We start from the raw sequence: 72,089 nt of genomic DNA on the forward strand, positions 1-72,089 counted from the left end.
TGGCAGGTATACCAGGTGTAAAATGATGCTTGCGTGATGATCCTGTTCTTTTTTTTGAGTAGGCCCTGTGTGTGTTAGAGCTGGACTCAAGGCCAGAGGAAATGGCTGGGGTGGCTGGTCTCTGTGTCGCTGTCTCTCTCATCAGCTCGTCTATCTGCCTTTGTGAACGTGTGTACAGCCCAGGATTTGCCAGACAGGTTTGTGGCAGGTGCGTAAGCAGAGTGTAGATGTGCACACACTCACACACACATACACACACACACACACACGTACACAATTACAAACCTGTGGCTGCATGTAGACAGTGTGGTTCTATCGATACAAGGTATTTTCAGACCTCCATCCCTTACGTCTTTCAATGTCCTGTTGAACTGGCTCTCAGTGCTCTAATTGAAAATGCCTTTTCATGAAACCTGATCTCCAGAGAGGTTTCCAGTTAGCTGGTGCTCATTCATAAAAGACTTACACATTACACACAAGAACAAATGAATACATGAATAAATAAATAAATAAATAAACAAATAATTAAATAAATAGAATTCATGTGTATTCCTGTTTTCCTTTTTAACCCACTTACAGGTTAAATGTTTAAGACTAAAACCCTGTTTTCACATGAGCTAACTACACTACAGATTTTGTCTATTTATGTAACCATATATTCTGGAAAGAAATTGATCATTACAGTATAGGAAGATTAAATAAATAAAGAGTACAATCGTCTGTCTCTCATCAGACCCCACTTCTGTAAAGATAAAAATGACTTTAGTTTATCGATGTGCCTGTGTTCTTTTTTAATTGAAAGTAGAGAACATTAGTAGCAGACCATCAACTTCTGGTTCATTTCTTTACATAAATATAGTTTTCTTTATTTTTAAACAACAAACAAAACTATTACATAGTGCATTGAAGATGTTTTGGTGGCCTGTGGTGGCCTAATATTTTATTAATACATGTTATGCTGCTTTTCTACTTTTCCCTTCATGTGTCTGTCTGATCAGATTTGGCAGCCTTAGTTGTTTGTTCACACTTACTACGAAGGCTGTTGACAGATACATAGTGTTATAGATAGGAACATTTCTAAAATACCCTGGTGTTCTACCAGCCTACAACAACAGAATAAAGCATTTAGTTCAAGAACACAAAAATGTAGCTTTGACACTATTGGTATTTCAACCATACTAAGTAAAAAATGCTTTGCTAATTTAACTAATCCATTAATTGACTGTTTCCTGATCAATCACTATTTAAAACTATCCAACAGCTAAAATGGGGTAGAAAACCACTCAATCTGGCAACACTAAAAGCTAGAAGCTAAAAAACCCACATGCACCCTGTGATTTTCTCTTAATGACACCCAACAGAGCCTAGAGCCTGAGTGCTGATTGCCATGTTCGCTCTGTTTGACTTTTTAAAAGGAAGAGTTGAGTAGAAAAAAGAAAAAGGGTGACTGGGTTCTGCTTTGTGAGGCTTTTAGTCTTCAATGCATGGTCTGAAATACTTGGAAAGTGCCCCCAATCCGAGTACAACACAAACACAAAAACCACAATAATTATAAGGAGTAAGTCACTCATTGTTGGCATTTAGCTTAATCAGCAACACAATAGCTGAGACCACAATCCTGGCACAACGCTGACTCGTTTCTGAAATTAAAATGTACCCAAAACTCATTACAGCACTGAAGGAGGAATGAACCATTGTTTCAATATTCTATTTGATTGAACTGTCTCATCCACTTCTTGTGTTTCTGACATAGCCATAGCCTTGGTGGTCTGCTATTGTTAATATTTCACAAGAAATATTGCATAAATAAAAGTGACGGTAATGGTATTCTAATGGTATTCTATAAATAAATACAAGAGCAACAGGGGAGTGCATTGAAATGAAAGTGTGGCATGTGAAACTAGCATAAAATTAAAGCTAATGGCTTCAGACTGCTGGCTAAATTTAGCTGCATATACGGTTATTATACAAAATGCAATTACGAATAAAGATGCTCGACAGAAGTAGAGTAATTATGCTGGAACAGATTTAGTGTGGCTGAGACATATGCCACACTGAGGCATGCACTCATGCCGAGAGGAGGAGAGAAAGTAAACGGTTTCCCACTGTTCCCCCAAGATCTATTGATTCATAATAACGTAAATCCATAAAATGTAGGAAAGCTATTATTATTATTATATTTTTTGCAGTTAAGATACATACTCTGGATGTGTGTATTCTGATACACTGTCATGAGTGGGTAATGCACACACCAACCTGGCTTTGATCTTCATATCTGGTCACTGTCTGTGATTCATTTTCTTTCTGTGATCATGTAGATTTCCTTTGGGTACTCTGGTTTTCTTTCACCTCTTTGATTAATGAAGAAGGTGGATTGGCTGATCTAAATTGTTTAGGTGTGGGTGTGAATATGTAATGTATGTGATGGATTGGCAAACAGTGACTTCAGAATGTATTTCGGCCCTGTTCTGGTTCAATATAGGAACCAAGACTAAACAAATTTAGAAAGCACCCACTGACAAGGTAAAAACTCACTGCTGGTGTGCAAGTACTCCACTGTTTGGTGTGCTCAAACAAATAAACCCAGTCATACAAATTTTAAGTTGCCTTTATTGTACAAAGCATCTCCCACCATTCATGTAACACTCTGTTGAACAATGTCTGCATATGAGCTCTCTGGAAGTGGTGCTGTCATCACCAATTTATATGATGTTTGATTGTTTTGGAGATATATGGTTTGGGGTGCACTTCTCACTTCTCTGAGAAAATATTGACCCCAGATATAAGCAGGTAGTATCTCGACCACTCCACTACCAGTGTCGGCACTCCTTGGGATTTGAGGGATTTACTTGGGATTTGGGGATTTTGCCAAGAAATCTTGGAATTTTTGCTGCACTCAAGCAATTAAAAATCTGCATGCAATTTTATAGTCAACAGTCATAAAAAAGGAATTACAAAACGCACTACTACTAAATAATAACCTTTGGTTGTTGCTGGCCATTTCTACGGCTACTGTACATTTACTTCTTTACTTACTTACATTTTCTTGGATGCGAGAACATGACGTCATGTCTGTTGTCGTCTGTGCATTTTTCTTCCGTTTTTTGGTAATTGTTGTGATAGATTGCAGAAATAAATCTGTTAACTTAGTCAGTTAACTCAGATTTTTGTTTTTGTGAATAATTGTGAAAATCTGTTATATAAATCTTCACTTTTTATTTACTTGGGATTTTTAGTACTACCTTGGGATTTTTGTGGCAAGATCTTGGGAATACTTAAAATAGAGAGAGGCAACACTGTCCACTACTAGACTCACAGAAACACATGAAAGCACTTGTTTAAATAAATTAAAAAACCTGGGACTTGTGGTCACTAGACTAGGGAGCAGTGTGAGTATTTTATGAGATTTAAGATTAAGATTTTACAAGATTTATGAGATAATGTTAAAATCATCTGCCATGCTTCTACATAATGTGGAGTATGTGGAAAGAGGGCACTAATAATAAAATGTAGAACAGTTCCCTGATGCAATGGCTGCTTCAAAGTAGAGGAAATGATACAAAGTTTATTTTTTAAACATGTATTTATTTATTAAGTAAATTTGTTACCAACCAGTAAAGACTAATATATGGATATTATATACACAGTGAATTTAAGAGGTTTTTAGAACTTCTGACTTTTTGCCCACTTTATTGTTTTGTGGATTTTATTTTAAATGGATATTATTAGCATTTTATTTCCATCACTCTACTTCTACTCTATTCTTATTTTTAGTTTTTTTTTTTTTATTAATTCATTATAAATTAAAAACAAAATATTCATATCATTTGCTGTGGAATTCCCTTGAAGTCCACCTGTATCAATTTGAATTAATTGGATATACTTTGGACACACACCTGACTTTATAAGTTTACAATTTACACTGCATTGTCAGAACAAATACAATTCATGTCCAAGAAGCTGTCTGTGGATCTCTGCAATCAAATTGAAGCAATAAATAGATCAAGGATAATAATATAAAGCAAATATTTAAAACCATATTGAAGGATTTGAGTGTTTTCAGGGATACAGAGACCTATATTTAATAAAGGACAGAAACTTCAATAACCTTGAAGCCTCTTAGAGTTGGCTGTCTGGCAAAATTAGGCAAAAAGAGACTTGGTGAAGGGCGTAAGAAAGAACTCACTCCAATTCTTGTGCAGAGATAAAAGTGTAACCTTCAGCACTAAGGCAGGTACAGACATGCACTTTCATAATAATAATAAAAAAAACAATTTACAGGATGCTTAACCAAAGGTAAAACAATACAGTGACACAAAGAAAAATAAATAGGTGGCTAAACAATAGTAACAAATAAAAGACACAAAAATGTCTGAGGTCTGCAACAGGGAAAGAGGATAGAAAAGGTACAGTGCAAAAACCAAAACTGGCTTTCATAATATGGCAAGCTGCTCAAGAGTTCCAGTGACAACTGAGTTCCTTGGAAAAGGGTCATCACACCGCCTCTGGGCAGTTTGCTTATTTAGGGCGGTTCCCTCATGACGGGCAAAAATTGGCACACTATTGGATGAGTTTACATTCAAGAGAGCCTGTGTGTGTATGTCCATGTTAAGACATTTTGATTACAATTAAGCAAGCAAATGTTAACACATCTTTAAATGCAGTCAATCAGACTGCTAGTCTTGGTTTTAGAGAATGAAAGAGTAAGAGTCAGTAAAGCATTTTAAATAGTTGCTTTAATGATTCTACAGTTTGTTAATAATGAGCAGCCCTGACTCAAGCTACTGACTCATCTCAGATACAAAATAATATAAAGCCAATCTTCGTAAGAAATCTATAAATCTTAGTAAAAATGAGTAAATAAGAATGAACTAATAGTCGCTCAGTGGGCTTTTAACACAGATTACCTCTTACGAAATTAAAAATCAGGCTATGCTATAGAGAGTGAAAGAAGACTGTGCAATTAAAGAGCATGCTCTAATGTGGGCAGCAAGAATAGATTTACTTCTAGACCTTTCCTTTATAAAGCCTGCTGAGGTACACGCACATGCAACCTTTCCTGAGGCATGTTCTTGTTTTCCTTCGATTAAAAGAAACTTTTATTACATTTCATTCCCTCAGATGGACAGCTCTTTTTTCTGCATGAATTATTCTATCTTAAATCTGACCCATTTCTAACCAACCAAAGGCAGAGAATGAGAACATCATTCTTCTTTAGAACAAAAAGCATGTCAGGTGATAAAAGGGGGACTGATGTGGTTAAGGGCAGAGCAAGCCAGCAAGGACAAACTACCCACGTATTCACTGTGGTTAGATCAAACTTATGAAACACCGTAACTGAGGTCTATAAAATATTATTGGAGACACAGAAATAGCAATGTACTAACTGTAACAAACAAAATAGATGTGACATTAAATCCTGGCTCCCAGGGCTTTTGTGCTGTGTGCCACCCTTACTAATATGTTGCTATTACAGACAATCTGTTGCATTTCTAACTTTATTGTTTTGTTTACACAGCATTAATAGATTGAATCAAAAAGTGAAGTTGGTTAATACAATATCCATAAACTTTTTCTTAATGTTTTACAATAATGGTAACAAATTTGTTCTTATTCTACACCGATGAGGCATAACATTATGACCACCTTCCTAATATTGTGTTGGTCCCCCTTTTGCTGCCAAAACAGCCCTGCAACTGTGATGCACTGTGTATTCTGACACCTTTCTATCAGAACCAGAACCCAATTTTTATCCCCCAGTCTAGTCGTGTCCAATTACCCTGATTGCGGCCTCTATACTGATTCGACCCTTCACCGCTGACTGAGGACGCCTCTCAACTGACAAGCGCCCCCCTCCTGTACGCAAAGTCAGTACAGATAGTGCATTTTTCACCTGCACTAGTCGAGTTCATACACTTGACGGGCACTGTGTATGGAGGGCCACACCCATATCAGCATTATTCCTCAGCCCTGTGCAGGTGCCATCAGTCAGCCAGCAGAGGCCGCAGTCGCACCAGTTATGAGGACCTATGATCCGACTTTCTTATCCTCTAACCCAGAACAACAGCCAATCGTTGTTCATGCAGCCGCCCAGCCTAGTTGGAAAGGCAGAGCTGAGATTCGATATGATGTATTCGAAACCCAACTCTGGTGAGCTAGTGTACTTTACCGCTGCGCCACCTGAGTGGCTCTTCTTCAGAAATTTGAGCTACAGTAGATCGTCTATTGGATTGGACCACACGGGCCAGCCTTCTCTCCTCACGTGCATCAATGAGCCTTGGCCGCCCATGACCCTGTCGCCGGTTTACCACTGTTCCTTCCTTGGACCACTTTTGATAGATACTGACCACTGCAGACCGGGAACACCCCACAAGAGTTGCAGTTTTGGAGACGCTCTGACCCTCTGTCGTCTAGCCATCACAATTTGGCCCTTATCAAACTTGCTCATTTGCCCATCTTTCCTGCTTCTAACACATAAACTCTGAGGATAAAATGTTCACTTGCTGCCTAATATATCCCACCCACTAACAGGTGCCATGATGAAGAGATAATCGTTGTTATTCACTTCACCTGTCAGTGGTCATAATGTTATGCCTAGTTGGTGTAGTTAAAACAGCATTTATAAGGAAATGCACTGATTTGAAAAGGCCTTGAAAATGTCTGGATTTCAGTGAAGTTTCAATTTCATCCCAAATTGTTCCTGACAATCACAGAGAGATAAAGAGAGAAAGAGAGAGCAAAAAACCCCCAAAAGACTTGTTATAGAGACAGTAAATAACACCCACACACTAATTAACCCTCTCAGTCGTCTCCTAATCTTCCTCATCTGCTAAAGCCCACGCTCAAACCACACCCCACCTGCTATGATAGTAATATTATTTTTATTCCTTAATACATTTACTTTGTTCTATTAATATGGTCTTTTTGTAACAAGGAGGGCAACCCTAGCAGATGAAACACACCTGATACTTTTACTATAAAGAACATAATTATTTAAGTACCTTAATACAAATCCAAAAAACAGCTGGCTTATGAATGAATGAATTTATGCATACAATCTTACTAATATGCCAAAATCTTTTCTAAATTGTTGTCTGGGTCATCTCAGGCCACACCAAGTCGTCTCAGGTCACACAGCCTTTTTTAATAGAAATCACTCAATATGTTTGTCCATCTGTGGGCACTATGGGGCTTGTTCTGCTGAAGACTCCAAACACAGACTAAGCCAGCCAGCCAGCCAGGGGCTGTGTTAATCACACACACACCATGGAGGCCAGGTGGACTCATCAGCCCCCCACCAGCACATCTGACTTAGAGAAAGAAACAGATAAAGAAAGAGACAGAGAGATGGAGAGAGAGAGAGAGAGAGATCTGTATTGAACTGTACTAAACACATGCATAAAACACACACTTGTTCCCTAATACAAAGCCTGGCTGCATAATAGCCCTGGAAAAATTCACTCAGTGTATAAATGGACGTCACATCAGAGCAGCAGCTGGTAAAGACATCATAGATACGCTAACAGATTCTAACCGCTAAAGCCGGAGCCTAGTTGATTCCCAAGCTGAAGTGTCACCGTTGCCGCACAACATTATGCAAAACAGTCAATTGGAGCTTCTGTTCAAAGTCAGCATTTGGACAGAGGCAGCGAATTCAGCATTCGGACAGAGGCATTAAATCCAAGATTTATCTGAATTTAATAAATACAATTAAGTGTGAGTTCAGTCAAAACATTGTCTGTCTATCTCTCTGTCTGACTGTCTTATAATCTCTACCAATACTTTACAGTTAAATGTCCAGATTATTGGTGTAACCTGTATCAGAGAAGCTAGAAAAAAAACAGGAAGGTTTTGTGTTTAATACTGATCATGTTGTTTAGACATTCAGAACAAATCATATTTCCGTATTTCTATTCCTGTACAAAAATGCTTATTCATATTAGACCATGCTGAAATTTTTTCCTTAAAAACAGATCACACCTCTATCTTTGGTGGGTTACAGCAATAATGCAAATAATAATTTTCCTTCCACCATGCTGTATAGTTAAGATGAGGTTTAGGTGGACATGTTCTTGCTTTCAAACACAGCATTTTAAATTGCTAGAGAATTTAGTCTAAGAAATTCGCAGAACATTTACTCCTAAAGTTTGTGAAATATTTAAATGGCATTTTTGCATACTGAAGATGGTGACCCAGTGTGAGGTAGTGAGGGTGACCTATTTGTAGACGGCCTTAGGAAATGCTTCACTAACCTTTCCAGCTTTTTCTAAGAGCCTCAGGAATTTCTTTGGGGTATGGTTGTATATCTCAGAAGACCATTCTTGAGAAGCACAAAGTCTAACTTTGGATACCTTTAAATCCTAACTCAATCATGCATTTTCAGTGTAATGAATAATATCTAATATTAATCAGTGTCACAGTGGGTCCGAATACATCCAGGACAGGGATCTATCGCAGGGCACCACCAAACATCTATTCACTCCTTTATTTACCCAAAGGAAACCAGCACAGACACAACAAAAACATAGACAATTGACATACAGATAGTGACTGGAGGCCAGGTTTAAACCCAAGTCCTTGGGACTTTGGAGCTGTTCTGCACCCACACAAACTGTTGCCATCACTGTGACATCCTGGAATCCAGCCTTAAGTAGCAAGATAGCAACCTCTGGCATTCTACTTTACATGTTTAGACAGCAGACACAAAAATGAACAGGTAAAATAATTAATGCATACAAGAACACACACACACAGCGGGGGGGAAAAGTCATTGTTTACTAATCATACCATTTTGGCCAAGAGGAAAAACCAACTGTGTTTACAAGAAAAATCTAAAATCTGTCAAAAAGTTTTGTGTTGATAAAAGTTATCAGACTGACAAGTGCTGCCAGGTCCATCCAGTTTTAACTTCTAGACATCTCCCAAAGCTGCTATTTCCTTTCCATTTCCTTGCCTTCGTGTTTGCTTGTGATACTGGCCTACCATTGTAATTGGGCCAGTTATACTCCTGAGCCCAGCATACGTGAGAGGAATTCTGAATCTAGCTCTGGGTTTTAGATGAGAGTGACACTGCCACTGCTCTAAATGTATACCACACAAAAACAAACCTGAATGCACCGTACAACTGCAACACAATTATATAACATAGCCTACAGTTAAGTTCATACAGCATTTCACATTTCACGCATGAACAACTTGCACAAATCTTTATTATTTATATAGTAATGATTATGTAACTGTTTTTTACCTAATCAGAGCACAGTGCACCCTGGACAATAGCGTATTACACAGATTGCAGGGTGACACACTTAACCATTCCCTTAATCACACCTAGGGGCAATTTAAAGAAGCCAATACACTTACTTAAATGTTTAGAGGTGTAAAAGTAAACCCATGCAAAAACCCATGGAGAAAAGTTTTCTCAAAAACAGCAAGATAGGGCAAACCCTCTGAACCAAGGAGTTTTGCTTTACCCACACTACCTGCTGTGCCAAGGTCTGCCAATGTACCAAAAGGGAAGATATTGTTTCCCAAATGAACAGAAAAGCTTGACATGTTTTTAAAATGTACAGGTAAGTATCTTTTATGTACTTTTTGGTTTAAAAGATGTGTGGATGTATATAACTCATGAAGGATTACGGCCTTGTTCAGGTTGTGTTCCTGCCTCATGCACACTGGTTCTTTGTAGTATTCGACCCTGAACAGAATGAATCAGATGGCAAAAAGGAATGAATAAATGAATGAATAATTATAACAAATATTGCCCATCTTGCTATGCTTCTGACCCCTGCAGTAAATACCATTTGCCCTGATGTCACACAGACAACAGCTATCACAGCATAATGACATAATTAGCAGTGGACTTTATACTGGTGGAAATGCAACACCAGTAGAGTTTTTTAAGTGTCATTTTCCTATGCTGAACTACAACAGCAATGTGTATGGAGCAGCACCGGATAACAGAATGCAGTAGTGGTGCAGTTTCACAATATAGTTCATAATAATGCCCATGGTTTTGAAATGGGATGTACGGCAAGCTTAGGGTCACTGTCTATATAGTAATGTAGTAAAGTAGAAAAATTAAATCAAAAAAACATTTGATTAGACTCAAAGATTTACATTAAAGAAATGGATTGTTTAAGATAAAAGCAGTTTTTAGTATTTTAAAACAACTAGTGAAAATGTACCTATTTTGCATTCTTCCCAGATTGCATACAATGTTTTCTCATTACAAATCATATAACAATTTTAGTAAAAATATAAATCTTTGAAATGTTTAATTAGATTTCGTACATTATGTCATCAGAAATCAGTTCTAAATTTTGAATTTACATGTTTCAGCCACAACAATTGCTTACAAGTGTAATAAATCATTTATATTAAGAAAATAATATGTTTTAACAATTCAGCCCCTTTTCTGTTCCAGCATTTATAAAACCATAAAGAAAAGCTTGGTTTAAAGAAACTCCACTGGCCTGCACAGAGCTCTGACCTCAGCCACACTGAACAGCTTTGGAATGAACTGGAACATCAATTGAGGCTTTCTTTCCATACAAATGCTCCTTTGACTGAATGGGCACAAATTTCAACAGATACATAGAGGTCAGTCCAATTTATTACTATTTGTTTTTTAAATAAGATGTCCAACAAGCTCACTGTCAGGTGTCCAAATACCTTCGACCATATAGGTCATTTTCTTGGCCGTGTCAATAGGTAAACAATGTATGCAAATGTAATTTCTTAAACAAACCTCTGATGAGTGGATCACATCCACATGCTTTTGGTCGACTGATATACTTCAATAAAAAAGATAAGACTCAAGCAAATCTGGCCTTATGCATTGAGGAACTGATATGGTACATTTTTAACATGATTTTACTTTTTTACTTGAATTATTATGTTGATTATATGATGATTTTATGAGTATATGTAAAGAAAAACATTGTATCAAGTATACTCTCTACTGGTCTCAAGCTTTTGCTTCCAAAGTATTTAAATCCACATGCTGCTACAAAGACAGGTATACATACCTAAATAAAATAAAAGTTGTTCAATAAAAAGTCAGTAGGCACAAAGCAGTTATCAAATACTTTCACAATGATAACCCAGTTACTACGGTAATGATAATGACACTAATGGACGTGCATTAACCTGCAATAGCCTACTATGTACTACACTGACTGGACTCGGCCTGATGTATTTCTGCTGGTTTTGGCAGTCTTTTTAATTCTCCAGATGCACAAAATGAATGTACATGAGCTGCTAGCAAATACCAAAGCTGCATGAGCACACACACGTGCAGTCAGGCAGCAAGTTTAACTAACATTTAACTAACATTTTAACTTAACAAGTTTAATAAAGACATCTGCTGTTTCATTCTGTTTTGTAAAACTGATATTTTATATCATATTAACATGTAAAAGGAAATGCACATATTAAATATCCCCATAGATAAACCTCAAACACACACTTACTCTAGCAGTGTACTGTCAGTCAACCCTAAAATTTGTCACCTCTGTCCACAGTGTTGTCAAATGTCATATGTGAGGCACACTATATGACACAAAGTATTTGGCCACCTTGCCATGAGCTTGCTGAACATCTTATTTCAAAAACAAAATATATATCACATAAGAAGCACTATGTGATCTTTTCAGCTATAGGTATGTATACAGCCACTTTTCTGAGAAGGATTCTCACAAGTATGCCTGTGCCCATTCAGTCAAACGTAATCCCTTGCCCATGTGGTTAAAATTTGTATCCTCAGTTCCCAGACAATTAAAAACTGTAATTGATATCAAAGGTGATGAAACACAGTGGTAAACATGTCTCTGTCCCAACTTTTTAAGTGTGTTGCAGAAATTCTACATTTATTTACATTTGCAAAATACAATTGTTGGTCAGTGCAAAATCATGGTCCTTTTGTCACTTAAATAAAGGTTTAAAAGAATTAATAAATCACAGATTCTTGTTTTATTGCGTTGTACAAAATGTCCTTTTCTGAAAATGGCGTTTGTACGTTTCACAGCACTATATAAGTGTGAGTGAATGTGTTGGTAAGTATTTATAAATATGAATGTATGTGAGTAAGCTTGTACAGAGAAATATAAAAGACAGTGTGCCAATGTGTGGGGTGTATGAATGGGTATGAATGTGTTTGGATTTGGAACCTGTACCTGTAATTTGCTGTGTCTATTACATATGGTGAGTGTATAGAAGGTGAGGATTGTGCTGGCCCGGTCTGAGCCAGTGTTTCTGTAACTCATGAAATATTCACAATCATGCAGACACACACACACACACACACACACACACACACACACACACAGAAAGGCTAGAACATGCCAGCACAGATGGTGTGACATTCAAACAGCACAATCCAGCGGCCTATCAATAGGACACAGAGAACATTTCTCACATTGTAGGAAGGGGGCAGGTGACAGCAGTTATACAATCTGCCCTAACAGTGGGGTTGTCTTACAGAGAGAGCCACCTAGTGTCACTCACTTACTGGCAGGTCTTGAAAAATAATAAATATGGAAGCTATGTTCATTTATTTTTCATAGCTGCTAAAAATCTTATAAGCAATGAAATGAGATTTGTAGCTTCATTTTTCATTTGTTTTCTCCTATTTCCTCTGTCAATTTCAAGCAAAGTATCTATGGGTGCAGCTGTAGGAATATACCTACAGTACCTTACCCTTAGAACCTCTACATTTTTTTCATATTGTTAAAGCTGGACAGAATCCTTTAAAACATTCCATTAGGAAATATACAGTACCAAATTAAAAATACAAAGATAAATTGTAAGGCATATTCCAATTATATTGTAACTATTTCACAGTGTTCTGAGTAGTGGTTTAATTTTGCTCAATGAAGTTGGACCTCTCTGTGCCCCCCTGACTATGAAGCTATTGGATTTTACTGAATCCATTTCTGCAACTGATGACATGATAAATGTAAGCGAAATGCAGGGAGTCGAATTTCACTGAGGCCCCATGCAAGTTGTGTCAATGAATGGAAGAGATGTCATTGTAACATGTCATTCGGGACACAGTCATAATTAGTAATACTATGATCAAGTGCTAACATTTATGTCACTCTGTATGTAAAAGTCTGATAAATGTAGCTATATTTTAATAGGTGCTTGGGTGGTGCATTGGTCTATTACACTAGCCTGTAAAGGACCAAGCCAGCAAGCACAAAGAGTTACAGGTTGTTGTTTTTTATTCCACAAATAAGATTTTATTTAGCATAACAAAACAAAAAAATAAAAAGGGTATCCAAAATACATAACCAAAAAGTGGGCCAATAAGAGAATAAGAAACTAAAATTAAAATTAAAGAACGTTAACTATATACACCAATGTATACTACATCCTTCCTAAGCTTAGCCATACTATTCCCCTCTTCTTCTTCTTTTTTGTGTATATTGGCAGTTGGTAGACCAGCTTATCGGTGCATTAGGTGCATTACCGCCACTAACTGAGTTGGATTGTGGAACAGGAGATTATACACTGAGATATAAATTATTATCTAGTACATTTATTTTGCTGAGCCTGTTTCTGTTAAGAATCTGTGTATGTAGTAATTTATCTTTCCTATTGCTTTCCCTTATAGTCCTGTCAGTGAAAAACCATAAAATACAGTACACTGTTACTTACAGTGAAGTCAAATATGCTGAACTGTTTCTGGTTACAATGTGCACACATTCCAATTAGGTTCCTGCCTAATTTTCATAATGTATGGTTGCATCCTGTGTGACCTGTTGTTAGACGAGTGATGATACCCTCCCAGCACCAACATAACATGTCTTTGAACAACCTATAGAAGTCTTCCGGTTTCATTAATATTCCAGTGCTCCTACCTTATTAACTTCATTATTGCTTATATTTCAGAGGGCTGGTACTACAGTATACTATACTATACTCACAAAGGTTGTATGGTAGGTGTAGCTAACTGCAGAATTACAAAACCATGACTTAATCTTTTCGGCATGAAAAAATCAACCGTAACTCACAGGGCTTTCAGGATCTCTAAATGTTATATCTCTAAATGTGTGACAGAATGGCTTTGCCTTGCTGAATGACCATTAAATGCATATGATTTTGCTATAACAGTAATTTTGTAAAAATTATCCTTATATGGGTTTACTGCTGCCATCATGCAATACAGATATGATATGGGCAAAATGGGAGTAAAGGTCAGTGATGAGTCCCTCATGTATGGAAAGTAAAATATTAACTTATGTTAGAACATTGACAATGTTCAGAGTCTCTAAATACCCAGCAAGTGTGTGTGTGTGTGTGTGTGTGTGTGTGTGTGTGTGTGTGTCAGTGAGTTCTTTTTAAGCTTCTGCTCTTATTTTGATTGTTGTTTATAAAATTTGTTTAAATATTTTAAGACTAAATTTACCAGGAGCTTTATTAGTAACACAAAACACTAGCACATTCATGCAATATTCCAATAAAATAAGATAAGATAAAATAATCCTTTATTAGTCCCACAATGGGGAAATTTACATAGTTAGACAAGAAATGATAACACATTGGGAGAGAGTAGGAGATAAAAAAAACCAGCAACCAGACCAAGCTGCAGGCAGAAATACCTTGCTGATAACATTAACATTTGCATTTTTGGTACTTAGCAGATGCTTTTATCCAAAGCGACTTACAGTACTGTGACAGTATACAGTCTAAGCAATTAAGTGGTAAGGGCCTTGCTCAAGGGCCCAACAGTGACAACCTGGCAGTGGTGGGGCTTGAACCAGCAACCTTTTGATTACTAGTCCAATACCTTAATCGCTAGGCTACAACTGCCCTATTCTTATGTTGATAAGAAACTTAATCGAGAAGAGTCAGACTGGATTGAGCTGACAGGTTTAAAGACCACTCAGGTCAGCATCTCATTCACACTTACACTTAGGGTTAATATACTGTGGTCAATCAGCCTACCTGTTTTGGGAAGTAAAAGGAAACAAAATGTAACAAGTTTGTCTAGGCCAGCAAGAAGGACTCAAGGAAAACATTTTGTCTTCACAGAAATTTATTCACAGAAAGAAAGAAAGAAAGAAAGAAAGAAAGAAAGAAAGAAAGAAAGAAAGAAAGAAAGAAAGAAAGAAAGAAAGAAAGAAAGAAAGAAACCCAAAACCAATCAACAGGGTTTCAACAAACAAATAAAGAAATCAACAGCTTTTTTATTTTCCAACCTGGTGACTCTCTGTAACACAGGTACACACAAGAGGAAGCACACAATGAACGAACAAAACAGGGGTGATTCTCAACAGGTGCAAGAGCTAATTAGGTTCATCCCCAATCTCCTCTCTCTTTTGTAACACACACACACACACACTTTTGTTATTGTATCAACGTAAATGCATTAAAATTTAAATCTTTAGTGAAACAAAATGTTACTTAAGTGTCTATTCACAATGGACATTAAAATTGCTAGCTTTTACAGTGAATGACATCTGACATTATTTAAAATACACACGGGGGGGGGGGGGGGGGCTTTACAATTCGATATGTGCTAAGAATAGCATGATTGTACTTCCATTTTAACCTTGTTTCAGTCACACAGAGGGCATTTACAGCTTGTTGGTGAATTCAAGATGCTTGTACATAAAAACAGGTGCAAAAAGCTTACTACATCTAAGATAAGATAAGATGACATTTTATAATCCCACAAGGGGAATTTGCATTTTTACAGAGGGTAATACAGAATATACAGAAAACTGGATGAATATAAAAATATGAATGTGAAATATAAATAAAAGAAGAAATGTAAGACAAAAATTGACAATCACAAAAAAGGGTTACAAATATTGCCTCCATCCAGATTTCTTTTTTTTTTCTATTTATTTATGAATTTTCTCCCTTTTTCTGCCGATTTAGCATAGCCAATTAGTCTTCCGCTGCTGGGGATCCTGATTGCATTCGAGGAGGGTATTTATGCCTACTCCACGCCTCTCCAATGTGTGCACAGTGCCTCAACCTCATCTTTTTCACCAGTGCCTTGGTGGATTCGCACTAGAGGCTCATCCACTCTTTCGGGCGCATGCGCGAGAGCAGCGTGCAGCCCGTTACAGTTGCTCATTGTTTACAGTCGCTATTTCTTTATTATCTCTATTGTATCATAAATAGTGCAATATATGTCACCACTGCATCTGCCACTTTATTTTAAGAGCGTTTTGCCACTTTATTTTAAGAGCGTTTTGCCACTTTATTTTAAGAGCGTTTTTACTTTACTTTACTTTTTAATATATTTTTACCTTTTAATATATTCTTAATACATATATACAATCTGAGCAACTGTAACATCTGAAATTTCCCCTCGGGGATCAATAAAGTATTCTGATTCTGATTCTGATTCTTCTGCACAGGCTCCTCGGTCTGCTGTCCTTGCACAGCGTTTTGAAGATCCCAGCCATTTAGTCTGGTCTTTTCCCATCCAGCAGCCCAATTTTGTTTGCTGCAGCACTGCCATTTGTGCCTGATAGATGGCGCACAGCCTACCGGTAGCAGAGTCAAGATTTAAACCTGCGCTTTTATCCAGAGTTCTTTATCTCCACTTTATGGCCAAAATAATAATGAACTCAATGCCATGAAACACCTTTAAACTGATACATTGATAACGAGCTAGGCCTTTTCATCCAACATCAGTGCCTGACTTAATGAATTCCCAAATACACTCTCCAATAGTGCAAATTGGGAGGCTTTAATTAATGCTCATGGTTTTGGAATGAAATATTCAACAAGATTGTGGTCAGATGTCCACTTTCTGTTCGTTGTATTTAGCTTCCTCCACTTTAACTAATGCAAGCATTAGTTTTAATTTACCTCCTGCAGCTACGTGCAGAAGGACAGCATGTAACCTGTAATTTGTCTTTGATGTGATTTGATTAAGTCATAGCCATAACTAACATTGGTTCACAGGCAGGAGCAGCAGGTCTCCAGCAGGTCATGTGTGATCAGTAATTCTGTGGGATCATCAGGAGGCAGAGCCAGATCCTCATTAGAGTGGGAGAGGCAGGTGCAGCGCCAGATAAATGAAATAGATGATGTTCTTTCAGCCATTTATCCTTTCCACTCTTTCTCAGTGGGCAGAACTTTACTAAAGCAGTGCTTTCTATAAACGTCTTATCATGCTTCACAGCAACTGAACTACTACTGTGCATTTACGCTTTCTGCTGTGAATGCCTTTCACTGTGGTTGGGCTTGAAAAGCTGTATATCAGTACATATGCTGCATCCTTTCTGCAGAGGGAGGGTAATAATCTCATCACTCCAGAGGAGAGCACAAGGTGGATATCTGGGTGGAATTTGATAGGCTAAAAATAGTACCATGTGTGTGAACAAGTGTGTGAAGGTTAAAAGACAACAATCATGTGCTGTAGTATGGTACTGAGAGGATGATGAATGATGAAGGAAAGAGCATCCCAAAAGATTTGCATCTCTGTATTATAGGGCAGTGGAAATAAGCAGGGTGAAAATCTGAGAGGTTCTGCCATTTTTTGCACGCAACAGGGGCGTCGTATTTTAGGCAGTGAGAGAGGCATGAGTCGTGGCACCTGGAGACTGCAGCAATCATCACAAGGGGTGAGAAACTAAAAGGGAAGACAGAGAGAGAGTGAGAGAACAAACATCATTCAGTGCATAAAGTAGAAAAAGACATGGTGTGAAATAGACCTGTACTGCAGACACTTAAAAATGGTTTTCTTGTGCTTTTTTGTGTCCATTTTGTGTAGCAAAGTAATTATTTGGGACAGCACGCAAGACCTATTGTATATACCACTTATCTAGCATACACAGCATATCATATTTAACCCTTGAAATAATTTTAAACACTTTTCATACCATATTTTTTAAGGTTTCAAGGTTTCTGCATTCTGCAGACTGGCCAGTCAAGCACACACACTCTGGGTCTAAAAGCCACAATTGTGTTTTATAAGATATATGTACAATGATCAGCCATAACATTAAAACCACCTCCTTGGTTCTACACTCATTGTCCATTTTATCAGCTCCACTTACCATATAGGAGCACCCCCACAGGACCACCACAGAGCAGGTATTATTTGGGTGGTGGATCATTCTCAGCAGTGCAGTAACACTGACATGGTGGTGGTGTGTTAGTGTGTGTTGTGCTGGTATGAGTGGATAAAACTGGAGTTTTTAAACACCTCACTGTCACTGCTGGACTGAGAATAGTCCACCAATCTAAAATATATCCAACCAACAGCACCCCTTGGGCAGCATCCTGTGACCACTGATGAAGGTCTAGAAGATGACCAACTCAAACAGCAGCAATAGATGAGCGATCGACTTTACATCTACAGAGTGGACCAACTAGGTAGGAGTGTCTAATAGAGTGGACAGTGAGTGGACACGGTATTTAAAAACTTCAGCAGCGCTGCTGTGTCTGATCCACTCATACCAGCACAACACACACTAACACACAACCACCATGTCAGTGTCACTGCAGTGCTGAGAATGATCCACCACCTAAATAATACCTATTTTGCCGTGGCCCTGTGGGGGTCCTGACCATTAAAAAACAGGGTGAAAGCAGGCCTTCTGCGGTTTACCTAAATCTTTCCACAATGTTATGTACAGTATATAGTGAAAGGCCAAAATTATTTGCAAACTTGTATTGCAACATTTTTTAAACTGATAATAATAACTCTCTCATGCAGTTTGGCATAAATTAAAATCAGTTTATATTTACAAAAAAGAATCTAATTTGTCAGCCAACAATAAAAGCTCTTTCTTTGTACTTTTCTCAGTCAAATAAAGTTTCAAGAGAAATAATAATAAATTTTTTTTGTTTTTGAATTTAATAAACTTAACTTAATTTAACTTCTATAAATTCTATTTGTAGTTTATTTCACTTTTCCTTTTTCAAATCAGCAGTGGCCAACTGGAGAATTACTGAGCCTGAGAATTTACTGCTCAAACTTAGAGCTCTGTCACAACCAAATAGTTTTAAGAGCTTTACATATAAATCAGTGTGTTGTTTTCAATCCATTGGTTCAAATATGTTTCATTTGTTTCATTTGTTTATTGTTTATAGTTATTAAATAAAGTGTCTGCAGCAAACAATTTAAATTTAATGTAAAATAGAGGACAGGGAGTTTAGAAAATAAGAGTTTCACATTCAAGTCTATTAAATTCATTCACAATCACTCACAATTTCCCTGCTAAGGCAGGTAGAAAGCAAAGCTGCCAAGGAAACATGGCTTTTATTAGTGGGCTAATTATTTCTGTTCTGTACCATTTACATACATTTCATATGCTAAATTATAATTATATTTTAGGCTGCAGAAGCCAGATTGGCTGGTGCATTGCAGACTCCACCACACCATACTTACCAATGAAAAAGATGCTGAGGTGAGTCAGGCATGAGGGAGCTGAAGAATAGGGGGCACAGTGGCAGTACAAAGATAAACCAAAGATCACAAAGAGATCACCAAGTGCATGTTATAATTCTGACTGAGAATACTCATGAATGTAAAGGCACATGGGTGTAAGAAGCACAAAGCCTTGTTCCCTGAGCAAAGAAAAAAAGTAAAATGCTTTAATGAGTCATTTCTAGCCTCTGTGCAGATATATGTTAAATATACACAAAAGATGCATTCAGTGAACAATATCTGCTAACAATTGATAAGTAATGTTAAGAAAATCATAATCATATAAGCAGCTATCTTGTAGAAATCATTCGATTCGAAGATTGCAATAAATGACTGTATAACAGTTGACAAATAACAAGTTTACATGACCAGGTCTTACCTATGGTACAAACATTCTTTTTCTGACTATCCTCCCACATTTCATTATTGTAATGTCCTCATAAATACTGTTAAAAGTAATTCAAAGTAAGTCAAGTGGCTTCACCACAATCATCATTGACACTTTATAGTAGATTCTAGATCCCCAGCTTTTTTCATTACGTCTTCATTCTGCACAACACCTTGTGGCTTTTCCCCTTGAACAATCCAGCATCCTACCACAAAATATTCAAGACTAAAAGGAAAACTAAAAAAGAAGACTGAGAGAGAGTGAGAGAACAAACGTCATTCAGTGCATAAAGCAGAAAAAGACATGGTGTCAAATAGACCTGTACTGCAGACACTTAAAAATGGTTTTCTGCTTTTTTGTGTCCATTTTGTGTAGCAAAGCAATTCTTCGTGACAGCACCAAAGACCTATTGTATATACCACTTATCTAGCATATACAGTATGTCTTATTTAACCCTTAAAATCTTTTTTAAACACTTTTCATACCATATCTATATGTGGAATTGTATGAATAGCATATGTAGATATATACTATATCTACAAATGCTACTACAGTTTTGCAAGTGAATTTTTTGCCTTGTCTTTCAGAAGCAACTTAAACTGCTCTAGGGCAAAAGGGTGAAGTTAATCCTTATTAGCTTCCTTATGGTGATATATTGCTGTGGGTTTTCATTATTTTGTCCAAACCAGGTATTGTTTTATTATTTGGCCTCACCTCACCTAAAATATCAGTAAACATTGTTTTAACATAATATATATCACTCATATACTCTTATGCTACTACTGTATCATACATCATACTCTCTTAACATCTCCGACCATTATTTTTCCCACAGACCTGGTGAAAGCCCACAAAATATAATTGTATTTAGAGGCCACTGCTTATGAAATAGCAATATTTCTGCAATATATCTGTAATAAAACTACTGTTGTTGCAATTGCTTGGGCATAAGCTACCAATAACCTTGACAGTTTGAGGTCAAATTGAGATTGTATTAGCAAATGCCCAGCACATTAATCACATCTCTCCTTTCACACTATGAGTCATTCCGCTCTTAGAAGAAAACTTTCTACAAACAATTTGGCAATATAGTCCTGTCTAATAAAATTAAGCACATGAGAGCGTGTGATATAATAAAACAGATAATAAATTAGAGACACAAGTTGCTTCCAAAACTTTTATTTTTATTTAAGTGACAATATGTAACACACTTCATACAAATCCATATTTTAACACTTCTACACTAAAGCACATTAAACATCTTAGTAGCATTTGTGATTGGATATACAGTATATTTAAAGAAATGTAGTTAACCTTTGATATGTAGAAGCTCCATTTTCTCCCACAGTCCAAAGACATGTAAGTTAAGTGAATTGGAGATACAAAAAATGCCTCTGACAGTTTTTGACATTAAACTTAAACTGATGAATCATGTATAACCTGTAACTACTTGTCCCGTCATGAATGTAACCACATTATAAAACATGATGTTAAAATTCTAATAATATTTTTTTGGGTGTAGGGCCAAAGGGTTAAGAGGGTGTGTTGGGAGGAGGCCTGATACGCTCAACCACTGCTGGAGGCTGAGCTGTATCTTGAGTTGCTGCTTTTTACAACTAAGTGGTTGCAAGGCCTTCAGCTAGATGGGATGCTATGGAATGCTGGGAAGAGATCTGCTGTTGTATTGTAGGATTTTGTGGTAGAATAAGAGGGCTCAGCAAGAGAGTTTTCAGAACTATAAATGTTCTCCAATCTCTGACATGTTCATTACGTACGTGTTAACTGTTGCATACCTTCTCTCTCATCTTCCTTCTTGCATTCATCTTCTGTAAAGACAAATTAAACATTCCATGAAGCGATTTAGCATTTTAATAAGCAGAAAAAATTTCTCATCGGAGGCGCTTTAAAAAGGTCAGCCGTAAAACTGTGTCAAAGTTCAATCAGATTGAACTTTGAGTGCCTTAGCTAGTGCAAAAATCGCGATCCAATGCACAAATGTGTGCTGTATGTACTGCCCAGGAAAGCAGCGGCAACCTAAGCGGCACAGCCACACTCTGTAGAAAACAACTGCACAGTTAACACAAAAGCCACTTTGCTGTGTATTATGTGAATGTCCTCTAACATACAGGGGAACAATTTAAGTACCAGTTTATACTGATAGAAACAAATTAACCACCTCTTTAAGCTAAAATCAAGGTATTGTTAGTGCTTTTGTTTGTTCTTAAAAGTAGACTAGCTCTGACATTCAAACAAGTTGCTAACATGCAAGAATAATTGGATGGTCCCAAAATACAATGTATTGCATAGTCCCAGGAAAAAAGAGATATGTGGATGACCTATTCCTGGGAGAAACTGATTTTACCAAGTGCACTAATTTACTTGTCAACTTACAGTTAATTTGAATAAATTCCAGAACTATTGAGGTCACTGTAAACAAATCTCCAGGATTGTGAACATGATCAGGGTTGCAAAGCTGAGCTTTTTTCTGTATCTCAACAACCAGCTGTTTTTAGCTCTTCTTCAACATTCACTGTCTTTCTCGCTTGCATGGAAACTCCTGTTAAGTGTGTGATGCCTCTATTCTGGGAAGAGTGGGGGTGTGTTTCTGGTTTCCAGGAAGGGAAATGGAGTCGGCTCAGCTTGTAAGGGAGATGAATACAGCCTTTGAGATCAAGACAGGGAGGCAAACCAGCTCAGGTTCATATGACACTTGTGTATACCTACGGTTTGAGGAAGCTGAAGCATACAGTAACTGTTATATAACCCAAAGCAAATGCTGGCTGCATGATGCTGCAAAAAGGCAATACATTTGATTATTTTCTGTAATTACAAATGCATGTTATTGATGTTTTAATTTATCCCCTTGTTTGAATTTCAGAATATGTAAACATTTTTCACATTGTATTAGATCAGACTGTATGTGGATTTTTCATATAGAGAAAGTTTGAAAGTACAATCCACGCAAAACCTTTTTTTTTATTGTTAATAAATTATCATTAATTGTCTTCGGGTATAGAAAATGTACCTACAGTACATAAAATTTTTACTGTGAATTAGCTGTTTAAGTGCTTTATACATTAAGCAGCCCAGTTTGGGCCAGCTCTACACAACATAAATTTAACTTGTGCCACAATATATTAGACATAAAAGATAAGAAAAGCCTATCAATCTGGAAAATGTAGCAATACACTATCTAAGGCCCTGAGGCTTTACTGAACCATGACCATAGGCATTTTGTCCAAATAACAAAAGTTTAAAATAGTAGTTACTGTTTAGAAGTGGCCATCCTGCCAAAATATTTCCCAGAGCAAAGTGTAAAATCATTAAGGAAGTCACCTTGAGCAACATTCAAAAATCTTCAGGCCATTCTTGGTATGGTTAAAGTCAATGTTCAAAATTTTATTAGAATAATACTGAACAAAAATGGGATCCATGGCAGAGTAACAAAGTGAAAACTATTCTTAACAGAATAAACATAAATGTTCCTCTCGAGTTGCCAAGCAGCATTCTCAAAAGTCCTTAAGTGCTCTGAAACATAGATAAACCAAGGTGGAACTTTTTAGCATACAAATTTTCCATTATGTGCATGTTACAGCAAGAACCTGATACAAAACAACAAGCATGTTAGTAGTGCTTTATGCTAGTTTGGGGATGCTTTGCTGCTTTGGGCAGCTACTTTAATTTTTGCACTTTTATCCTTACAACAACGGCACATTGTGCACTTCGTAAATCATCCATCACTAGTGTAGACATCTTAACCATACAGTAGTGGTCACAATTGTACAGCGGCAATGAAAACATCGACTTACTTCCCTCAGACACAGCCTAGATGGACACCAGTGTTAAAGTTGCATTTATTTAAACAGTTGGACAACAGTGTTAAAGCACCTATTTAAATAACCAACATCAGCAAAAAGGAATAGAAGTCACAAGTCAAAGTTCACTGAATGGATAAGATGGCACAAAACAATATCTGATATATTGAATGTACATTCATCAAAATAAATAAGAGCCTTTATATCCCGGACTTACCTATAACTTTTTTAAAGATGGAATGACAACCTTTACATCAAAGCATTTGATATATTAGCCTTTGCAAAGACAAATAACTATTTTAAGGCAAAGTGGTGCCAATAAAATCAGACTGATAGTCAAAGGCTGATAAATCAAAGGTTATGTGTGTAAAAAAAACACAATGGGAAAAGCAGTAGAGGGTTAAGGGCCTGTCTCATGACTCACACATATGTAAGTCACCCATGCCATAGGCACTGATCCAACCCCATACCATGACACATTTACATTAAATAAGCAGAAGTTTTTATTCAAAGTGAATTACGATTGTGACCATATACAATTACATCAGTTGAGGGTTATGGGCCTTGTTCAAGGGCCCAACAGTGGCAACCTAACAGATGTAGGATTTGAACCAGCAACCTTCCAATTGCTGGTCCAGTAGCTTAACCACTGAGCTACCACAGTATCTGACCACAGAACACATTTCCACTGTCTTTTGGTCTATCTAAGATGAGCATGGGCCATTTCTGCATAAAAGTGATGTATGGGTTTATGCAGTTTCAGTTGTTTTCAGTTTTCAGTTGTGGTAAATGTTCGTCCAGTGAACAGGCAAAGGTCAAAACCAGGAGAACAAAATCTATGGAACACAGAATCAAGTCACAGAAACAAGGAACAGAACCAAGAACACAAATCAGAATCAAGGCACAAACAAGGTCACAGAATTAAGAACACAAAAAAAAACATGTTGAATGCAGGTAACAATATAATACTCTTCCAGGAACAAACGGAAACACAGGGTTACATATGTTCACACTAACTATAAGGCAATGGGGAAAAGAGACAACAATAAACAGGTAACAACTCAAAAACAAGAGCAGCCACAGGGGTGGGAATGAACGCAAAAACCAAAGCAAAACAGAAACTCATGCACATTTCCATGACAATGCTATAGGGAAGTTACACTGAGGTTAATTAACTGGAGTTGGGCACCAATTAAAATTGGCTAGCTAACCAGTGTTTTTCTGATGTCATTTCTTTAGCGAATTTTAAAGTAAATGATACTGTAATTCACTCTGTAAAAATAACAATAATGATATCAGATGGTTTTTTTTAACCACATACTCATATGGAGTGATTTAGAAATAAAAAAGCTGATGGACTGATAGATCTGTCTATAATGCAGACACATTAATAATGAATTACTAATGTATTTGTTTGGCAATAAATCTGTTGTATAGGCATTTTAAGTACCATAGTTGTGATGGTACTTGTGTAAAAGGGTGCAACTACTACTAAAAAGTGGGCATGTGTAGATAATTAGTAAAGGTATCATGTTAATTACCCAGTTTTGATTGTTGGGTGGCTTGTGTTTGTGTGTTTTTTTCTGGTGTGTTAGTTCTTCTTTTTAAGCCCTTGCTATCTTTCTAAAGACACTATACCCGTCCAGCACTCACTCCAGTGTCCTTGACACATTTAAGAGATAGTGGAACACTACGGCCAATGCAGTCTGATCACTTGGCACCTGCCCTGTTTCCTGATACCACTGAACTCACAGCCAATCTTATATCTCCTCCTTCATCTCTAGGGATAGACAGAGGCAGGAAGTACACGGTTAATAGGGGGCACCTTGGAGAAGGGGGACCAAAAATAAATGTGACACGGGCAAAACTGCCAGTGTCGACCACTGCCTAGCTAGACTAATGAATCATGGCTAAAGTTGGGTGAATGTTCCCAGGGGTGAACACACTCTGCTCTCTTTGCTTGTGCCCCAGTTCCTGTACTGGAAGTTAAATATTAGAGAGCAGTAAGCAGGCAATTTAATTGGGTCACAACAAATTCTAAACCTAAAAAAACTACTACATAGTTGGAAACCGCTTCGCTCTTAGAACAGCTACAATTGTTTGTGGCATGTTGACATCATTGTCTCGTAGTTACAGATTCAGATGCACAGAAAAAAAGGCTTTCAGCAGGAAGGCTGCCAAATGAATGTAAAAATATAAAGCAAAGTAATTTAAATGATTTGTGCGCTTACGCACTTATAAACACCCACACAGACAGTCTAAACAAACACTAACTGTATGGTAGCAACGTTACTTACAACAACTATGAACGTTATCCCACCTGCTGGTAAAAGTGATGACTAATCAAAACCTCTCTGCGTGTCAGCAGTGTTATCGGAAATCTCATGTCCTACCAGGCATTTTGGTGTCCTGCTGTGTTGCTAATGAAGCTTTCAAAAAGGTTTGGTATGTCCAGTTTGTGCAGAATGTTCACATTATAGCTACATAGGTGTATGTTTTATATCATAGTGCTTCACAACCACATTTTATGTCACTGCTTGAACCTCTGTAAACAGCTCAGTATCACTGTCAGAAATTCTGCAACATTTTAAGTGAGCATCCTTAATGGTCCAAGTGTTCTCTCAATAAATAAGTAATAAGTTTTCTTAAAAAATATTTTATAAATAAATAATAAAGAAGTAACACACTCTAGCACACCAGAGCTGGGATTTCGAATACATTGTATCGAATCTCAGCTCTGCCATCCGGCTGGGCTGGACGGCTGCATGAACAACGATTGGCTGTTGTTCATAGGGTAGGACAAGCCGGACTAGGGTTCCTCATAACTGAGCCAATTATGACCTCTGCTGGCTGGTTGTCAAGGAATAATGCTGATCAGGGTGTGGCTCTCCGTGCACAAAGCTGATCGGCATATGAACTGCCTCGTGCAGGTGAAAAGATGCAGTCGGCTACTGCGCACGTGTTGGAGGGGGCGTGTGATAGTCTCGCTCTCCCCAATCAAGGCGGGGGTCAGCTCCAGTGGAGAGTAAGCATAACGCAATTGGGTATAAATAGGATGAGCTAAAATCGGATGAAAAAGTGAGAAAATGCATAAAAAAAGACTCAAAGACTCAAAAAAAGATTCATAAAAATAATGCAAATAAAACTGTAAAGTAAAGCTGTAGGGAGCAAAATATACAAGCTGTTTAATACAATAAATAAAGATGTTCTGCTTACCCCAGCTATAAAAGCTGGTTATTTGAGTTAATGTGGTCTTTCTGTCAACTTAAACAAGTTTGACAATTCTCCTTTGACCTCCATCGTCAACAAGGTGTTTCTGCTCACAGAACTCACATTTTTACCATTATGTGTATACTTCCGTGACTGTTGTCATTCTGTTTGTCTAGGCTAAGGGTGGTGGCACAAGTTAATCAAATAATACAGTTGGGGGCAAAACTCTGACACTATTAGTGAACAAATAATGAACATGTTTTTATTTAGCTTTTTCCAATTTATAGATTTTATTACCAATGATAAAACTAGCATAATCAAAAAGCTGAATAAAAATACTCAGTATTAATAATTCACTTACATTGTAATGCAGATTGATTATATGATTTATACATTTATAAATTACTGATTGTGCAAGTTCTCCTACTTAGAAAGATGAGAGAGGTCTGTAATTTTCATCATAGGTACACTTCAACTATGAGAGACAAAATGAGAAAAAAAAATACAGGAAATCACATTGTAGGATTTTTAAAGAATTTATTTGTAAATTATGGTGGAAAATAAGTATTTGGCCACCCACAAACAAGCAAGATTTCTGGCTCTCACAGACCTGTAACCTCTGAAGCTCTTCTGTCCTCCACTCGTTACCTGTATTAATGGCACATGTTTGACCTCATTATCTGCATAAAAGACACCTGTCCACAGCCTCAAACAGTCAGACTCCAAACTCAATGGCCAAGACCAAAGAGCTGTCGAAGGACACCAGGAAGAAAATTGTAGACCTGCACCAGGCTGGGAAGAGTGAATCTACAATAGGCAAGCAGGTTGGTGTGAATAAATCAACTGTGGGAGCAATTGTAAGAAAATGGAAGACATACAAGACCATTGATAATCTCCCTTGGGGTCAAGATCTCATCCCGTGGGGTCAAAATGATCATGAGAACGGTGAGCAAAAATCCCAGAACTAAACGGAGGGACCTGATGAATAAGCCAGTACATGTCCAGGCCCGTCTGAAGTTTACCAGAGAGCATATGGATGATCCAGAAGAGGATTGGGAGAATATCATGTGGTCAGATGAAACCAAAATGGAACTTTTTGGTAAAAACTCAACTCGTCGTGTTTGGAGGAAGAAGAATGCTGAGTTGCATCCCAAGAACACCATACCTACTGTGAAGCATGGGGGTGGAAACATCATGCTTTGGGGCTGTTTTTCTGCAAAGAGGACAGGACGACTGATCCGTGTTAAGGGAAGAATGAACGGGGCCATGTATCGTGAGATTTTATGCCAAAACCTCCTTCCATCAGTGAGAGCATTGAAGATGGAACGTGGCTGGGTCTTCCAGCATGACAATGATCCCAAACACACCGCTCGGGCAACAAAGGAGTGGCTCCGTAAAAAGCATTTCAAGGTCCTGGAGTGGCCTAGCCAGTCTCCAGACCTCAACCCCATAGAAAATTTGTGGAGGGACTTGAAAGTCCGTGTTGCCCAGCGACAGCCCCAAAACATCACTGCTCTAGAGGAGATCTGCATGGAGGAATGGGCCAAAATACCAGCTACAGTGTGTGCAAACCTGGTGAAGACTTACAAGAAACGTTTGACCTCTGTCAAAGTATTGAGTTGAACTTTTGTTATTGACCAAATACTTATTTTCCACCATAATTTACAAATAAATTCTTTAAAAATCCTACAATGTGATTTCCTGGATTTTTTTTTCTCATTTTGTCTCTCATAGTTGAAGTGTAGCTATGATGAAAATTACAGACCTCTCTCATCTTTCTAAGTAGGAGAACTTGCACAATCAGTGGCTGACTAAATACTTTTTGGCCCCACTGTATATATACACTCTGTATACCACATTGTATACACCAAGTGTTTGGTGTGTTAGTGATTTTTTTTACTAATTTACAACTGATTCAACATTATTTATATTATAAAATATATTACAAAAAATATTACATCCTAGTGGGCTTTGCTGATGTGTGAGATGTGGAGGTGTCTAACATGGGTGCAGCAGAACACAGAGCAGTGGTCTTGGTTTTATCACAGCTCATCAAACTTATACAGACTATACAAAGTGACCTTTCAGCAACCCCAGTGTCCACCCCCTAATGCCACAGGGACCTGTCACTTCCTGTCTAAGAGAAGGTCAGAGCCATGTGTAAGCACCATTGTCTCTCTCTCTCTCTCTCTCTCTCTTTCTCTCTCCCTCTCTTCACTCAACTGCAATTTATTTCATAAAATATTTGATTGAAATAAAATAAAAAAGTATTCCACCTACTAGCTTTGCATAATGTTGTAAACCACCAGTGTTCCATCAGTTGTTAATGAGACACTTATTACTGTAACACTGTATCAGCTAAGTGTTTATAACAACTCTAACTTGCATGAAAGGTAACATTAACATCAATGTTAGGAACTCTTATTGTGGAAATAAATAACAAATGTCAGTAATTGTATACAGTATACAGTACAAACTAACATTTTTGATTACATTAGGCTGTTTTGTGAGTGCTAATGAATTAACCATCACTAACGTTAGCTATCAGAGATAAGTTACTTGGGAAAATTAGTTAGCCACACATTCATGCAGTGACCAACAATAATCATGGGCATATTCAACAGTTGTTAATGTCTTTACATTATTTTTGTTATAAAACCCACATGAATTCTAATTTCAAGTTTTTTCTTACACTTAAGATTTAGTGATGACATAATGTCTGTCACTCAATATGTGACCTCGTAATATCTAAATGTCAATATATTTATGTAATCTTTACAGGCATTTCTCTAACCACTTAATGTGACTCACTACCTTTTTGTCCAGCTGGGAAAAAGAGGCGTGATAAATAGCGTAAGGGTACAGCTTCTCCTGAGACCAGCCTTGTGACCAATCAATACAGTGGCAGAGCTGCTTGGCCCAGAGGCTCATACATCAATCACACAAAGCAGGGCCTTGCATTCACCCTCTGTCTCCCTGACAGCATGCCCACTGTTGGCCATGGGTTAGCTGTCTTGTCTATTATTCTTGGCAGATTAGAACACAATACAAACGTGCTGTTTGGCATGAAGAACTGGCACAAATAAAGCATCAATCTGGGTAGTGAAAGGGGCATGAGATTATAATAAGAGTCTAAAGTAAAGTGAATAATAATGTTGTGCAGGCAGAAAGGAGACATGTTTAAAGCAATGGACAGATAGGTAGAGTCATTATGTAAGCAATGAATTGTCCTGACATGGTACACTAACAGAGGAGCGAAAGGCACGAGTTTTTTTCCACTATTCATTATTTTGTCGAATTTTTTACTGTGTCCTGGATGGAATGTTCTTGGTTGGGCAGAAATAGAATAAAAATGGATAAAAACATACATATAATACAAAAATTAAGAACTTCAGTCCAAAGTATGTTTTGAAATGACCATTTACGATCAATTTACCTTACATATTTTAAATAAATGTCTTTATTTTTCATTTTAAATGATACTTTTGTGACTTAAGGTTTTAAGAGGTTTAACCCTACATTATTTGATGCACCACTTTGTTGCCCCAAATTAAAGTTTAATGTTAAACACTTAAAAAAAGCAGCATTTTCTCTACAGATCTCAATAAAGATGCATGATTTTTACATGGAATTGGACTACTTGTTTGGTTAATCTGATTTTTGCCCATTATTGGTTTGTTCTGTGCATATGCATTCAAACATTAATGTAAAAAAAATAGTCAGGAAAGAACTTTTAAGGCACTGACTGACTGATTAATGATTTAACATGAATTGTATATCCCTATGCACAAAAAAGGTTAATGAAGAAACTACAGTGGACTGACCTCAACCCAAGTGAACTTTTGGATTAATTAGAATTTCAAGCCAGGCTTTAATACATAAAATCAATTGAAAGGCCTAACTTTACATATGCTCTTACTGAATGACCACTAGTTCCCACCAACAAACTGAAACCTTTCCAGAAAGACGGAGGCCGTTATGGCATTAGTGATTGGGGCAACTACATGTTAATGTTCATATTTTTGGAATAAGATGTCTAATAGGCTTACTGTCATGAGTGCATATACTGTGGGCCATACATTGTAGATATAAATACACACAGACATATGTAAAAACTACAGCAGATAGAGACTAAGAGACAGAGAGGAAAATGGGGACAGATCCAAAAACCTAGAACCACAGAGGAAGTGCACGTTCTCAGACTCTCTGTAATTGGAGCAGTTTGTCATGAGTTGTGCCACCACCCTTAGCATAGATAGATGCCACATGCTACAATCTAAAAGTGGCGCTGCAATAATCAACACCTTGATCTCGTGAGTCCCTAGACCCATTCAAAGTAGAACAGCTCGGAGTCCTCACTGACCGCAGCACCACAGCGCCACCCAGTGTTAAAAACAAAAAAGAGCGTGCACCTGTTAGGGGGTACTTTCAGAGCCAAAAGAACAGTCCTCTGGGTGAAGTCAGGAACACAGTGTTCCTGAGAGGAAATTGCTTAATGTACATAAAGGTCGACAGTGAATTAGCTTATTCATAAATACCGGTCATAATTAGAATGGTGTTGCCCCATGAAAGTGTTTAGTCAAGCACTTCAGATGTGATCCCTCCTGATTCATTTAATGAATGTGTTTTAACACACTGGATGGTATCTCTAAACTCCTGTAAATCTTAATCTAAAAAAAATAACTACAATGATTTAACAAATAATATGAAATAATAATTTAAATAATAGAATAGAGAAAACACAGTTTGAGTAACACATTTCAGGTCAGCTGACTTCTTTTAATTCCTTTTACTAATATTCCACTCATTAAAGCCTAGTTAGAGAAGGGGTTTTTAAAATAAAAATTTATTACAAACTTCAAGCCAAAATATGCTTTAAACTCTCCACTAAAACACTTTAAAACCTTATTTGACAAATCCCCCTGTACTCTATCCATTAATAAAATGTATTGTAGTCTTCACATGGTGTGATTTACCACAGAGAAGTTTTGACAAATTACATAAACATTTTTCATGCAACAGATCAAATAATAAACTAAATCAACTTAAAACAGTGATTGTTTAAATGACTCCATCTAGTGGCGATGAGCGTTTTTACAGGTGGGACGCAGTGACGCTTCCACGTACAGTATATACCGGTCACGTATTTTGAGTGAACATACACTGATCAGCCATAACATTAAAACCACCTCCTTGTTTTTACTCTCACTGTCCATTTTATCAGCTCCACTTACCATATAGAAGCACTTTGTAGTTCTACAATTACTGACTGTAGTCCATCTGTTTCTTTACATACTTTTTTAGCCTGCTTTCACCCTGTTCTTTAATGGTCAGGACCCCCACATAGCAGGTATTATTTAGGTGGTGGATCATTCTCAGCACTGCAGTGACACTGACATGGTGGTGGTGTGTTAGTGTGTGATGTGCTGGTATAAGTGGATAAGACACAGCAATGCTGATGGAATTTTTAAATACCATGTCCACTCACTGTCCACTCTATTAGACACTCCTACCTATTTGGTCCACCTTGTAGATGTGAAGTTAGAGACGATCGCTCATCTATTGCTGCTGTTTAAGTTGGTCATCTTCTAGACCTTCATCAGTGGTCACAGGGCGCTGTTGGTTGGATATAATTTTGGTTGGTGTACTATTCTCAGTCCAGCAGTGACAGTGAGCTGTTTAAAAACTCTATCAGCGCTGCTGAGTCTTATCCACTCATACCAGCACAACACACCCTAACACACCACCACCATGTCAGTGTCACTGCAGTGCTGTGAATGATCCACCACCTAAATAATACCTACTCTGTGGTGGTCCTGGGAGACTCCTGACTATTGAAGAACAGCATGAAAGCAGGTTTAAAAAAAAGTATGAGAAACAGATGGACTACAGTCAGTAATTTTAGAACTACAAAGTGATATATGATAAGTGGAGCTGATAAAATGGACAGTGAGTGTAGAAACAAGGAGGTGGTCATAATGTTATGCCTCATCAATGTATATTAGTCTTTTTTTACTACGACTACCATGTAGATGCACTTTGTTGGCATAGACTATAATCACTAAAAGTGCCGCATTGGTCGATTTGGGGATGTGAGAGAAAAATGTTAATTTACACTACAAGTATTAATACATAATCAAGTACTCCTTAAAAAATGTAGATATGCTTAGGGCATTTTTGCCAGTAGTCATATTCCAATCATACTGCTACAATAGAATGTTAACATGGTGTACGTGATAAAAAGTGCGTCAATTGCTTTGTATGACCTCCAAACCCCAGTTCTAATTGGTTTAGGCCAGTCCCGTTGTTCTAGCTAAGAAATCTCTTTTAAAGGTGGAATCTTTCACTGTCCTACAAGGTCACCAACAAGTATTAAAAAGATGTTTGTTATAATTATTGTTATACAACAGATAGTTCCGACCTTACAATCTGATTGGTTGAGAAGCGTTCTAACTGTGCTGATATTCGTGATAACAGCACGGCCTTTTCACACCACAACTGTATTACTCCGCTGACGCGTTGCCAGTAACGACAAGCTTCATGCACACAAACGTGCATGCAGGCAACACAGCCTTTTTTTCCCGATCGCGTTTTAGATCCGTTATCTAATATACAATCTAGCGCACTGTGTAGGAAACATAAATCCGCGATCTGATACACAATCTAGTGCACTATGTAGGGAACATAAATCCGCGATCTGATACACAATCTAGTGCACTGTGTAGGGAACATAAATCCACGATCTGATACACAATCTAGTGCACTATGTAAGGAACATAAATCCGCGATCTGATACACAATCTAGTGCACTATGTAGGGAACATAAATCCGCGATCTGATACACAATCTAGTGCACTGTGTAGGGAACATAAATCCACGATCTGATACACAATCTAGTGCACTATGTAGGGAACATAAATCCACGATCTGATACACAATCTAGTGCACTGTGTAGGGAACATAAATCCGCGATCTGATACACAATCTAGTGCACTATGTAGGGAACATAAATCCACGATCTGATACACAATCTAGTGCACTGTGTAGGGAACATAAATCCGCGATCTGATACACAATCTAGTGCACTATGTAGGGAACATAAATCCGCGATCTGATACACAATCTAGTGCACTATGTAAGGAACATAAATCCGCGATCTGATACACAATCTAGTGCACTATGTAAGGAACATAAATCCGTTATCTGATACACAATCTAGTGCACTATGTAGGGAACATTAATGTGTTTGTGACACGAACAGTTAGCTTAATAGCCCAGTTAGCAGCGCCTAAGAGTTCTGTTATCACCCATATCCTTTGGTGTGTGTGAGAGGTTTTTTTATTTCTTTTTTTCCCTTCGGAGGTTCTTGCCTTTTTCTTCTTGTTGTTCTTACCTCCCTAAAATGAGTTTTTGCAACTTGGGATGTTTGCTTTGTAGTGTTAAACTTTATATTCGTTGTGGAACTACTTTTTGGCGGAAGGTATTGTCAATATTAAAGCATATTTATTATGAAATTCAGGGCTTATTTGATTTATTTTCTTCCTTTATTTTGTAAAAACTGTTGTATAAAAGCAATAGAACACGTGAGGTCGTGTGTTATCGCAAATAACACCACGGCTGTGATGTTATTCGCGATAACACACTCCCTCACGTGTTCTATTGCTTAATTATGGCATCCACGGAGTCGCTATGCTAGACTCGGTTGGTGTGATCCTTTTCTGCAGACAAGAATAAAACTTTTATTCTCACAAGTCTTTGAGGTATTTTATTAAAGGGTTTTCTTCCACAGGAAACAATTTGAAAATGTCCCCGATTATTAAGTAGCCGATTACATTCTACATTATAATATAAGCATTATTATTGTTGTTGTAATCGGCCTATTATTATTATTTTTTTTTTTACTAATTTTAAACCACAATTCCCATAAAGTTGGTACAGCATTTGAAATGCAAATAAAAACCAAGAAGCAGTCGTTTGTAGATTTGCTTTGATCTGCCTATTTAATCGAAACAGTACGAAACAGATTTATTATTTTGCCTTATTAACTATGGGACTTTTTATTACACTATTTTTAGTACAACATAAAATAGACAGTCCACCTTCTGGCAACATTCATTATTGTTTTCTGTGACTGAAAGAATTTGCTACTTATACTTCTATCCCACTAAGTTAAGAACAATAGGTCCTTTTATGTAGCTCAACAACCTTTTGTCGCTCATCAATTATATTCTCTGGTATTGCTCATAGTGATGGTCAGTAATAAAATCTTATGGTGAGTGGTTTTGGCTGCAACAAAGTCGGGGCAATAACCGACTTTAGTCAAGGTTCATTGCTACAATTTGCACTTATAAAACATGAATGAATACCGAAACAAGCCTGTTGGTTTCTTTAACACAGTTGCTTTGTTTTGTAACGTTCAGCTCATAGTGCCACTCCTTGTTAAACTAAACCAAACAAATCAGGACATGTCCCGACTAGTCCGAAAGAATGAGCGAAGTCTCCTTACACGTTTCTTGGGCGTTAAAGTTTTCTTTGACACTAGGAGCTGGGGAATTTGAATTCACGGCAGCAAAGAGGAAATAAAAACACGCAAATATCATAGGCTTTAAGTTTTAAATACATTTTCTTGCCGGTGACTTAACATACATGTAACAAATATAATTTGACGTAATGTTATAGTTTAATATGTTAGTGAAGTGCTATGATGATTTATAATTTAAATTTTGATTATACTACTACATACTTTTTAATACTCACAGACTGTACATATTCCACTAAAACTGGAGACAACTGTCCCCCTCTTAAAAAGAACTTTTGTTCCACTTAGCACCCATCCTCCACACTAGGAAGACCTCGACAGACGTGTTAACGACTCTATCTGGAGGGGTTCATAAAATTCAATCGACATGTATGAATAAATTTAACCCCCACCCACACATACATATAAAAAGCTCAGTGTCTAAGTTGAAATGGCTGTTATTTGTAAATTCATATCAGTTTCGCTCTGTAAAACCAAATGTAATGTAAAACTAAATAAGTACACTACATCACAACATTCTGCTATAGAACTTTTAAATTATTACCTCTATGTTGTGGTTTATGTATGTCAGACTTAAAGACCAAAGTTTAATTTAATAACTAATATAGTTCTGATTACGACACATTTAAACTGACATGCAATAAATTATCTAAAAGTGAAACTACTTGCATTCTATTATTCAAAACTGTAAAACATTTACATTTTCAGCATTTAGCAGACGCTTTTATCCAAAGCGACTTACACAATGAGCAATTGAGGGTTAAGGGCCTTGCTCAGGGACCCAACAGTGGCAACTTGGTTGTGGTGGGGCTTGAACCGGCAACCTTCCGTTTACTAGTCCAGTACATCAACCACTGAGCTATCACTGCCCCTTGAAAATGTAAAACCGTATGTTTTTTACATTTTAATAATTCATGAAAACTGACATTTAATCTTTAAAAGACTTATTTAAAACTGATGTAACAAGTTTATCTCAAATCAAAATGTGTCACATATAGTACTAAGAGTTTGACTGTTTAATAAATCACAATAAAAATTAAATGTTCTACTAGTTCAGCATAACTAAAGCTAAACTAGAATTATAGTTATGCTACTGAACTAGCAATCTTTTGTTTAAGCTACAGTGGTCTATTTTCAAAAATAAAATGCAGCAAAATGTAAATAGGGTTCTAAACAAAAAAAAGCTAAAATATTACATTTGAAACTAAAAATGAAAACATTACAATTAACATTAGCTTAAATCAAGTTAAAGCCAAGTTAATTTATGACCAAACTGCTTGTAGACTGTAGAGATTTTATTTGTACATTGCACAAAAAGCACTAACAGTTTTAAAGAATCTAAAAATGAGCCTTTAGTAACTTTCATTAGGACCAACAACAAAAAAACCAATAGCTTAAATGCCAAACAATTAACCATCACGTTAAAATTGTTCAGTAACTTTTTTTAGACTGACTGCTTCCTAAATCTGGTCCAAGCACTTACCTGGGATGGTCCCAGTTATTTGGGCTGCTAATGACTTTATGATTTATGACTAATGATTTTATTAAAACACAAAATGCTGCCTTAAATTTTGCAACTAACAAAACCAACTGTTTAAATTCCTTAAGAAAATGCTATACAGAGTAACTGAGTAGTCTGCAGTACACTCAATACATATTTTTTTACTGTTGAACACACATTACTAAGTTGTTAAACACAATTTAGAAAAATCGATGTTTGCACCACCTTTACTGTGGGACTATTTATGTAACAGTATGAACACTAACAAATTGTCAGCTGAAATAAAAAACAAAATACTGGAGCACATTCTATAAATTGTGCAGAGCACTGGGAAAATAACCACCACCACACACAAATTACAAAAATAATTATTTTAATCTCGTCATTCCTTTTTTTATACTAAATTCACATTCTGGGAATTCAAACGTAGGTCATAAAAATGTTTAATAAGCTTAATAATTTTTTACAAGAGCATTAAACATTTTTTTTTTTTTCATATCCTGATGCAATTTTACAACACATAAAATTTTACCCCAAGTCTGATGACTAGGAGTCTTTCGGTCTCATGTCCTTCTGACTGCCTTGCTCAGTGTTCGGTTGGAAGCCATCAGTCAGGAGCAGCAACCTGCAAGTGTCTTGAACACAGATGCACAACTGCACAGCACATCAGATCATACAGCAAACATTTCAAATGACAACACCTTCAGACTGATCTATAAAAACAGACCAAGTACACACCTGTGGGGGGGGGGGGGGAACAGGGTTACCTGTTGTCACGTGACTGAGCAGGCGTGGGCGGGGGCTCACCCTGAGCAGCGACACGTCAGTGACGCAGCACGCCGAGCCTCTCGCTGCGCATTGCTGTAGGACAAGCAGAGCCGACAAATGAACCCGTGTGCAACTTATACAAAACAAACATTAAATAAAGACGCTTTAAGTTAAAGTAACGCCACATTAGGTATTATGGCCTTTACATGGTTAATTTAACACAGAAGCTGGCATGAAGCTGATATACAATAGTTACGCACACATTATTTATGGTCTCAGTTTCCATTCAAGATGGCGAGAAGGGATGAAACGCAAACAGTCAAATCTCGTGCAGGAAGAAAACACTCTCAAAGTCCCGGTGCTGGAAATCCATCGTTTCTTCATCTGTATAGAACGAGGAGTACATGCTAGAGGTGAAATGTTCATCTGTACGAACGTTACTTTGTCTACAAAAGTCAGATGGAGACAGATCTAAGTCAAAAGCCTGATCAGTAACGTTCATATCTCTGTACGCCATGTCCATGAGGTACTGCGTGGTGTTATGGGGCGCCATGGCTCCCAGTGGAAACCCACCCGTATCTCGTCGCTTCTCCCACAGCGCGCTTCGAAACAGGCCCAACCGACGTGCTGATTTCCTCACAGACTTTCTGCTTATCGTCCGCTTTTTCGCACAGAGCTCGTTGTATTTCTGAACAGCAGCTTTCACCACACTCGTATACGCCAGATTTCTTTTTCTTGATTTGGACCATTTTAACTGGTAACTACCGTCCCCACGCTGTATCTTCCTCTCAGTCATCATGGCCTCAATGCACATAGCACTGCGCGTTCAGTAAATCTACACCACAAAGTCTATAATATGTTACTTAGATATCAAGTAACTTAAGTAACAATCAACAAATTCTGTTACTCAGAAAAAAAGAAGAAATTCAGCTGGTAAACAAAAAGACGTTAACCGTGGCAAAGAAGATGAAGTCCTCAAGTGTGCGTCGCACCAACGTTTCTGTTCCCCAAAGCTGAATCACTGACTTATGAATGCAAGCAGAAGTGACGAGTGTCAGAGTTCAGCCATTCACAAACCGCCTTGTTCTGTTTCTGTAACACAAAAGGTGACGCTCGATACTCTCTACCGCCATCTATGTGCAAATGGACACTTCAAACGTCCATCTGGTGAACTGAACCGACCGACCGCATGGTGGCAAATAGTTTTAATGACAAAGCACAACTTCTACAAGTCGCAGGCATCCAATTCTAAATGTGTTTCGTTTACAAAATACTGTAAAGTATATCATTAAAAACACAGTTTTTTAACAGTTAAATAAAGATTCTATACATAAGCTATACAAGTACATATTAAAACGAAACAAAATAATGGTCCTTCAGGATCAGGGTGCAACATAGAACAAAAAGTGCAAGACATTACAATACACAGTGCATATAAACAACAGTACAATAAATACACACATTTCTAATCTAAATGTAATTAAGAGAGACATGACTAGAGCCAAGTGTAGTGTTGGCCAGTAAACGGTACTGAGTAAATGTTAGGTGAGGTTAAAAAAATTAACAAATCACAAATTCTTCTTTTTATTGTGTTTTACAGTATATATATTTCCTTCGGGATTAATAAAGTATCTATCTATCTATCTATCTATCTATCTATCTATCTATCTATCTATCTATCTATCTATCTATCTATCTATCTATCTATTTAGACGACTTGAGTTGAACTAAAGATGTAATATTTCTTTTATGTAATATCTTCTTATTTCTACAGGATTGTAAAGCTACTGAATGAAAGTGTGTGGATTACTTGTGGAATTCTAGCCACACTGTAAAAAGGTTTTTGTAGGTATTAATAAAAATAGTTTGTAGTTTAAATGAGCAGTGTTTTAACATAGTTACATTAACCTCCATTTATTGTGCTTGGACTGTAGGCCTGACCCCACCCGGCAACACTTGGTGCAATGCAAAAATAAACCTTAACAATGTGCCTAATCCACCTACATACGCCAGACCCACCCATACACTTACACCTATTTTTTGAATGTGAAAGAAAAGCAGCGTTTTCTGTTGTGTCTTACAGCATTACTCAAGTGGTACTCTCTGATTTGAGAGAGACAAAAACAAAATACTGGACTATAACTGGTTTAAACTGGTCTGTGTTGCTTTTGTGTTCAAAACATGCTGGTTTGTAAAAGCAAATGCAAACATAAACATATTTAAAAACACAACACAAATTGGTTGGTGACTAACAAAAAACAATATACAATGACCACAAGTGAAATTTAATAATTACTATATATAGTTGCACCAGCTAGGCTAAATTAAGTATTTTAACTAGCAAGAGTAGTATTTGGTAGTATAAATCAGCTACCAGCTAATGCTTTCTTAACATCATACACGCTCACATTTTTATTTTTTTTCTTAACAAAAAACTCAATTGTTTTGTAGCTTCAGGACCAATAAGTTTACAGAATTGACTTTTATTAAAACAGTTTTTTACACACAATGCGGAGGAACCGGAAACTACTGTGTACTTTTGACTGTTTGAATGAAGCTTCAGTCTGCGTGCTTGAAAAGGCGGGAGGGGCAGCCGCCATTTTATTTCAAGTCCCCTTGGCATTAGACACTAGCACCCTTCCCGCCGAAAGCAAACACAGTGTACCGATATGGATCACGCTTTTTATGTGGTGCAATCTCAACCGGATGATCCGGCAATAAGTCCGGATTTCACCTATAAGAGTAAGTAGGAAGAAACTGGTTGTTTTTCAGTAGGAGAATATGTTATTGTTCTTATCGGAGGGCGCACAGCGGCCATGTTGAGTAGACTCGGGTGTAGACTCGCGGACTAGTTTCATGGCGGACTGACTTGCACTACCCTGCTATGTGTGGAATCGGATAATGCAGCAGTGGAAATGGAGCTGTAGCCAAAGTGAAGTCTTAGCTCAACCGGATTCATTTTGTGCATAAATGTTACAGACAATAGTAATTTTTTTTTAAATATTTTGGAAAAGGGCTATAACACCATAATTAGGCCACAAACTCGCTTCATCAACAGTGTACAGAACGCCTCGCTGCCCCATAGTTCATCTTAATATTTAGTTCTTCGTTATTACATGTGACAAAGTAAACAAACGCCATTATATGGTGCATATTTTTTGCTGGCCATTGTTTAAACGTAAATATGTGCCTATTAGTCCGTGAAGCATGAGTGAATTTGAGTAAAAAGGGCAGAAAACTGCAGTATGGGAGTAATTAAAGAAAGAACACTGATGTAACACAGTGTTTCTCAACCACAGGATTGTGAAGCCATGCATGTTTGTTTTGGTATTACAGAGATTAGTTTTACCGAAACAAAATCACAATGGCAGGAAACTGACAACAAAATCCAGTATACAGTTTAGTTCTGGTACCGTTTGGTTTATTCTGTAAAATAAAGGTGCTTTATATAGGTTGTTATAAATGTAACAGAAACTGTAAAACACCTAGCTCTTGCTTTCTAATTATGTATTCTGGCAACCCAGCTATTTAAGTCAACCAGTTGTAATCTTGACATCAGTGACTGCCCATTTAGTAAACAGCAAATTGGCAAAAAGAAAGAAAAAAATTCAAATGAACAGTTGGATATATCCAGTTCCCTCTTTGTTTTGCTGCTTGCATAATACTATTGACTCATTTACATTTACATTTTCAGCATTTAGCAGACGCTTTTATCCAAAGCGACTTACACAATGAGCGGAACACGATGAGCAATTGAGGGTCAAGGGCCTTGCTCAGGGACCCAACAGTGGCAACTTGGTGGTGGCGGGGCTTGAACCGGCAACCTTCTGCTTACTAGTCCAGTACCTTAACCACTGAGCTATCACTGCCCTCAGTGGTCTCATCTGGTCTCATCTGACCAATAAAGCAGTTAGCTACTGTATTGCCCTGTATTGTTGCCCCAACCAGACTCTGCTAGTCACAGTTGCAGCCTGTGACCAGGCTAGTGACTTGTTACTTGCAGATTTTATGCTGGAATGTATCATTTATGACCATGAAAGACAACAGATTTTATCAGCATAAAACATAAATGAATTATTTACCAAGACAAAGCAACAACACTCCTAAAATTTCTGTTTATGACCCAAGTATTAGAAATTTAAAACAGCCTCACATGAAACATTACTTTTTAAAACAATTTTGAAAAAAAAAAAAACAACTTCAACTTGTAACTTTATTGGGGTTTGGCATTGCTCTTTTACCAACCACTGTGTCTGTGGGTGCCGCTCAGAACCTTGAACCAGTATTTCACAAGATAAATACATCTCATTTAACTCAAAAGTAAAACAAAGCTGTCAGCTATAGAAGTATTTGTTCTGATTAGAGTGCAAAGTTAATTATTTTTAACTGGTTACCAAATGTCAGTCTGGATAACCGAAAAGCATATAAAATATGACATCACAATGTTTGTTTTATTTATTAAAACAGCATCATATTTAACATGACATTAATGTAGAACAGTTAGATGAATGTAACATAAAACCAGTTCAGCTTTTGAAATGTAGACATAAGACTTAAACAAAAACCTTCACTTCCACCTTGCGTCACTGCTGTGGTGAGAATGGTCTGCTGCCCATATAATATCAGGTTAACATTGGCCCTGTGATGGTCTCTTTACATGGGTTGGGTCAGAAATGTGGAATGAGCTTGTTAGATGTTACTGTTTACCTACAAAGAGCAGCAATTGTGTACCTGTTAAATTGGCTAATAATTGCATTTTTAAGTTTGATCATTTAAGTTTGATGATGTTTTTTCTTCTTTTATTTTAATCTTCAGTGTCTGAGGCAGAACTGGTCAAATTTATCAGATTACGTTCTGCAAATGATGCTCTCTTTACTGGAAAGAGAAACACCTCTGTCGTCGCTTGGAGGTAATGCTGTCCACCACACCTCACTCTTAAAACATTTTTTCAATGGTACATAGCTGTGCATTAAACTCTTTTTGGTTGGTATGACAGGGCCATTTTAAAAGAGATGGGAATCCACAGGAAGATGTCAACCAGTCAGGCAAGAAAGAAGTGGGAAAATTTAAAAAAGAAATACAAGGTAAGTTATTACACATCTTTTCTCAGAAGACTGCACTTAGTCGTTGATGTGCACATAAACACAATACCTATTTAGAGTGGAAGCTGTTCCCTATAATTATGTAGATCTTCTATTTCACCTCTAATTGATTAGTTCTGCAGCTTGCAGCGGTAGGTGATGTATTTGTTTCAACAGTTAATAAGAGGTTAGTTAATAAATTTAGTGCATAAAGACCATAACCATTGCATAAGTACATGGATATTTTGATTGAATACATGGAGACAAAGAAAAGTGGTTCGTCAGTTTAAAATATTTTATCAAACTTTGATGAAATCAATATAATAGAATGGCTCCTTTTAATCTCCTGTTTTTTGTTGGGTTGTGTTAGGGATGCCATTTTTGCCTTTTTTTTTAATCAGTAACTGATAAGTCTATGGTTAACCGTTGCCTCATGTCTTACAAAATGCCTCAGAGCCATATAGCTCCACCCACTGAGTATGAGTTAATTGGCAAAACATGCAAAATCAAAATTTTTGGATTTTCACCCCACATACACAAGTGTGGTATCGGAATAACTCTAAGCACACAAACTTTGGTAATAAGAAAAACAAAGTCCTAATTTCTATAGTGTCGTTGCCAGATGCCAATCAAAAACCTGGCTGGATCACACCAAGCATAAAGCACACACATACTGCTCTAACTCAGAAAGCATTGCATCGTTTGTCACCAAACTTATGGGCAGTTGTAGTAGTGGTTAAGGTACTGGACTAGAAAACAGAAAGTTGGTAGTTCAAACCTCACCACTGCCAGGTTGCCAATTCCCTCGATGGCTTAGACTGGATACCACGATTTTCCTGGCAACACAATGGGGGCTGCCATGACACTTCCCTATTTCCGTTTGCCGGTTTTTCATTTCCGGTCGCGTTAGATTTGCTGTAGTACTAACTACAACATTATTAAACTACTTTTGGTAAGGACTGCATGGTTCAAATATGAGCTCGGGCTCGACGTGTGCCGCTCTCGAGTGCCACAACAACTGAAAGAAATTGAAGCTGTTATTGGAAAGTACGTGCTTTAAACACCAGCGAATTTGTAAACACTGTCCATGCGCTGTGCCTTATGCGTTACATTCCATAATAATATAATAATAATTATATTAATAATATAATATGTATTAATTAAATAATAATAAAAAATTAATAATATCGTATAATGCAGTTTCACTTTGTATAGTCCAAAATTTTAGAGAGCCTTGCAGAAATTGGACAAATAACAATCAAATCCGGACACCCAGACACTCGGCTTGTCCAAGTGTATACCGAACGGGTGTAAATACCCTGTTTGTTGTTCCCAGTTTATTGATTTAGTAAATTAAACAACGAAACGCATTTTATTCTGTCCCTTCAGCTCCCCTTTCCTGCTTTACATCCACTCATGAACCAAGTACAGTATACACTGTTGTAGAAGTAAAAAAAACAATCAACAAATCAGTCGTTATACATTGTTTATTATTTCCAATGTTTCACAGCTATTAGAATGTTCCTCGGCTCATCCCTGCCTTCCACAACTTCCCTAACCCTGCAATGCACGAGTAACCCACCGTCTCGACTACTCCACTTTCCCTCAGCATTACCCACGCCTGATGTTTACCCTCAGCATTACCCACGCCTGATGTTTACCCTCAGCATTACCCACGCATGTATGCCTCTGTGCTTTTATAGTTCTGTAGCTCCTCACCGTCTACAGCTTCGGAAAAGACGAAATTGTTCACTTATATCAATATAGCTAATATAGCTCATCTACCCACTCTGTAAGCGTGGAAGGGTGGGACACTGTCGGAACACGGTCACCACAGCTTCTTAAAATGCCCTTACTGTCGAGTGCTAAGAATTAAGAAAGGACTCAGTTTTAACTAAAACAAAACTGCTTTATTGTTCGGAGCATCAGCTTGCAGAGACGCAGAACATGCGAGTGAGCAGGGTGCGTTCCAACAACACACCGAGAGGAGGGAATAAGGGTACACACTTCAAAGTGCACTCGTCTAACAAAATGCATAAATAGACAGTTGCTCTACACTTACTATTCAACCACATAGTGTTTTTGGCCATGTTTGTTAAAAAAAAAACAGTTACGAATGACCGCTAGTTCTGTCGTTCAGAAAGTAAACACTGTAACCGGAATTCAAAAACCGGCTTCAGCTACGAATCACGGGAAAGGTCAAAGTTCAGGAAAATTCAGGATACTATAAGTTGCTTTGGATAAAAGCATCTGCTAAATGCCAAAAATGTACATTTTAAAGGCACATAGCATACACTGATCAGCCATAACATTTAAACCACATCCTTGTTTCTACACACACTGTCCATTTTATCAGCTCCACTTACCATATAGAAGCACTTTGTAGTTCTACAATTACTGACTGTAGTCCATCTGTTTCTCTGCATGCTGTTTAGCCTGCTTTTACCCTGTTCTTCAATGGTCAGGACCAGCACAGAGCAGGTATTATTTAGGTGGTGGATGATTCTCAGCACTGCAGTGACACTGACATGGTGGTTGTGTGTTAGTGTGTGTTGTGCTGGTATGAGTGGATCAGACACAACAGCGCTGCTGGAGTTTTTAAATACAGTGTCCACTCACTGTCCACTCTATTAGACACTCCTACCTAGTTGGTCCACCTTGACATTTACATTTACATTTTCAGCATTTAGCAGACGCTTTTATCCAAAGCGACTTACACAATGAGAAGAACACGATGAGCAATTGAGGTCCTTGCTCAGGGACCCAACAGTGGCAACTTGGTGGTGGTGGGGCTTGAACCGGCAACCTTCTGTTTACTAGTCCAGTACCTTAACCACTGAGCTATCACCTTGAGATGTAAAGTCAGAGACGATCGCTCATGGGGTGCTGTTGGCTAAATATTTTTGATTGGTGGACTATTCTCAGTCCAGCAGTGACAGTGAGGTGTTTAAAAACGCCAGCAGCGCTGCTGTCTTATTCACTCATACCAGCACAACACACAACCATGTCAGTGTCACTGCAGTGCAGAGAATGATCCACCACCCAAATATTACCTACTCTGTAGTGGTCCTGGAAGAGTCCTGATCATTGAAGAACAGCATGACAGGGGGCTAACAAAGCATGCAGAGAAACAGATGGACTACAGTCAGTATTGTAGAACTACAAAGTGCTTCTATATAGTAAGTGGAGCTGATAAAATGGACAGTGAGTGTAGAAAGAAGGAGGTGGTTTTAATGTCATGGCTGATCGGGGCTGGGGCTGTAGACTATGGCAACAATCTGGTGTAACTGCAGCTCTAGCAGGTGCCATAACATGCTGAACAAACTGATGAAATTTGGCATAGGGCAAGTGTGTCACATCCTCCTTCAGAAATGGTTCCATACTCACGAATTGGGCCACACTGGGCTAATTTTTTTATTTTTATTTTCTTGTTTCTTTTAGTAATTCACTGACTTTTTTTTGCATTGACTTTTACGGTACACACACAGTCTTGGCTACTCTGCACACTGTTACACAAATCTGGAATTCAGACATAAACAAAGACTAAAATGCATTCCGATGTTTGGCTGCTCACCTTAGTTAAATTATAAGTTCAATTGCCAGTTTACTTTAACCCTCTTAGCTATGTATGAAATTCTTTATCCCTTAGGAAATGAAGAACCCTCCACCTGGCATCACGGTGAACCCTACCAACTGGCAGTGGTTCTCCCTCATGGAGGATGCCATGGAGGGCAGGCTGAATGAATGTGAGGCTTTGGTATCCACAGTGTCCCTAGGCGAGGACAGTGAGTATCGCCCTGACAGGCCTAAAAGGCGAGGGCGTGAGACATTTCATAGCGACATGGATATTCTTGTTGATGAGGATGACACGGGGCTCTCTGGGGATATCAGTCGAGACCTTGGCAGTGACCGAGATGAAATGGATCAGGAAAGGGTGATTATAGAAAGTGACCGAGCTGCTTTGGACAGTGAAAGAATGGTACTGGAACGCGAGAAGATGGTGCTGGACAGGGAGCGTGCCGGTTTAGAGAGGGAACTGGCGGCACTGGATCGAGACCGGGCATCTCTGGAGAGGGAGAAGGCTGCTGTGGAGAGAGACAGGGCCTCTGTGGAGCATGAGCGTGCACAGATGGAGAAGAAGAGGGCTGAAATGGACAGGGAGCGAGCCAGACTGGAGAGAGACAGAGCAGCCTTTGAAAGACAGAGGGAGGGTGCTCCTGCAGAAGTGATCGAGAATCCTGAAGGACCGGAGAAACCAGCAGAGGGGGAAATTGAGCTAGCATCCATAGCAAAGAGACAAAAATTCCTCGACTTGTTTGAGAAGCTGATTGAGAACTTCTGAAAGGTGGCGGGTTGATTTAGCTTTCTGTTAATGAGTTTGTCAGTTATTATTTTAATTTTTTTTTTTAAAGATGGTTTGTGTAAGATTCTGTTCAATTTGCCATGTTAGAAGTGATCATTTTTGTGGTATCCTGCTGATGTGAATGGCTATCAATTTTGCTGTGTGTCAGCAAACATTTTAAGTAAATATAATATGAATGCTGTATGTAGACCTGTTTCAGTTATGACATTTTAGCTAATGGTTAATTGATAAACAACTCATTTGATGACTTTTTGCCACATTATTGTTCTACTACAACATAGTATATATGCCTGTCACGTTTATGAAATTGTAACTGATGATTATCACACAAATAATGGTGATTTATGGCTTTACTGTTGGCTTTATGCCAGTCCTGTACTATTAACTTGACATTAGTTTATATTAGTACTAATGTTAAATGTTAATATACCTTTGAGCAGTATACACATTAAGCATTGGGGTTCTTAATAGTAATAATAATGACAAATGTATACAATTTAAAACGAAATCTATACAAAACAAGGTTTAACAAAAATGTTCTTTGTAGCAGCAACTAAACGTCTGTAATTTTCACTTTCTTGAATTAAACAGCTGCCCCGAACTAGCTTGGAATAAATGAAACTCTTAAATTGGTCAGATAAAGTATAAAACCTGATTTTGTGTTTAATTTCTTTCTTGTGCTATCATTTAAATCATTTGCTTTATCCTGGTCAGGACTGTGGCAGATCCAGTTCGACATTGCACAGGGTGCCAATCAATCAAAGGGCTTCATCCATTGACCCCTAGATATAACCAGTCAGATGCCAGGCTGAAGCTGTCAAATAGCATCGCTATCCTGATCCTCAGCAGACCCCATGCTACCCGAGTGTTTTTACAATAAGGGATTTGTGAGGTACATGCTGAACAGCCTTATTGTTTCAGGCTTATCTCAGCTCAGTTTTAAACGTGGCAGCCATTTAGTACACCACGTGGATCTGGTGCCTATAAGCGCTTGTGTACTCATGTACAAGCATATTTTTAATCTACTACTTTGTTTCCCATAGTCTGGATTATTGAAATTTGTGTTACTGAGAGATAAACAGCACTGTGCAAACCAAGCACTATTACAACACAACACTCCCCCAACTCTTTTCATGGTATCAGATGCACAGTGGTGTTGCTCCCTTATAAACTTGGATGAAACAAGTTGTTTATTTTTGGTCTTTCAGAAAACAAAACCACAAATGTTTTTCTTTTTTGTGTTGATAAATTACTGAGAATAAAGCCTCTATTTGACTCCGCTGTGGTGTCAATGGATGTTTAGATTATGTTGTAACTTTGCTGTTATTGTATTGGACTAGTTCAAGCCCCAACACTGCAGAGTTGATGCGTATACAGGATGAATTAGCTTTGGATAAAAGAGTCTGCTTATTGTTGTAAATGTAGATCTTGTGAAGCATGAACAAAGCAACACAAAGGAGTCTTGGAAATGCATTTAGCAATACATTGTAGTCCCTGTAATAAAGCAGTACATTATATGTTCTTTTTCAATTAAGGTTATTACAAATAAAATTTTTTTCCAAATATTTGTTATCCCTTTCCTCCCTGTCTTACTGCAACCCCTCCAATTTAAGTCTCACAGAGTGCAGTATTGTGGACAGAAAGCCATGCTGTCCATCCATCTGCAATCAACCGCTCCTTGTGCAGATGCCTTAATCAGCCAGCAGAGGTTGTATTTGCAGCAGTGATAAGGAAGCCCTGCTTGACCGTTCACTTCCCTTACAGACACACTCTGAACTCTGATCACATCAGTGGTGGGCTGTGCATTAGATCACTGTCCACTTGAGCGTCTACAAACCTTATTTCTTAAGATTATGAAGCTGAGTTGTGGAACCTGGTGATTTTCAGGAATCGTTTCACGATTAGCTCAAATAATATTAATTAGGTGATAATGTAGTGATTGTGACAGGCATAAGTATATGTTTTGCACACTGTCCTAAAATGTATGTGATCAGCATTTATAAAATTTTCTTAAGAAGTCAATAAAAAACAGCAAGCCACATCTGGAGAGATTTTCTGGACAAATCTTTATTCATTTATTATTGTGGAATTTCCATACAAAGCCTCTTACACAGTACAATAGATTTAAAATGTTCGTTTAAAGGCTGTAGGTCATTGTGAAACCATTTTAATTTTCAATACCAAATATTGTGTATCATGATAATAACAGGTTTTAAGGATATGTTTTCTATTACAATACAAACGTTACAACAAAGTTTGTTGATGCTTCATTTATTGCATTACATAATTATTTTAATTTAATAAAATTGATTTACACTAGTGTGGTAAAGAGGTTCCAGAAAGTTATTCCAGACATAACCCACATTCTGTAAAATCATCAACATTTACCATACCAGATTAAACATTTAAACATGTTAATTGATGTGACTTTACAAACTGGAACAACCAGCAGAGCGTTTAAAGTTTGTGTTTGTCCAAACCTGTTTACTCCAGTCCAGAGAAAAAGGAGAGAGAGGGAGCCCTCACAGAGGTTTTGGTTGTTTTTTTATTTTTATTGAATTTTTTAAATAAGGGCACCAACTGGAATACGTGGCAAACATACATAAGCCTGTGGGGTTCTGCTGAGATTGACAGCATTTCCATCCAGGCGAATATCCTCCAGCGCATTCCGAATGTAGTTCAAGTCATTCAGATGGCAGAACGTGTCAGTGTGTAACATCTGGATGTTGTTGTTCTGAGAAAAAAAAGGAGTATTCATATACAATAACCAATGGCTTTATATACTGTATATATTAATAACACATACATACTGTGGTTTATTAAGAAGTGGCTTCACAATAATATTTTTAATGCTAATATTGTTATCATTGAAAGTATGTGGAAACTTTATTTAAAAAAGTATTCTGAACATAAGGTGGAGCGCAGGTACCTGTAGGTGCAGAGATCGCAGACTTTCAGGCAGAGGAACAGGGACATGATTAATGCCATTGTCTGTCAGGTAAAGGTAAAGTAGGTTGCCCATGTCCTAAAACAGAAATAGTTATTACTAACAACTTATTAAGTTTATGTACTGCTGGTGCCCTGTAAACATTTTGTACTGCTATAATGTTTGATAGTTAATTACATAAAATAATCCTTCCTTTGATCTCCACCTAAAAATGGTGAGTTGTTGATATCTCCATAAGTATATGGACATATATACAAGTATAACTAACATCTAACAATGTTCAAGAAGTACGTGGTTAGAGGAGTCCCAATACTTTGGGCTACATGATATAACCCATACTGCACACCCAACAGTTTTTATTCTTTTACTCTTCTTACCTTAAAGGCTTCATTCTGAATACCAGTGCTGCCCAGTCTGTTGTGGCTGGCATCCACAAGGGTCATGGTGTTTGGCAGAGCAGGTAGTTGAGCCACATTGTTTTCCCTTATTAGCAGCTCCTCTAAAGCAGGAAGGCCGAAGAGCGCACCATCTTCGATCTTTGAGATGGCATTATTTGTCAGATCAATCCTCTTCAGTTTCTCTTCATGGTTAAGAGCAAAAACAAAACAATCAGAGGGGACTTGGTATGAATATTAATACTAATTCAGACTTTTGTATATTACTGTTTTGCTAAAAGAGGTTAAGTCAAAGGGTATGTGACCTTTCTAACTGTCTTAATGTCACTATATTATGTTTACTTAATTTACAAATGTCTTGCTGCATAAATGAAGAAAAAAATTTAAACACATACTCATGTTAGCAAAGTCTGATTTGTTGATTTTAGTGATTTTGTTGTAGCGAGCATAGAAGTGAGTGGTATCTTTGGGAAGTGGAGGCACGTGAACCAACTTCAAATCGTCACAGTATACTGAAGTTCCAAGGCAGGTGCACAGCAGACACGTGGGCATACCTTTTCAACAAACCAGTAGATATTTTTCATTAAAAAGAGTCAAGTACAGAACAAACACATTTTGAGTAACCAAACGCATTGTTTGTAAGGGTAGACCACAACTTTATGAACAGAAAACCTTAGGAACAGAAAAGGGTTTTATTCTTATCTGCAGAGAAGGATTGCACTGACAAAGTCCCACACAGAGACTCTGTGAATGTAATAAGAAGGAAATACAATAATCATCCATATACTCTCATCAGTGACCTTGCAGGACAGTGGAAGGTTTCATCAGTAACATATTTCTTAGCTAGAACATAGGAACTGGTCTAAACCAGCTAGAATTGGGTTTTGGACGTCATAAAATGTAATTGATGCACTTCTTGCCACTTCAAGTAACATTCCATTGTATTCTTGGAATATTGGAATATGACTACTGGCAATTATGCCCTAAGCATATCTGCACATTCTAAGCAGTAATTGATTATGTATTAATATTTCTAGTTTAAATAAACATTTTTCTCCCACAGTCTAGTCAGTCAGCACCCTCTACTATAGAGATGTGGTCCAACTTTTAGTTTATTCCACTGAGCATCGGAAACAGTGAACATTTTGTATACCTGATGGTATATCTGATTGTATCTCATGGTGATGTTATAATGTTCCCATTTTTAAATATTACATGACCCCATACAGTTTCTACATTCACAGTACCATCAGGTATTTACATTTGCAGTTCAACTAAAGCTTACAATATTTGCTACAAATGATAAAACACAGAGAAGACCACGTTTGCATTAAGTATGTCTGATAAAAACAGGAGCATTCTGATTTACTTAAACCTAATGGAAACATGTTTTGTATGCCATTGTTGTGTACCACAAAGAGAATTGTGAGATTTTTCACCTTTTCCATTTTATTTATTGGGTTGAGCAATGCATTTGGAGAAGCCATTACCTGCCCTAGTCCATTACCAGCCCTAGCACTGCATGGTTAATTAGGGAGAAAAGAATGCCATGCCCTCAAGCTCTCATCTGGCATTGCTAGGGTTTAACTTGCAGCCTATGAATGATAGTTCAAATGCTTTTAGACTACACAACTTCAGGGTGGCCACTACAAATTATTGCAGTTTTGCAATGCCCTTTCTCAGGAAGGTAATGGTACCCTTTACACTTATGCAAATCACCAGTGCTGTTGGCAAATCTAGTAGGTTCTTGTCGTCTCTGGCACAAAGAACTCAATGGCCGGTTTTTCCTGAAAAAACAAGCTGAAACTTGGACTCATCTGATCAGAGAACACGTTTCCACTGTTTTTTTGGCCCATCAAAGATGAACTTGGGTCCAGAGAATTTGGCTGCCTTTTTGCATATAATTAATGTAGGACTTTCTCTTGGCATAATAGAGTTGATGTTGTACTTCTAGATGCTGTGGTGGACTGTGTTAAATGACAAGGGTGTTCTAAAGAACTCGTGAGCTCATGGGATTATATTGATCACAGTAGCTTAATTAGTTTATATGCAGTGCTGTCTGATGGCTTGAATGTCATGCACATTCAACATTGGTTTCTGGCCATGCCCGAAACGACCTTTCTCCAGATTCTCTAAATAGTGTCACAATAAATTGTAGATGGTAAAAGAATTAAAATATTTGGAATGTTTCATGTTTTTTTTAAGCAGTTCTTTTTAACAATTCTCTCATGAAGTTTGGCACAAAGTGGTGAGCCATGACCATCTTTGCTTTCAAAGAATGATTCATTATTCGATCCTCCTTTTACACCCTTTTATATTATGGATGTTTCACAGTGGTATAACTTGAATATTCTTTGAATTTTTCATATTTAGTTTGCCTTGTCCCTTTTAACTTTTATTACTGTGTTGCAGGCATCAAATTCAAAATTTGTTTATATTTACAAAATGCACTAAAGTTGGTCAGCCAAAATATTAAGTCAGTTCTTTTATACATTTTACCAAATGTAATGACTTATCTGGGAAAGAAGCTACACAAAATATACTGTATATCTACAGAGATTTTTGATATCTTGCTACATGAGGACATCCAAAAATTGTGGGCACTTTACAGAAATATCACATCCAAAACCATGCACTGTAATAAGGAGTTGGATTTCCCTACGCTTTTATAAAAGCACACATTCTTCTGACCTTAACTTTTTTGCCTAATTGGAATGATGATTGCAAGAGGCCTTCTTGACCAAATCAGTGCCTGATCTCACAAATACTCTTTTGAATCACTGGGCACAAATAACCACAGATGGACTTTCTTTTATGTGAAAAGCCTTCCTACATAATTGTAGGCTCTTATAGTCCCGATTTACTGTGTACTAATAACCATTTTGGTTGACCATGTATTGTATGATAACCTTAATTTAGATATACATATATTTTAATATGCTTTAATGCTGATTAGTGCTATGTGCTAACTTGAAGACATTTTTGCTGGTGACTACATGGACATAATAATCAGGTAGGTACTAACCTGGTACTTCAATGTCAGTGTCAGTGTCAAGATCAGTGTCAGGTTCCCCTGACTCTGTTGTACCCCCAGTCCCCTCCAGGGATGGGGTCTGGGTGGTGAAAAACAGCTCCTCCTCTTGTTAGACAAAATGTTAGGTTGTTAGGAGAGATTAGCACAGGTCACAAAGATCAGGTCAGGCAATTAGCTGTAAAAATCTTAAATGAAATCCAAATCTAACAAACATTTAACCAAAAACAGCCAGTTAAATGAAGTATTAAGCCTTATGAGAAAGAAAAAACATATTAGCACATATTACTGTAGTAAATGTGTTAGCATTAATATATGAAAAAAGAATAGTATTGCATAATGTACATAATCTGATTTGTCAGGTGGGGCTACAAACCTCTGTGTGGATGCAATTCAGGATGTTGTCCTACTACTGAATTGCAAATATTAACATGTGCTCTGCGGAGCTGTGGTACTGACCTATGTCAGGAATGACCGTTATCAATGGCTCCTCAAAATCAAACTCAGGCTCCACAGGAATCTTAGACTCCTCAGAAGTTCCAGATTCGATAAGCTCCCCAGACTCCCCAGAACCCCCAAAGGCTTCTTTGGGTCCAGTGGTTGTTGTTAGGAGGAACTCCTCCTCTTGTTAAAGACAATGAGATTTAAATTAATTTCCCATGGCACAAAAATATACCTAAGTGACACTTATGTTGTTATTGGTCATAAATAATCACTTAAATGCATTTTGACTTTTAAAACAATAGCAGTAACTGATGCTAGGATTGATGCCACTCAAACCATAGCGGAACACATCACATTCTCAGAATAATCTACTCTATGGAATTTACAAATTTCATGTGTTCAGAATGCAGGTTCCACTATAGTTCAGTACTGACCTCTGTCGGGAACCACTGTTATCACTTCTCCAGAAAACCCAGATGATCCAGAGATAAGGTCCCCAGATACTCCAGAAATCATATCCCCAGAGACACCAGAAACATAGTCTCCAGATAATCCAGAAACAAACTCCCCAGGGACACTAGACACCAAGTCTCCTGATATTCCAGATACAAAGTCTCCCGAGACACCAGACACCAAGTCTCCGGATATTCCAGATACAAAGTCTTCTGAGACACTAGAAACAAGGTCCCCAGATACCCCAGAAACAAAGTCTCCAGAGGTTTCGATTGCAGAGTCACCAGATGCTCCAGAAACCATGTCTCCAGAGACACCAGAAACATAGTTTCCAGATATTCCAGAAACCATGTCTCCAGAAACACCAAACAGTCCAGAACAACCAAAGTCTCCAGATACTCCAGAAACACCAGAAACAAAGTCTCCAGAAATTTCAGAAACTAAGTCTCCAGAAACACCAGAGACCAAGTCCCCAGAAATTCCAGAAACAAAGTATCCTGATTCTCCAGCAACAAAGTCCCTGGAGACCCCAGAAAAGTCACCAGACACTTCAGAAATGTCTTCAGTAAATTTAATAACAATGTCTCCAAAGTCTCCGGAAACAAGCTTTCCAGAGGCTCCTGAAGCAAGTGCCCTAAAAAGTCCAGAACCAAAGCCCACAGAGCCTTCTGAAACCATGTCTCCAGATGCTCCAGAGATTATATCTGCAGAGCCTTCAGTACTGTAGTACCCAGAGCCTTTATAATGCCGGGGCTCCCCAGAATAGGACATTCCAGAACCAAGAATCAGTCCAGATGTTCCTGAAGCTCCAGAACTCCCAGAAGCTCCAGAAGTAAGTGTGTCCCCAGAACCCAAAGTGTCTCCAGAGATATGAAGGATGTCAGGTGTCGACTGGCGCAGCTCTTTCTCTTGTTAGAGACAAAGTTAGGTGTCAAGACACTGATTAGAACAGCATGACAATGAAGTAGAAAGTTAGAGGTTATGGGAGCAATGCATTGGGTGCATTGTACAAAGCAAAGAAATTAATAAAACACAACAACATTTAACCAATTAGATAACCAGTTAAATGAAATATTAGCTGTAAGCAGTTCAGTTTGTACTGAGGTAAGTACTGACATGCTAACTGTGTGTGTGTGTGTGTGTGTGTGTGCGTGTGTGCATGGTACAGACCTCCATTACTGTCTGGTCCTATTGGATCCTCAGAGCCTGATGGTATGGGCTGGGGCTTTACAGGAAATTCTGTCTCATTCCCATTTTCTTTTTCCTCTTCCCCCTCATCTTCCTCCTCTAGTGAGGCTTCAGGTGCAGGTTCAATGTCTTCATTTGATGGAACAGCGCTAATCTCTATCTAAAGGGAAAGTGAAGGTAATTGCACTGGCTTATATTACCGTTTTTTATTATAATTAAAACAAATCTTGTGAAATTAAACTTAATATAATAATAAAAAACTGAGCATTATTACTGTTAGTCTATACTCACTGATCCTTTTATTAGATACACCTATCATTTATGTACATTTATTGATTGTTTTATTTGCTACAGCTACTAGACAAATGCATCTCGTGGTTTACAATTACTAACTTTTCATTTAATTGTTGCTCTGTACACTTTTCATCTGCCAGTGCAAGAATAAGCAAACTCAACAGTGGTTCTTTAAACTGCACTTTAAAGCATTTTCTGCCTAATCAAACAATACTTGCTAAGGCTGCTACTTGGGACTGGGTCTTCTGGCTCTCTGATTTCCTTTGCATCTGTTTGTTTGTTATACACTGCCTGGCCAAAAAAAAGGTCACCACCTGGATTTAACTAAGCAAATAGGTAAGAGCCTCCCATTGGATAATTACTGCATGGGTGATTATGTTTCAGCTAGCAACAAGTTATTTAATCCTAACTGATGCAGTGAGTAGCTTCTTATTTGTTAAACAACCATGTCGAAAGACACATCCTGTGGTCATGGAAAAGTTAATCTGTTTCAGAAGGGTCAAATTATTGGCATGCATCAAGCAGAGAAAACATGTAAGGAGATTGCTGAAACTACTACAATCGGGTTAAGAACTGTCCAACGAATTATTAAAAAGTGGAACGACAGTGGGGAAACATCATCTTCGAGGAAGGAATGTGGTCGAAAAAAAATCTTGAATGATCGTGATCTGCGATCATCATATATGTTTAATAGTGAAAGTAAGAGCATTTCCACACGCACAATGCGAAGGGAACTCAAGGGATTGGGACTAAACAGCTGTGTAGCCTTAGGAAAACCACTTGTCAGTGAATGAGTGTTGTAATGAAAGCTAAAGGCGGTCCAATGAAATATTAGAGTGTGTGACCTTTTTTTTTGGCTAGGCAGTGTAGTTGTGTTCAATAGTGTTTTGTTTGTCTGTTAGAGATAGATAGATAGATAGATAGATAGATAGATAGATAGATAGATAGATAGATAGATAGATAGATAGATAGATAGATAGATAGATAGATAGATAGATAGATAGATAGATAGATAGATAGATAGATTGATTGTTCTGGGGTTCTTTTGGGTGGCCCAGACAGTAAATAGTGCTGGTGTTCCCTTTTGTAGATGTCACAGGTGTCTTCCCTGGCCTTGAGTTTTGGTCCATGGGTGACATGGCATCTTTCCTGTGTTTTTTTGATCCTGCCAGTTTAGTTGTTTTAACAGTTTTCTGGTTCTCTGTTGAGCTTTTGGACTGGAACTGTATGCTGGACAGACTAGCTGGTGGTGTTGTATCCAAACGTTCAATTGTTTCTAGAGGCATTGAGTCTGTCATTTTGTTTCTTGTGTTTTCAGGCAGGCGTGTGGAGGGCAGTGTTTCATTTATCTTATATTCTTCTTTATTACACTTTATTTATCTAAGGTTACGAGCTTAACACGTCAAGTCTTATCTAGAACCAGCAGCGAAATTACGCTTTAATTTAACTTTGTGTGTATTAAGGATACGCGTTATGGGTCTTCCTGACAAATATTGGCAATTACAGCATGTACCAGAGTGTGGCGCTATAAAACCACATTCTCTCAGTGGGACACGTCATGCTCAAGCTGGTTTTGTCACCAAAACGTTAATGGTCCGTACGGGACCAAGACATCAATGGAGGAGAAATATTTCTGCACAATTTTCTATATGTTTTATTTGGATAAGGTTTATTGCACAGGTTATGCATTTATCTATGAAAGACACAGCTCTATTTAATTATGCACATTTAATTCTGCCTCTAGAGAAAAAGCATAACTAGAGATCACATTAAACACACACTATTGATGATCTTTTAAAGAGTTCAGAAGTTAAAGTAAGCTCAACATTGCTGCCATTAAGAAAAGGTGACAAACAACAAAGATAACGCTTAAATAAGTTTGACTTGATGCTTGCTGTACACTCCAACCCCTGAGCACCAGCCTTCCACATACACTGATCAGCCATAACATTAAAACCACCTCCTTGTTTCTACACTCACTGTCCATTTGATCAGCTCCTCTTATCATATAGAAGCACTTTGTAGCTCTACAATTACTGACTGTAGTCCATCTATTTCTCTACATACTTTTACTGCTTATACTTAATTATACTTATACTTTTACATACTGCTTTTATCCTGTTCTTTAATGGTCCGGACTCAGGAGCCCCACATGACCACCACAGAGCAGGTATTATTTAGGTGCTTGATGATTCTCAGCACTGCAGTGACAATGACATGGTGGTGGTTGTTTTAGTGTGTGTTATGCTGGTGTGAGTGGATCAGACACTGCAGCACTGCTGGATTTTTAAAATATCGTGTCCACTCACTGTCCACTCTATTAGACACTCCTACCTAGTTGGTCCACCTTGTAGATGTAAAGTCAGAGACGATCGCTCATCTATTGCTGCTGTTTGAATTGGTCATCTTCTAGACCTTCATCAGGCTGGATATTTTTGGTTGGTGGCAGTGGCGGCACCTGCCAAATCTCTTGGGGCAATTGTTGCGATGATGGCCAAGGTGACCCGTTCATGGCATTTCCCTTAATGACACGATGGAGTTGCTCCGAACTGAGGTAATGGTGATGAGATCACGACACCAGGTTACGTGTGACGCAAGAACGTAAGTGCGAGCCCTCCCGGAACCCATTCAGATTGTATTGCAGCGCCTGCAGTTCGAAAAAAAGAACCTTAACATAAGAATGTATGAGAGCAATCAGTCAGACTGAAATCGCTCCAAAAGTGGCGGTACTGTATGGAACACAACGCGACGCTGATTGGACTACGATATTCAGATGCAAGACCAGAACAGTCATAGCTGTGATAGAAACATTTATTTCCTTTTGCCCTTTGGTGGTGCGTTGCCCGATCGCCCTAAGGAACGAGCCGCCACTGGTTGGTGGACTCTTCTCAGTCCAGCAGTGACAGTGAGGTGTTTAAAAACTCAATCAGCACTGCTGTGTCTTATTCACTCATACCAGCACAACACACACTAACACACCACCACCATGTTACTGTCACTGCAGTGCTGAGAATGACCCACCACCCAAATAATACCTACTCTGTAGTGGTCCTGTGGGGGTCCTGACCATTGAAGAACAGCATGAAAGGGGGCTAACAAAGCATGCAGAGAAACAGATGGACTACAGTCAGTAATTGTAGAACTACAAAGTGCCCCTATATGGTAAGTGACGCAGATAAAATGGACAGTGTGTGTAGTAACAAGGAGGTGGTTTTAATGTTATGGCTGATCGGTGTATAATCAGTTAAAATAACAGAAAAGCATACAAATCAACTTTAAAATCCAGAGCCAACATACACATGGACACAAAGTAATTTTATATGGTGTAATATAATCCTTATACTTCAAGTAAAACAAATGCATTTCACTTAGAAATGAAAAAACTATTGATATGAGTAATGGATAAAACATGTGCCAGGTCAGTATGAGTCATAGAATTAAAAGTGATTTGCTGTACAGTGACAGATTTCACTAGTATTTTCCTGTAAATAAATTCATGATTTAGACACTTAAAGGAATTAACAAAGTATATGTATCATAAAAGAAATTGATTAACTTTACCATTCTAAGCTACCCATAGGTGCTGGCAGGTGTAAAATGATTCATATTTTATTTACAACACCAGATAATTTATAGCCTAAAATAAATAACAATAAGCAGTTTTTAAAGCTTAGACTTTCTAGCATGTTTGGTATAATTTCTACATGTTTTTCTATGGGAACTTTTGGATGATATGTTGCTGAGTCCTATGGAATTTTGGCAGGCTGGCCTCCCCTGGCTTCATTCAACACTGTTCAGAGTTCCCCTTTAGGAGCTAATGGCTTTAACTGTGGTGTAATGAAGCCCTAGAGCCTTTAAAATGACTTTTAAAGTGACTTTTTACCCAAACTTTTTTTCTTAGTTCTTCTGGAATTTTCTTTAAGTAATGGGACAGTTTTTCCAAATAAACTTAAAGGTGACTGCTTGACTTTGATGGTACATTCAGAATAAGTGAGAATTTTCATCTATGAGGCTGATTGAAATTAAACTCAGCCTTGTCGCTTGACTAAATCTGCCAACCATTTAAATTAGGTTGAATAGGGCAATTAGTTTTTACAGAGGTGATCAGCATGGTTGATAACTTTGTTTCTTTAATAAATGAAATTATGTTTCACAAAATGTGCTGTTAAAATGTATTTTAATAAACGTATGGGCAAAAGTATAAACACTTTATTGATTTCAGCTGTTTCAGCTTCACCTTTAGCTAACAGTTGTATAAAATCAGTTATATTTTATCGCTTCTTCTGTGCTTCTTTCCACAAAGCTATAATAAATACCTGGTTTGACAAGTTTGGTATGGATGAACTGCCAACACCACTGAACTTGGATCAACTGGCACATCGATTTCAGTCCAAACAGACAGGTTAAAGCCCATTTCCAGAAAAGTTGTGAGATCTGTGATTTGTTGAGTCTATTGAACTTTTATTCAATTGTTTCCAGTAATATTTTATAAATATAATTTTATGCAACACACTCAAAAAGCTTTTTGGGCAGAGGATTCATCACCTATGAGTAACATCTCTCAACAAACTCTCTATCAACTAACTGACACAAAAAAACTAATACATTTTACTGGCCCTTTTAAAAGGTTAATTCTTTAATTTATGAATACATTACTTAATGCATTCAGAATAGTGTAGTGTAACAAATCAACATCATTATAATTACTTTTGACAAATGCCTGTGACCACCAAGGTGGCATTTTCCTGCCACCTTGTCTTGCAGACTCATACACGTTTGCAAGTGTAATGTGGGCAAGATTAAGGAGCTTCTCCATGCTCACTTTGAAGAGCAGCAGACAAGAAAAAGTCTTTTTTCCTCTCAAGTGACCTTGAATGAGAGAGAGATATAAAACAGAGAAAGAGAGAAACTGAGATAGGCAGAGAAGAGCTCTTGTCTGGGAAAAATATTGGACCACTTGAGTGGCAGCATTCACTCACCTGTGGCCACTTTGGTGTGTTGGAATGGTTGTGTGTTTGTGTGTATGTGTTGAATGCCATCTCAGGAAAAAAAACCTTCTGTCCAGGGGACTCTTCGTTCAGTAAAAACTGCTATTTTTTTACAGCAATCTGAGTCCTGCTTGCTTTCTCTATTAATTTTTATCATTACTGGGTTGGGTCATTTGTAGCTTTGGATTGGCTATTAGCTTAGCGATTAGCTATATAACAATTTTCTGACATTATTATTATTATTATTATTATTATTATTATTTTTATTATTATATGTGATGTCATTTGTATTTTTAAAACTTTAACTATTTATCTACCTACAGCTAAACAATTTGTATTTTTACTCCACACAATTATAATAGATACAATAAAATCTACCCTAGCTAAACATCCAATGAAAATAGCAAGGCTTCACTGCTAGAAAATCGGTAGGTTTTACACTAGCAGTTCAAACATTGCTGTCTGTTTTTCAATGCTTCATACAAACAGATAAAACATAAGCCTAAATGCCTTTATAAATCATAAGCAAATTCAGTTTTCTCACCTCAGGTTCATCAGTGGTCAGCTCATCGTAGTATTCAATATCTGGGCTGTCTGTGTCCTCATAGTTGTCTAGTTCTGATTGCCTTGTGTATCTTGTGGGAGAGGCCAGCACCACAGTCAAGACCAGAAATCCCAAAACCAACCTGCAGAGCATCATCGTTTTTTACCTGTTAAGAGTCAGAGAGCTAAATAAGTAAGCAGACTAACAATTTATATACATTTTGGGTAAATAACTTGAAATCAGAGGTAATATAGCACTTTTAGCACTCCCCAATACTTTTTGTACTTTCCAACAAATTTGGATCAGTGCCACTTTTAAATCGCATTGATTAATTATCATTCCAACTGGGTGTACAAAACTTCAAACACAACATTTTCATGTTTCCCACAAAAACATGACCTCTGTAACAATACAAAACAAAAGCATATAAAATCTGAGACCAAAAGTCAACAATTTGCAACAATGTAAGGTAAAATTGGTATTTGGTATAGCCATACTATAATATATGAACATTGGATGTAAATGTATTAACTTAACAAGCTTCTTATAAGTAGATCAAATTAACATTATCACAGTCGTCAGAGCCTACGCTGTACTGGAAAGGGTAAGACTCAAGGAAATTAATGTTTTGTACAAAGGACAAATGTGCATGCTTCTCAGGGTGAAATACCTATAAACTGTTAAATATGTATATGCATATTTCAAAGATTTGAGATCACTTAATTTGTTTTGGTAATTATTTATGTTTTGTCATAAGAGTTCCTACGTGTTAAAAGCTAGTGTAACAGGCAGCACACAGGGCAGCAACTTCGAGCACAGCTTAACACTGGTTAAAGTAAGCAAATGTCAGATTCATCTCAAAGACGTTGAGCTGCTGAAGCTGCTTGAAATGTCTGAGAGACAGGAAGAAAGCCATTTTTAAGATGACAAAAAGAAAAAGAGACTTGACTTTGTCACTGAAACTTCTGAAGACTAAAAGAAGATCTCATGGACTGATGAATTGAAATGAGAAATTTTTGTTTATCACACAGGGATTTTATATGTAGCAAAGAAGGCAAATGGAGGATTTCTCAGTGCCAGGCACATATGGAGTAGAGAGTGTGATGGTCTGAGGCTGGATTTGCTGGATCCAGAGTTATACATTTGCACAGAGTGATGTAATCCTGACCCATTAGAAGAATAGAATGCCTTTATTTGTCATATATACATATACAGACGTACAGTACAACAAAATTCTTTTTTCGCATATCCCAGCTTGTTTGGAAGCTGGGGTCAGAGCGCAGGGTCAGCCATTGTACAGTGCCCCTGGAGCAGAAAGGGGTTAAGGGCCTTGCTCAAGGGCCCGACAGTGGCTGCATGGCAGAGCTAGGATTCAAACTCTCAACCTTTCAGTTGATAGCCCAAGCCCTACCCACTAGGCTCCCACTGTAAGGGTGCAACAGAAATTCTCATCCTCATCCTACAGCAGGGCAATGACCCAAAACATGTCAGAAATTTAAATCCCATCAATTTGGTTTGGGGTGAACTGGACTAAGGATTTAAAGCAAAGAAAGCTAAAAGTGCAGCACAGTTGTGGGAACTTCTACAGCAGTGTTTGAAAGAACTTTCTAAATATGTGAATATTTCTGAATATTTGATTTCTATTGTGAAAGGAATGCTTAGAGTGTGTCTACAAAAAAAGTTAGACTAAAGTTAGTTTAATAAAATGGTTGCATATTTTATTTTGGTTTGTGTTCTATGTTTTAGTTTCAGAGTACAATGAGCTATTAGCCTGCATAGAAAACAACAAATAAAAACTTGTATTGGTATATAATGTATATCATTGGGGCATCTGTTCTAATTATTAAATTTATGTGTTCAGCCACAACAGTTGCTAACATTATTTATATAAATTAATTATATGAAGGAAATTATATTCTTTAGTGAAGTTTAGGGAAGGCCCTTTCCTGTTTCAACTGTGAAAACCTGGTTTAAAATTGGTTTGCTTGGTTGGCTTTCTTGACCAACATTAGTGCCCAGCCATACAACTGCTTTTTTGACTGAATGGGTACAAATTCCAACAAACATTCTTCAAAGTCTTGTGAGAAGCCTTATCAGAAGAGAGAAAAAGATCACATAGAGGTCACTCTATGTTAATACCATTGTATTCCCACACTACAAGATCAAAGACACCTCATGATCCGGTGCCCAAATACATAACTACACACATATAACATTGCATAACTAGATATGGTTAAAAGATGGGTCAGCATATGTTTCTTAAATTAAATACATGCTAACCTTAAACTTTCAGATTGGTGGCTGTAGTGAGTTAGGGACTCAGTTAATGGGTGGGAATTAGTAATATCTACACTGAGAGGAAAGAAACAGGATTACAAAAGCTTTACCTATTGTACTGCTACTTTTTGATATGTTGTCAATAAGCCATAATAACCTAAATTCTCAAGTATTGTGTAACCACTAAAGCATAAAAACCTTTCAGACAGGGCAAATTCTAAATTATTTCACATTGGCTATATACTTATTTATTAAGGATGTAGAAGTCATTATTTTGTACTCTTTGTAGTATATGAATTTAATCAATAATAAGTCATTTGGGGTGCAGCCTACATTGAGAATTGTTACCAGTGAAACCCTGTACACTTGTGCATAGTAGCCAAAACAGCTTGTCAGAAAAGTATAATTTTATTGTACTATTTAAAGCAGCATGGTAGCATAGGGCGTCTGAGCCATAGGTTTGATCTTTGTCGCTGGTCGTTATCTGTATTTTTGTGTTCTCTTATTTTGTGTTTGTGTCTAAATAGATTTACTATGGGTTTTGATTTTCTTCCCCCTCCCCAAAACATTCCATCAACTGGTTAATTAAAATTGACCCTAGGTGTAGGTGAGTGTACAGGTAAGTAAGATACAATAAGAAGGATTGACCCCATGCCCAGTGTGTATTTCTTCTTTGAGCCCAGTGTTTCCTGGTGGGAACTGAACCCACTGTGCCTCCTTAATCAGAATGAAATGATTAATAAGCATGAATGAATGAATCAACTATTGTAGTATAAACTTAGAATGGCTAACTGTTCAAACAAAATAAAAAGTCGTTGAATTACTAAAATAAACAGTTGGAGTGAGCAGAATTTCTTACTATAAGCAGTTTGATTTAGCTAAATAGAAAGTAAAAAGAATCATGTAGAAAAGGGTGAACAGATAGATCATACAGTGTGGATGTGGACAAGATTTTGGTCCTCAAGGTGAGATGGAGAGAAAAATGTGTGTGAGAGAAAGCTGTAACAGAGCTTCTTTATGAGCATATATCCCAACCTGTCTCAGCGTCTAGGCTCTAAATTCCACCAGGAGTTGTGGACAGGATGGTAGTGGGAAAAAACTCTGAGGGACCTTATATTTTGCTGTAAAACACACACACACACACACACACACACACACACACACACACGTACATGTATATGCATATGTAAATAATTTAGGGAAGGCCCTTTCCTGTTTCAGCATGACCGTGCTGCTGTGTACAAAGCAAGGTTTATAAAAGTGTGAAGAAAAAATTGGCTTTAAGAGACTCCAGTGATCTGCTCAGAGACCTACATATACTGTATACTAATATACAACACAAGCTGTACATACCTATATTGTAAAACAGCATGCACAGCTATTGAAGTTCATTTTAAACAAATTTCTGTTTCCCTACATTAGAAACACATAATACACTAGACTTTATTAATTGTACATATAATTTAACAGTTTGTATTATATTATCTGGATTTGCTTGGTTAGGCTCTGAGTTGGTGCATTTGTAAAATGTATAATGTAGCTTGGGTTTTCATGATAGGTAAAAGCTTAATCTTAATTTAAGATTTGGCAGAAAGCATCTTCAGTAAGGCCTTTCTGTATCCTGTATCTGACAGCTTCAAACTCAGCATTAATACTGAAAGAGGGACTATGATTCACACAGAGCCGGGCTGTTATACACTCCATCAGTGTGTGTAGAGCTTGTGTGTAGGGGTGTGTGTGAGTGTGTGTGAGTGTGTGTGTGTGTGTGTGTGTGTTTTCCTTGGCTTTAGGCTCTTGGTTAAGGGTTCTACATATTCATTGATTATATAATTTCAGCTTTAATGGCTGTAATACCAGCCGTTGAAATTTTATAAGCATGCCATCTATTTATAAATTTGGGCATGTATTTAATTTGTTAATACATATTTATAGTGATATATTTAATATTTATAGTCATATAATTAATGACTATAATTACTTTAATTACTAAATGCTTACAGTTAAATGAAATATGCATTTTAGTAAACTAACATAACACTGACAAAACATCATACACTTTTTTATATTAGATGTCCTATGCTGTGATTATTGTTTGATGGTCGATTAGAAGTCAATGTCAGATATCATAACATTGTTATGTTCCTACCACTAATTGTCATGACAGCTTTTATAATATGTGATGTTATAATATCTGTTACAGCAATTCTGGTCACATTTAACTGTTATAGTATCTAATATAATATCTAATGTGGCCATGTATCACAGAATAGGACATCATGATAGGTTTATGATAATCTTATGGCAGTGACATATAATAGTAATAGAGAGTAAAGACACCCAAAGTTTCAAATTTTCTATTGTTTAGATGATTATGTTTTGAATTATTTATAATATAAACAATTGAAACAAATATACATTTTAAAGATAGATAGATAGATAGATATGTAGGTAGGTAGGTAGGTAGGTAGATAGATAGATAGATAGATAGATAGATAGATAGATAGATAGATAGATAGATAGATAGATAGATAGATAGATAGATAGATAGATAGATAGATAGAAATGTGGGTAGGCAGGCAGGCAGGCAGGCAGGCAGATAGATAGATAGATAGATAGATAGATAGATAGATAGATAGATAGATAGATAGATAGATAGATAGATAGATAGATAGATAGATAGATAGATAGATAGATAGATAGATAGATAGATAGATAGACCACCTAGCAACTGCCTTGTGCATCATGTTAACATTACATTGAATTGAACCATTCACACACAAATCACAACACAAAAAAGAGTTAATACGACTACTGTCTCCAATCCAGCAATCAAACACAAATAAATAAAAAAATGAAAAAATAATACATTTATTGAATTAAAACAAGTTAATTAGTCAAATTAATGTTTATGTTCACAGCAGAACAGATGCATGCAAGGTTTACAGAAGTTTAAAAGCTGTTTAAATGAAAATAAGTCAACAGAATACTTACCTCAGTCTCCTATTTTGCCAAATGGTCCTGCTCTTCAGCTTGGACATGCACAGGGCCTGACCAATCTAATAGGCCACTCACAGAAGCTTTGAGAAAGGGTATGTGTGTGAACACGTGTGTATTTGTATACTGTATAGTGTGTGGGAATGTGTGGGGTGTGTGTGCACGTGTGCTGTGTGCTTTACCTGCAGTGTGTGTGAGTAAAGGTAGGCACTGAGACCAAGCTGAGAGGGGAGATTTGTTTTGGACACATTTGTAGGTGCTGTAGCACCCACCCCACACTCAACCATGACACACTAACACACTTAAACAAACACACAAAGGAAGAACCTGCTGCGGAAACAAAAAAACACATAAATGCAGCCTTTAGTAGATTTCACCCTCAACTATGAGCTTTTTTTTATACAATGAATAATTTAATGAAATTAAAGCATATGATATTTGTCTTCCTTTTCCTGAGGTGAAAGTACGACATGAGCTGCTTTCATGTAGGGATCCACAGGGTCCAGATACACAATGGGCTCTCTGTGAGGTTTTTCTGTTAGTCCTGGACCAAGAAAAAGTTTGATCTAGAGAACAGTCATTACTTTTTTTGCTTAGGCATAAATAGCCAATCATTACTGTCCCACTACACCTGTTCCTTATATCTTCCATCTTCCATTCGTGTGTTCATTCATTCATGTGTACTAACCATTTATCCTGGTGCAGGGCTGAAGTTGGCATGGTGGCACCATAAACACTGACAGGAAAATTAAGTTCCTGAAGAAAACCCATGAGAACATGTTAAAAAGCTATAAAACTCCTGACAGACAGTAACCAAATTTAAGGATAGAAAAAAAGTCCCCAGAACTCATGGGGGTCGCCTTTCAAGAACATATAGAAGTTCAAATGGTTGCTCTAATTTGCTAGTAGATGTTAGTGTAAATGTATGGGGGAGTGGGTGTTGAACTGCGAAAGGTTGGGACTCTGTCCAGGGTGTGTTCCTGTCCTGCACCAATCTCTAATCCACTGACTACATGTTGGTGGGAGTTAGGGTTCACAGTTACAGTATATATTTGTATTCCAGATTTTTATTCAAGCACTGTATTAACATTATGAACTTTATTGGAATATTATTATCTTTAAAGCTAAAACTTTCAAACCCTTAAAGATTTTGCCATACATAAAAACATTTTCAAGTTTTCAGCATGTCTGTGGAGACAAACTCTGGCTTTTGCATATACTGTTTAAAAAGAAACACATGCCCCAAATCCTGATCAGATCCAGGTCCTGGATGAGGTATTCTTTGTTGGTGGGTTATGTTAATACCACATGATTCTGTGCTAGCTCAGCACTTTTGGATCACCTCCTCTAGAATATACACATCGCTCTCTCTTTCAGTTTCACAAAAGAAAACATTAATGTGGAACCTAACCACTTCTCAGCTGCCTACATAAAAATGCACAATGCAGAAGTTTAAGAATATTTTTGTCTTTATTAACACTTCTCACACCATGAAAAAATATGTTTGCTACACATGTATGTTCCAACAAGCTGGAAACTTGGCAAAGACTGAGAGGTTTGGGAAAAGGCTCAGTTGTTTACCAGCAAGGATAAGTCGAGGTTTGCCAGTTGTCCAACAGTTCAAAACAATGCTAATCAATGCATGATGGCATTGTAATCCGATATGCTTCTGGATTTATTTTAATTACTTAAAAAAAAAACATTTTGTTCATACATCTACAAATACACCGATCAGCCATAACATTAAAACCACCTCCTTGTTTCTACACACATTGTCCATTTTATCGGCTTCACTTAACATATAGAAGCACTTTGTAGTTCTACAATTACTGACTGTAGTCCATCTGTTTCTCTGCATACTTTGTTATCCCCCTTTCAGGCTGTTCTTCAATGGTAAGGACTCTCCCAGTACCACTACAGAGCAGGTATTATTTAGGTGGTGGATAATTCTCAGCACTGCAGTGACACTGACATGGTGGTGGTGTGAGTGGATCAGACACAGCAGCGCTGTTGGAGTTTTTAAATACCATGTCCACTCACTGTCCACTCTATTAGACACTCCTACCTTGTTGGTCCACCTTGTAGATGTAAAGTCAGGGCCGATCGCTCATCTATTGCTGCTGTTTGAGTTGGTCATCTTCTAGACCTTCATCAGTGGTCACAGGACGCTGCCCACAGGGCGCTGTGGATGGATATATTTTTGGTTGGTGGACTATTCTCAGTCCAGCAGTGACAGTGAGGTGTTTAAAAACTCCTTCAGTGCAGCAGTGTCTGATCCATACCAGCACCACACACACTAACACACCACCACCATGTCAGCGCCAATGCAGTGCTGAGAATAATCCACTACCCAAATAATACCTGCTCTGTGGTGGTCCTGCGGGGGTCCTGACCATTAAAAACAGGGTGAAAGGGGGCTAACAAAGTATGCAGAGAAACAGATGGACTACAGTCAGTAATTGTAGAACTACAAAGTGCTTCTATACAGTATAGTAAGTGGAGCTGATAAAATGGACAGTGAGTGTAGAAACAAGGAGGTGGTTTTAATTTTATGGCTGATCGGTGTAGGCTTGTTAGATGCATCCATGTACCACCATCTAGAAAGGCTGGCAAACTCCAGGGGTTTAAACTTATCTGCCACTGTTTGTTAGAGTATGAATGCTACCATCTAGACAGGTGCTAGACAAGCCTAACTACCGTCCAGATTAGTTTCCTGTTAAAAATATTTGGCATATTATGACGCATAATATATGACAATGGAGGCCCTAGGCTGTTAAGCAAATAAAGTGTTATATTAAACAAGGAAAGGTAAAATCTTTACTTGCACAACTTAAACAACTGTCACAACTTTGTAGAACATTGCAGCCGTTAAATTTAGAATTAACTTATATTGAGCAGATTAAAAAAGTATTCAGATTCCATTAATTTTTGCACTCTTCATATTGTTGTGGATTAAATTTTAAGAAAAGTAATGGATCTACTTCAATCCATCAATCCAGTGAAACTTAAGGCATATATTTTGAATTTTTCAAGAATTAACTAAAAATGAAAAAACTTGTCTTATTTACACATGTATTTAGACCCTCTGGCACTCTAAACATATTTTGCTGTGGTCAGGTTCATCCTATTTGCTTTGATTATGCTTTATTAATTATATGCACTAAGATGTATCTTAAACTCTACTTGAACTCTACTTCACTTCATACCTCTCTTTTGTCTTCGGGATTCACGCCTTGGTCATGTGGCTTGGGCATTCTGACCTGATAAGGAAAAAAAGAAAACTTTTTATGTGTATTTAATCACAGTTTCTTCCTCATTGTGTGGCTACCTTTGTTAAGCTTTGGGCATATTGAAATTATTTTTAATTTTAGTAGGTGCAGGGCTACATCTGGAGCCTCAGTGATGGCCTGTCCTGTTATTAATGAAGCCAGCTGCGTCATGAGGAAGAAACCATGAATAAATACATGAAAAGGGCCATCCAGTGGTCCACTGGAAAGGTCATGTGAAAATATAAAAAGTATGTGGACAACACTAATTACTGGTAAGATTTTTTGACTTGGTATTAATGAAATGTAATTAATTACTGTGAAAGAGGGGACATACAAACTGATGACATTATCCTTGACCTTTATTTTTTCAACTTTTAAAAGTGATATGTAACCATCTTTGACAAAGCAACAGAACTCATCTTCTAAAAATTAGTGTGGGAGCATAAACAATAGTATTGGTAAATGCTACTGTGATGAATGGCCTCTACTGTACTTTGGAAAACTGTTGTCACTTAACACAGTCCACCACTGCATAAAAAAAAATGCAATTTTAAAATCTACTACATAAAAAGAAAGCTATACATCAACTATATGCAGAAACACAAGTTCCCTGGGCCCGACCAATTCCAGGCCTTGTTAGGCACATGCTGTAACAGTGTGGCTTCGTTTCACAAAGTGCATGTGCTTGCGTGGCACATCATGAAGATGTGACAACAGTGACCACAGACTGTTGAGAAACTGAAGTTCTGTATCAAGCAAGAATGGGGGAAAAAATCCACTAGCAAAACTGCAAAAATCTGAATTTGATGAATGAAAAAAATAATAATAGGAGTGCTAAACATGGTAACATGTAGCTTCTGTCCAGACTTTTAAGTGTGTTGCAGGGATGACATTCTACATTTGTTTATATTTACAAAATATATTAAAAAAAACATTTGTACTTTATCAGTTAAATAAAGGCTCAAGAAAATTGACAGATTCCAAATTCTTGTTTTTATTGCATTTTATTTGTTGTCCCAACTTTTTGGAAATGGTGTTCATATTTGTAAACCTTTTAACTTAACTTTAGACATTTTAACAAGGTAGCGGACATAGGATACATACTGCATCTGTCACATGAAATTGAATTTTATAATATATTTAGGGAACAGGATTTATTTGCTTTCAAAAGTTATTGTTCCGTCAAATAAATCTGCATTTTTCCATTTTTCAATTGTTAAAATTGTACCGATGTACTGCAAGCAGATATAGATGCACGAGTATGAAAGGTAGAAAAAGTCTATATAATTTCTTAAAGAGTGTAAGAATAATATCATGCAAGTTATTTAAAATGTAGTACATTACCAGTTTTGCAATAGGCTGGTCTTATTCTGTCATGAAACTACATTCACAGTTTAAATATAATACACTTCTAAGTTACACCATGACATTACCAGTCTTCCTAATTATCTGGTATATATTCGTATTAATGCTTAAGACCATTTAGCAACACTGTATTTTCCTGTATTTTCTAGATATGTAAAACATATATGATAGTACATAAGTCATACTAAAGGATATAGAGTGCAGAGATTACACTAAAGCTAAAGGCTTAATAATATTATGTGTTAGTAATAAGTAAGTAGTAGTAAGTAGTAGTGTTGCCAGCATTTAGACAATTTATACAACAGCTTTAATATCAAATAGGGATCTATTCAGTTTGATACATATAAATAGTAAATGTAGGACTGTTTGTTGTGTCTGCTTGCGTCAAAATAAGATACATAAAGACACATAACAAGTGTATTGTGTCTTTACTAACACACTAGGTCTACATAACTTCAATAAATGTGCTCCTAATACAATATAACTGGTATTTTGTGTACCGTTATTGATTTTTCAAGACTTTAGAAGTAGTACTTGGTATATGTTTTAGTATGACTTTTCTTTTACTGTGGTGCAAACATGTGCAGATCTATATCTCAGTAAATACGCCACTTTAAATAAATATAACCAAGACATATTTGGTTATTTAAGGCTATACTGGCATAAATATTATCATGTTTGTCTGGTACTCAGATCCTCAGTAACCTTCAAGATGGAAATCAAAAGTCAAATAAATCATTGATAAAGCGACAGATAAAGCAGTGACCCTGCACTTTAGCTTTTATGTAATTTCCCTAGTCAAAAATGATTTCAGAGGCCTGACGGAGACA

At 37.4% G+C, this 72,089-nt stretch overlaps 2 protein-coding genes and 1 long non-coding RNA gene across 3 annotated transcripts in view; 1 reads left to right on the top strand and 2 right to left on the bottom strand.

Annotated features, from left to right (window-relative positions):
- Nucleotides 1–37,214: 37,214 nt before the first annotated feature.
- Nucleotides 37,215–38,640, bottom strand: LOC134323959 (uncharacterized). Its single transcript, XR_010014131.1, has 2 exons — nt 37,887–38,640; nt 37,215–37,719 (listed from the first exon to the last, which is right to left on the bottom strand). It is a non-coding gene; the product is annotated as an uncharacterized LOC134323959 (long non-coding RNA).
- Nucleotides 38,641–40,260: 1,620 nt separating this feature from the next.
- Nucleotides 40,261–48,350, top strand: si:dkeyp-38g8.5 (uncharacterized protein LOC568385 homolog). Its single transcript, XM_063005595.1, has 4 exons — nt 40,261–40,368; nt 42,442–42,535; nt 42,623–42,710; nt 46,357–48,350. Exons 1-4 carry the CDS (start codon nt 40,296–40,298, stop codon nt 47,047–47,049), a joined length of 948 nt encoding a protein of 315 aa, XP_062861665.1. The 5' UTR covers nt 40,261–40,295; the 3' UTR covers nt 47,050–48,350.
- Nucleotides 48,351–71,495: 23,145 nt separating this feature from the next.
- lum (lumican) overlaps nt 71,496–72,089 on the bottom strand; it is a 6,217-nt gene continuing 5,623 nt past the window's right edge. Inside the window, exon 5 of the mRNA XM_063005607.1 lies at nt 71,496–72,089. This exon is cut by the window's right edge and continues 119 nt beyond it. Coding sequence (XP_062861677.1) covers nt 72,054–72,089 — 36 coding nt within the window. The 3' untranslated portion in view covers nt 71,496–72,053.

This window comes from Trichomycterus rosablanca, chromosome 1 (assembly GCF_030014385.1).
Source record: "Trichomycterus rosablanca isolate fTriRos1 chromosome 1, fTriRos1.hap1, whole genome shotgun sequence".
In the NCBI taxonomy this organism is placed as follows: Eukaryota; Metazoa; Chordata; class Actinopteri; order Siluriformes; family Trichomycteridae; genus Trichomycterus; species Trichomycterus rosablanca.

What these genes read in the sequence shown, in the direction of transcription:
- si:dkeyp-38g8.5 (XM_063005595.1), top strand. Translation starts at nt 40,296, where the DNA reads ATGGATCACGCTTTTTATGTGGTGCAATCTCAACCGGATGATCCGGCA. An exon ending in TCCGGATTTCACCTATAAGA is followed by an intron (nt 40,369 to 42,441) that starts GTAAGTAGGAAG and finishes TTTAATCTTCAG; the next exon opens with TGTCTGAGGCAGAACTGGTC. An exon ending in ACCTCTGTCGTCGCTTGGAG is followed by an intron (nt 42,536 to 42,622) that starts GTAATGCTGTCC and finishes TTGGTATGACAG; the next exon opens with GGCCATTTTAAAAGAGATGG.